We start from the raw sequence: 72,089 nt of genomic DNA on the forward strand, positions 1-72,089 counted from the left end.
AAGAATACTAATTCCAAAGTTTTGTTCGCTGCAAAATTAAACTCTAAGATGTTTTGAATGATGCCATAATAATTAGTTTCTCTGCCGAGTGCATCGAGTGCCCTAGTGAGAACTCCAGTGTTGTGTGTGGCTGCACGAGGACGAGACTTTTCAAATTGGTCTGAACAAAAACGGAAGTCATTCACATCGTATCTACCAAAGGTTCTGCAAGTCACCGTCCCATAAGATAGCTGTCTCAAGTCCTCGTCTATGTTAGGAGTCCTTGTGCACTGCAAATAACATACAGTTAAATTGACTACCTCGCGTAAAAGGCTAAATGACATGAAAGTAAGGAATATAAAGAGTTTACATGCTCGCGAAACCAGTCAACAAAATTAGGTCTTCCTTGCCTCCCATGTTGTCGCATCGTATCTAGTTGTTTGCTTGTAGGCTGATGGGAATAAGTCCAATTTTCATCGTCGAACTTACTGTACGACAAATAAGTAAGTAAATATGGCTCCTTTGGTAAAGAAATTCAAGGGTCAAATAAAGACTTAAATGAAATATGGCTCCATCTCTTCCATATTAGAGTACATGTATAGCAATGCCGACATTCTTTCATCCATGCTAAGGTGGTAGAATGTGCCCTTACTAGTACTTGTGCCTCTCCATTGGAAAATGTTGAGATCACTGACTAGAGGTTCCTCATCGACATTGTACCGCATGGTAGCAGCATAGACATTATGTTCCTCTGCGAAATACACACTCGTGAAGTATGAAACCTCCTTTAGCAAAAAAGCTTCAGCGATGCATCCTTCTACTCTAGCCTTATTTCGAACCATGCCTCGCAGGTTTTTGAGTGCACGTTCAATGTGATACATCCACCTATATTGTACAGGTCCACCAACCTTTGCCTCATATGGAATGTGAATAAGGAGATGCTCCATCGGATTGAAGAATCCAGGTGGGAATAATTTTTCTAGCTTGCACAACAACACTGGTATTTTTTTCTCCAACTTCTCCATCATATTTTTACTTATTTCTTTGGCACAGATCTGCCTGTAGAAATATAACCACGAAACATGACAGGGATAATCTTCTCCATTAATATATGGAAGTCATGGCTCTTTAACCCAGTTAGTTTTCCCGTTTTCAAATTCACAGCTCTTTTCAAGCCCGCATCATATCCATCGGGAAATTTAATTTTTTTCATCCATCTCATTACCTCGATCTTTTCTTTAGATGTAAGACAAAACAAGGCACGTGGCGGCTTACCGTTGGCATTGAGCACTTGGGTTGGTCGGTCACAAAGCATTGCTAGATCTCTTCGAGCTTTCAGATTGTCCTTTGTTTTTTCAAAATGCATGCAGGTGTTTATGAGGGCTTCAACAACATTACTTTCTTGGTGCATGACATCAATGTTGTGCACAAGAATCAATGATGACATATAAGGGAGCCCTAGAGACCACATATATGTGTCCAGTTGTGGTCCACTCCGAATTCTTCGTACTTGTCCCCCTTTTCATTTAAGACAAGGTTGTTCAGCTGAGCATATATTTCTGCTGCGTTAAGACGTTTAGGCGGTCCTTTGGTGACCACAGTGTTCTTTATAAAGTTTTTCTTATCGCTCCTAAAGGGGTGTTTCCTGGGCAACCAGCGTCGATGACAATCGAAGTAAGTGATCTTTCCACCATGAGCAAGACGGAAGCAATCTGTATCTGAACCGCAATATGGACATGTCAATCTACCATGTGTACTCCAACCGGTAAAAATAGCATACGCCATGAAGTCATGCACCGACCACAAATACGCAACTCAAAGTTTGAATATCTGTTTTGTAAAAACATCGTATGCTTCAACACCTTTCCAAAGCTCCTTCAACTCTTCAATCAAGGGTTTTAAGATGACAATGAGGTTCTTTCCAGGATAGTCTGGGCCAGGAATGATTAATCAAAGAAATATAAATTCATATTTCATACAAAGAGAAGGTGGAAGGTTGTATGGAATAACAAAGACGGGCCAACATGAGTATGATGATGCCATTTGACCAAAAGGTGTGAAGCCATCGGTCGCGAGGCCGGTTCGAACATTCCTCGGATCAGCTGCAAAGTTGAGATCAAACGTGTCGAGAGCCTTCCATGCATCCCCATCTGAAGGGTGCACGATTAGGTCATCGTTATCATGGACACCTTCTTTGTGCCATCGCATGTGCATAGCGGTTTTTTTAGATAGAAACATTCGTTTCACTCGAGGAATTAGTGGCAAGTAGCGGAGCTGCTTATGTGCAACATCTGTCATCACCTTCTCACCCTCATCATTAACAACTTCCACAAATCTAGATTGTCTACATTTCAGACATTTTTTCTCTTCCGCATGCTCCTTCATGAAAAGCATACAATTATTTTTGCACACATCAATCTTCTCATAATCCATACCGAGACCTTTGATAATTGTGTTTGATTGGTACATGTCTTTAGGCAACTTATTGGGCTTTGGGAGCACATCTCCTAATAACTTTAAAATCTCATTGTAACAATTGTTCGAGAAAAAGTACTTGGACTTAATGGCCATGAGCCGAGTCACAAAAGCGAGTATACTCACATCTGTGTGTTCATGCAACGGCTCTTCAGAGTCTTTAAGTAGTTTGAAAAATCTGGAAACTTCTGGTGTGGCAGGATCCTCGGAGCTTAGGTTTAATTCTGGACGTAGCGAATCTAGCATCTCATGCATCGCATCATCGCCAGCCCAATCATTGTTCTCCTCCTCTTCTACATTTCGGTTGGGTACTACCTCACCATGATGTTCCCACACCTCATATCCGGGTATAAATCCAAACTGATAAAGATCTAGGCTAACTCTTTCCTTATTAAGAAATATATTGTTTTCGTGCCGCCTACAAGGGCATATGATAGTGCCGGTTAAGGACAAGGAGAATACGTGGTCCACAAAATCTTTGGTCTTGGCTACCCATTCATCAGAATGACGTCCATTTCTACTCCAGCCATTGTACATCCATGCACGATCTTCAGCCATGCCTGAGACTGTTAAACCGAACCATATCGTGAAAACATTATTCAACTACGTTAATGGTTTCAGTCCTATATGTATAGGCAAGAATAGGATCTAAACCCACAGCAAGCTAGCAGGACCAAAAAAATTCGGCAACATAACCTCGCTGCCACTAAACAATATAAGACTGAACCACATATACCACGTACATATGTCTTTCCTAAATGACATAAACCACATATAATACTAATCAACAAACACAAATATAATTAATCAACAAACATATATATATAAACCACTAATACATTAATAAACCACATATTATACAATAAAATATGGCCGAAAATACACAATATAATTTCAAAAATATAATAAACAATAGTATTAATCAAACGCACTAATCAACAAACACAATTACAACAATATACTAATTTCGGCGGCAATTAAATAAAAGGCCGTCGAAAATAGGAAATAAAATAGGCAAAAAATACCTTAATGGAGCCGAGGTCGATCAGAGCGTCGGGGCTTGCGTGCGGCGCGTCGGCGAGGCGCGGGCGGCGTGGCTGTGAGCGGCGCGGGCGGCACGGCTTGGCTGTGGGCGGGCGGGCGGTGCTGCCGTGCGGCCGGACGTCCACACGGCGCGGCGGGGGCGGACGACGGGGGACCACGGCGAGGCGGGGGTGGCCGGCGAGGGCGAACCGCGGGCGGCCGGCGGGGGCGGACGGCGGAGGCGGTCGGCGGGCGTCCACGGCGCGGCGGGGGCGGCGGCCGACGAGGGCGGACCGTGCGCTCGGGCGGCCGACGGGGGCGGTTGGCCAGCTTCCACGGCGCGGCGGGGGCGGCCGGCGAGGGCGACCGTCAGGCGCGCGGCAGGGGCAGGCGGCGACGGCAGCGGACGAACGGCCGGGCACGGGATCGAGCGAGAGAGAGAAAGAGAGAGAATAGAGGAGGAGACGTTTTAAATGCTTAATTTTCGGCGGCCGTGACAGGTAGCCGCCGAAATTAGTGCTATTTTCGGAGGCCGTGTCAGGAGGCCGCCGAAAATAACACTAATTTCGGCGGCTACCTCAGAGACCGCCGAAATTAGTGCTATTTTCGGCGGCCTGCTCGGACCGCCAAAAATAACGTATTATTTTCGGCGGCCAGGGTCCAGCCGCTGAAAATAACCCTGGCCGCCGAAAATGATATACAGTGTTGTTGTGAATGATTAATAGAGAACAATATTAGGTAAAGAGTAATCAAGGGCACAACTTGCCTATGACTTGAGATTCCAGGTACTTCACCAAGTTGGTCTTCAGATTTCTCGTGACCTCGCTGCTACTTGTAATAATACATACAATCAAGCAAATAATGGATATGGTAACATTACACCAAAGCATATGAACAAACTGCGTAAGAATATTCTACGCGCTGCTACGAGATCGTAGGTTCGAGAATGACTAAAATTAGAGTTATGGTTTAAAAGATATAGTTTTTCTAAAGTTTTAGATGATTAAATGGTAATAATATCTTCTATGTTGTAAATCATGTGAGAAACATATTACAAACAAATAACTATTTCAACCTTAATCTAAATCGTAACTTGATTAAATATCATACTTTAGTTAGTTTATAATTATGGATAGATTACCTTTGATTAGAAAGGTTAATTTACTCTGCATAGGTTAAATAAACTTAATTATAAAAGTATGCAATATATTATAAGTAATGTTGCTAGTGCGCAGATAATTTCATTACGAAGCTAACACAATTTGAACGGATCAAATCAGAGTTAAAATGAACAAGTTATGATTCTTCTAAGTTTTCGTTCATTTTTGTATTAGTTTTATGCCTAAAATAAACTCCAAGGGTTCATTTGCAAATACCAGGGACGAGATGGAATCAAAGTCAATTCAAATCTGTTTTGGTTTTAAAACATAAATTTTAAATGCAAAATTCAAAGAAACAGTATGAAATGCAACTCAAAATTTTATGAATTACTTTATTCACCTATTTAGGCTAATATTTCCAATACGCATCACATACATTATTATTTTGGATTTGTGATGAAAGTTAAAAGTCAATCCAAATCATTATTAATTACTAATTATTTTATAAAAAGTAATGTTCAATTTAAAGAATATTATGGATTGTTTATAATCATGTGATTTTTGGATTGAATAATCACTTTAGTAAATATGTTGAAAGTCTTTCTATCTATTTATTTTTAAAAGAAAAATAGTTTCGAGAGAAAGAAAATCCTTATTAAAGGTCGTTTAGTATTACATTTTTTGGAGACGTTGAGGTGTTACAAGAAATTACTAGGCCAAAGCAAGGACCACACCACCACCTTTTTTTAATAACTTGTAATCTTACAAATTGGTACTATTTTGTGAAAAACCTCTTGACGGCTAGGAGCAGCAAAACTTGTTCATGCCAAAGGGGGGGGGGGAATTTATTCAGGGGGAGCATTTAGTTGGCCAAAGGAAAAAGCATTTGAAAAGGGGGAGAATTCTTCAAAACATAGAAATTATTTGACAATATCCATTATTGAAGCTTCGGCCAAAAGCAAAATGGCTTTCAAAAGATTATACCAAAAAATTGCAAAATCAATGCAAGTGGTCCAAATGAGGTCCAAAATTTTAATCATGTAAAAACAACTCATATTCACTTAGAAATGCTTTTACTTGAGTAGCTTATCTGCTTATGAGCACTTGTCCAAAGTTGCAAACAAGTTACATTCTCATACTTCATATTTGCTTTGGTATTTGTTGGCATCAATCAACAAAAAGCAGGAGATCGAAAGGGAAATGACCTAAACCATTTTCTCTAATTGATTTTGGTGCTTGATGACCATCATGACCTTATGGACTAAATAGTTTCCTAGTCTTTGATTCACAGGTCATAAGTTCAACAAATCAATTTCTATGTTAGAATCAGCTCAGAACCAACCAACAAAGGGGTCAAACTTTGTCAAATTATATAACTTGGATAATTTCTAAACACCCCTAGTAACCTATTTGATCTATCTAGAAGGGTTGGAAAACTTAGATTCAACGAAACACACTTTTGGAGCTAGTTTGAGCAAAAATAGGAATATGAGTTGGAGAGAGTAAAAAGTACCAAATCCATGACTTAGACTAGTTGGATTGGCACTACATATGTTTGTCTAAGTCATAGGAACATCCTCAAGGCTAGTCAAAAATGATTTGAAGAAGATTTGGACCAAGAAGAAGGAATTGGCCTGCTGGCTGGCGCACCGGACCGGTCCAGTGGTGCACTGGACTGTCCGTGCAGGGACTCCGAGACTTGGCCTTTCCTCGGCAGACATGACGAGAAGGTCTGGTGAACAAAGACCCAGTCCAATGAGGTGTCGCACCAAAATTCCAAAGAGGTCGTTTCTCCGGGCAGATTGGAGCTAGGGCGTCGGACCTGTCCAGTGGCACACCAGCCCCGTCTGACAATGCCCAACGATTGACTGACATCTTCAACGGCTCCCTGCTCTGGCAGGTTCATGCGGTCCAATGGGACACCAGACCGATAATGTACGAAGTCCAGTGCACTCGTAGAAAGTGCAATTTCATCCCACTTTTTCATCACCCCTCTCCCTTATTCTCTTACTTGTGACTGATCTCATATCAATTTGTGTTGCACCCAAGTAATTCCATGATCATTAGTGCAACTCTTAGGAAGAAGAGCACCTCTCCCGCACTCTGATTGTCTTTATTCTTGTTCTAATGCTAAGTCGGGGTTGAGTTGCGCTTAAACTTGTTAATTTCATGTTTCATCTATTCAGCCTCCTCTAGGAGACTTTTAGTGCCCCGATATGCAAGGGTTCTCGAGGGCTTGTACCTTCAGGTCCCCTAAGGTGTGTGGGGCCCCAAGAATCTAGGAGCCCTAAGGGATTATTATGTTAGGTTCTCTGTGACGTGAGGGCCTAGGGTCTTATCCTATTAGGTGTCCCAAGGCACTAGGGGTCTTATATTTCTATCTAATTAGGTGCCCTGAGGCACGAGGGGGCCTAGGGAATATCATGTAAGTGCTCTAGGGCATGACGGGCCTTGGGGGCTAATTTTGTTAGGTGTCTTATGGTAGGAGGTGCCTTAGGGACTCATCTTGTTAGGTTCCCCAAGGCATGAGGGACCCTTGGGGATTGTTCAATTTGATCCCCAATGACATGTATGTTATTAAGGGCCTTATTTATTGTGCACCTATAGCCATATGAAGTCTCGTGAGCTAGATTGGTAATTTCCCATGTCATGGTGGCATGGGGCTTAACTCCGTATTCTTTGTTATGTGGTTTAGTGAGATATATTAGGCATAGGCTTGTATGCTCTGTGGCTTGAGCCATTGGTGTTGGGGGTATGCTTCGTAGCCGAAGATCCTAAAGAAAGAGAACACCTTCGGCAGACCCTCTCAGGAGCAAGCACCGAAGCTATTATTTAGAGAGCTTCGACACAATGATAGATCTTAAGACGAAGGGTCGAACCGACTTAAAGATGGATTGACTTAAAGACCCATGATGTTTGTGTCATTATTGTAGTCAATTGTAAAGGACTTAAATGTAATTTTACGCAGGTTGCACCCTGTGCCTATAAATAGGTGAACAGTACCCCGGCACTGTTCACGCGATCCTGTAATCACTGACACATTACGCTTGAATTATTGCTTTCCGTCAAGCCGAAGGTATAAATGTGCCCAAATATTATGTTTCAATACTTATATATTCATATAATAAAATATGTGAATATATTTTATACTTTATATTTCATTTCTCATTGTTTGTTGTATTACAAGTATGATCACGAAGGTGAAATCTTCGTGATATTTTACTCATAACCTTCGTCCGAAGCTCATTAAATCCTTGGGGAGATAATGCTTCAGCGGACGAAGGGCATTTATACTTAACATCTTTGTGTTGCCTTGTTCTTAATTCGAAGCATTTGAGAACAAGTCCCCAACATTGGCGCCCACCTCCGGTGAACTCACTTCCACTTTCTGAGCTGATGGCTTCGTTTAAAGCTGGAGTTGCTTCGGCCCCGAAGCTCGTACTCCCGATAACAGGTGGTTCAAGCTCAGAGCCAGCCAACAAGAAGAAGAAGAAGGAGGCACAGAGAAGGGAACAACATGTCGGGGTGCAAGGACCCTTCATCAAGTCAAGATGGTCCCACATCCCGATTACCTTCTCCCAAGAGGATCTTCAGCTCAAGGATTACCCTCACAATGATGCTATGGTTATTTCTTGTGTTATCAAAGGATTTCTGATCCACAATGTTCTGGTTGACACAGGCAGTGCAGCGGGTATTATATTTGCTAAGGCCTTCAGACAGATGCAAGAGCCCGAAGATAAGACCCATGACACCACACATCCTCTTTGTGGCTTTGGAGGAAGGCAGATTGTAGTACTTGGCAAGATCACGATGCCAGTAACCTTCGGATTTATCAACAATACAAGGACTGAACAAGTTGTGTTTGATATTGTTGACATGGAGTACCCTTACAATGCAATCATTGGTCGTGGTACTCTCAATGCTTTTGAAGCAATTCTTCATCCAGCATATCTTTGCATGAAGATACCTTCGGATCAAGGACCTATTGCTATTCATGGAAGTCAGGAAGCTGCCAGAAAGGCCGAAGGAAACTAGACAGATTCAAAAGCAATCCATAACATAGATGGAGCCGAAGCTTGTGAGCAATACAAGTACAGAAGGGAGAAAGCTGCCTCGGCTGATCAGCCGAAGCCCATGCTCTTATGTGACGATATAGCAGAGCAGAAGGTGCTATTGGGATCTCAATTGTTTGAGGAGCAAGAGAAACCCTGATAAGGTTTCTATTTAATAACAAAGATGTCTTTGCATGGTCAGCCAATGATCTCTGTGGTATCAACAGGGATGTTATTGAACACTCGCTCAATGTTGATCCATCCTTCAGACCCAGAAAGCAGAGGCTTCAGAAGATGTCTGATGACAAGGCCGAAGGTGCTCGGAATGAAGTAAAAAGACTCCTCAGCGCTGGAGTCATCAGAGAAGTAAAATACCCAGAATGGCTAGCTAACACTGTTATGGTGAAGAAAGCCAATGGTAAATGGAGAATGTGCATTGATTTTACTGATCTCAACAAGGCTTGTCCGAAGGATGAATTTCCATTACCAAGGATAGATTCTCTGGTAGACGCAGCAGCTTCGTCAGAGCTCATGAGTTTAATAGATTGTTATTCAGGCTACCATCAAATCTGGATGAAGAAAGAAGACAAGCCAAAAACCAGTTTCATCACCCCCAATGGTACATATTGTTACCTTCGAATGCCTGAGGGGCTCAAGAATGCTGGAGGAAGCTTCAGCAGAATGACAGCAAAGGTCCTTCATTCTCAGATAGGCAGAAACGTGCTAACATATGTTGATGATATCATATTAAAAAGCACAAAGCAAGAAAATCATATTGCTGATCTGCAGGAAACATTCGCTAATTTTAGGAAAGCTGGTCTGAAGCTGAATCCGGAAAAATGTGTCTTCGGGGTAAAGAAGGGGAAATTCCTTGGTTGTTTGGTTTCAACAAAAGGGATCGAAGCTAATCCAAATAAAATCGAAGCAATCCTTCGAATGGAGCCGCCAAGCACAAAGAAAGGGGCTCAACGACTGACAGGAAGACTGGCATCTCTGAATCTATTTATATCCAGATCGGCAGAGAGAAATTTACCATTCTTTGAAGTACTGAAGTCAGCCGAAGTTTTTCAATGGGGATCAGCTCAGCAAAAAGCCTTCGAAGAACTGAAACAATATTTGATAGATTTAACAACTCTAACTCCACCAGCGCTAGGGGCTCCCCTGCTGCTGTATGTGGCAGCTTCGCACTCTGCAGTAAGTGCGGCGCTTGTTCAGGAGAAGATGGAAGGGCAATTGAAAAAGCAGGCTCCAGTATACTTTGTTTCTGAAGTTCTCAGTTTATCAAAGAAAAACTATACAGAATTGGAGAAGGTGCTGTATGCTGTTTTAATGGCCTCCAGGAAGCTTCGACATTATTTTCAAGCATACCATATAATTGTTCCTTCATCACAGCCTTTGAAGGATATTATGAGAAACAGAAAAGCTACTGGAAGGATTGGAAAGTGGGCTGCGGAACTCAATGAGTTCTGCATTGATTATATGCATAGATCTTCGATTCAGTCCCAGGCGCTAGCAGATTTCATCGCTGACTGGACGCCAGGGGCTCAGGAGGAAGAAGCAAGTAAAGATGCCGAAGCTTGGACAGTATTCTGCGATGGTTCCTGGGGAACCTTGGGGGCAGGTGCAGCTGCCATTTTAATTGCACCTTCCAAAGTCAGAACATGCTACGCAGTGAAACTTGATTTCAGTTGTACAAATAATATTGCTGAATACGAAGCTTTGCTTTTGGGTCTTCGAAAGTTGAAAGCAATGTGGATAAGAAGGGTGGTTCTCAAAACTGATTCCCAAGTTATTTCTGGCCATGTTGACAAAAGTTGCAAAGCAAGAGATCCAAAGCCTGAGAAATATTTGGATACAATTCGAAGACTTGAAGCTTCCTTCGAAGGGTTTTCTGTCAAGAATTTTCCACGAGGAGAAAATGAACATGCTGATCTATTAGCCAAGTCAGCGGCACATGGGCTACCATTACCTTCGGAAGTATTCTTTGAAACAATAAAAGCACCTTCGGTTGACCTTCTTGAAAGAGCAGTGCTCAATATATCTCCTATTTATAGCGAAGATTGGAGAACTGAGATCATGTCTTTTCTTCAGGGCAATTTCCTTTCAGATGACGAAGCTTATCATAAGAGAATAGCGGCAGGAGCCCGTCCATATGTAATAATAGAAGGGGAGTTATACAAGCATGGAGTCTGTTCTCCATTACTCAAATGTTTATCCAGAGCTGAGGGTATAGAGTTGATGAAAGAAATACATGCAGGCCTGTGTGGATCTCACATCGGATCTAGGCCTTTGTTGGGTAAAGTTTTTCGTCAAGGATTCTATTGGCCGAAGACAGCTTCGGATGCAGCAGAATTAGTCCAAAAATGCGAAGATTGTCAAAAATGTGCAAGAGATCAAAAACAACCTTCGTCTCTAACTCAATTAATACAGCCCACTTGGCCATTGCAAAGATGGGGCCTTGATTTGCTAGGCCCACTTCCACCAGCACAAGGGAATGTTGTAGTGGCAGTGGAATATTTTTCTAAATGGATTGAGGCGAAGCCTTTAGCCACAATAACTTTGGTTACTATTCAAAAGTTTTTTTTGGCAAAATATTGTGTGTCGCTTCGGAGTGCCGAAGGCCATTACCGTAGACAATGGAACGCAGTTTGATGCCGAAGCTTTCAGAGAGTTTTGTGAACAAATTGGCACGAAGATCCATTTTGCATCATTTCGGCACCCGGAGTCAAATGGACTTGTCGAAAGAGGTAATGGCATTATAATGACAGAAATAATGAAGTTAATCTTCAACCAGCCCAGGGGGAAGTGGCCGGACGAATTAATCAATGTGGTGTGGAGCCACAACACAACAATATCAAGGTCAACAGGTTTTACACCATTCAAATTGTTGTTTGGTGACGAAGCAATAACCCCAGAAGAAGCTAAAGCAGGATCAATAAGAACAGTGGCTTCGGTAGAGGACGAAGCTGATTATTCTGTGGAAAAAGATGATATAGAAGGGATCAGGCTTCAGGCTGTGGAGAATATCAATAAATATCAAGCCAAAACAATAAAATGGCGTGACAGAAAGGTTCGGTTAAAAAATATTAAGCCAGGACACTTGGTACTTCGGAGAGTTGCCAACCCAGACACAGTAGGCAAGCTACAGTTGAAGTGGGAAGGGCCTTTCCTGGTAGTATCTTCATCAAGACCCGGTTCCTACAGGTTAAAGGATATGGACGGCAGCGACATTCCTAGATCTTGGAATGCGGATGAGCTTCGGCTATATTATGTGTAACCTGATGTAATCTTTTTTATTCTTTCCTATGGCACCCTTTTCCTTTCCAAAGGGGGAGAAAGGTTTTTAATGGGGCCATAGCATGTAATTTCTCTTTTTCTTATATCAGCTCTACAAGAGCAGTATCCCTCGAAGATGTAAATGTAAAAACTGGGCATGCACCATCGAGTGCAACAAGAAAAAGAAAAAACAGGGAGAAGCTCGAAAGACGTCCCTAAGGGGATGCAGAGCACGACGAAGCTACAAAAAGCCATTCCTAAGGGAGCGCAGCGTAAGTTTTCTGCTCAAAAGTCGTTCCTAAGGGAATGCAGAGCTTACAGCGAAAAGTCAACGCTGATTCCACCGAAATAAAAGGCGAAGAGCGAAAAGTCAACGCGAATACCGCCGAAATAGAAGGAGAAGAAGCTACTAAGGGAGGCTTACAGCGAAAAGTCAGCGCTGATACACCGAAAAATAAGCGGTGAAGCCAAAAAATAAACGGCAAAGATTTGTTATTCCTAAGGGAATAAGAGTTGTGATTGTGGTTTCGTATGTGTCTTTGAACATTCACTTGCACGATACATTACATCATACATTTGCATTCATAAACATTCATTTAGACATACATAGGATCAGCATCATCATAACATACAAACTTGCTTCTGCTTTGAAAGAGAAGGCTTCAGAAAAAAGGGGAAAAAGAGACAATTTTATGCTTCGTTGTGTACGCAAAGAAGGGAAGGTGTTTTTCGCCTTCGGCTCAAAAGTATTAATTTCGTCCACACCAAAGCATTTCATACATTGACAGAAAAGTAAGATTATATTACAAAGTGAAATTTAATTACATCATACTTTATACAAGTTATCACAGGAGTTTTTGAGCTATTTTTACAGACTATTCGAGCTTCGACAGCATCCTTGGAGCTTCATCTTTTTATTCTGCAGCTTCAGCTTCGGCTTGGTCAACCTATATATAAGTATTATAAGCTAAATTCAAAATTCAAAGGAAAAGGTAAGCATAAGGTATGATTTTGTTACCAACTTAAGGTGGCTTCGAGCTTCGTCACCAGCTTTGCTCCGTCCACCCTTTGTCCATACTAATTTTATAAATCTATTCGCAATACTTCGGGCCAGGCTGGGAATGTTATCTAGGTCTGCTGGTGACAGGCTGAAGTTGGGTCTATTAACAATCTTTCCGTGGTCACAACCAGACTTCAAAAAGGCAACAACTGTGCCCCGAGAAGCTGCCAGGGCACAGAAGTCGCCATGCCCAGCTATAACTTCGTCAAGATCATTAATTTCACCTTCAATATGCTCGAAGGCACCAAGCAGGTCTTCAGCCGAAGGAGTGAACTTTTCGCTACTGGCTCCAACAAAATGGAACACCTGTTTCAACTGTTGAATGCATCGATTGCTGAACTCCAGGCACTTATTCTGAAGATTTGTCAAGGATTCTTTCAGCTCTGAACTTTTTTGAACTTCGGCTTCAAGCTTTGCATCAAGTTTCAGCTTTTCTTGTTCGAAATTTTCTGATTGGGAAAGAAGCTTCGAATTTAATTCTGTTATTTTGGCTTCAGCATCCGCTAATAAGCCTTCGGCTGTTTGAAGCTCGAAGTCTTTCTTTTCGATGGCAGCTGATTGCTCTTTTATCTTGTTTTCTAAGTTCTCAATTATAACTTCATGCCTTTTATCCTCTAAGTCCTGCTGCATTTTTAAGGTCTTGCTCAAAAGCATACTCTGTGGACAAATAACCTTCGTTAGAAAATATTTGTGTTGTTACAAATAGTAAGGGTTAGACACAAGATGTTTACCTTAAAATTGGAGTAAAACAAACTGCCGACAATGTGTTGTCGTCGGTAGCGGCTGATATCCGCTTCGAGCTTCGGGAAACCGATACTCTTTGATAGAGTACCGATAACCTTCGCGCCAGTCTGATCTCGTATGCAGCCTAAGCCTTCGTCATCAATGCCACCGAAGAGAAGCGCTCCCGGCCGATACCCGCAGGATATAGCATATTCTTTTAATTCCTCTTTCTCAGCTTTTGTTAGCTCTTGGCCAACTAAGTTTTGAAAGTCAAAAGTTTCATCCTCCGAAGTATCTTCGGTCATCTCTTCTTTATCGGGTTTTGCGGCCGTAGTCTCTTCGGTGGCTGCGGCAGCTTCTTCCACGGCCATGTTTAGCAGCATTTTGTCTATATCAGCAGTTATGCTCTCTAAATTAATATCTTCGGATTTGGCATCTTCGGCTCTGGCCTCTTCTGCGGCGGCCTCCGAAGGTACAGCTTCAGTAACTGTCGTGCTTTCAATAGCCGGCACCTTCGGAGCTGAAACCCTTGGTGGTGTTGCTTCAATAACTTCTGTCACAGTAACAATTCTTTGCCTCTTTGGCCTAGGTGCTTTCGTTTTTATGGGCTCCTTTTCCTTCTGAAAAAGCTTCATTAGATGTAGCCCCAGTGGACTTAGTTTGACAGGCAAAGTTTCAGTCATTACCTTTAGGATTTCCTCTATTTCAGTAGCAGAGGATGTCGCATAAGTCTTTTCTTTTTCATCAATTGATTTTTGCTTTGGAGTCAAGGCCTTTCTTTTCTTCGAAGCAACTGTCTTCGTCTCAGATTCTTGTTTTTTCTTCTTTGATTGATCTTCGTCATCCTTATTCATAGCACTAGCCACTCTTTTTCTTTTTTGTCCTTCGGCACCCTTGTCCAGTCGCTCGTAGTCAGGATATTCAAAGCCTATAACATCCATCACTCGGTTTAGCCTTCGTTTTGGACGGGTGCCGAAGGCCGCTGTCATCAATTGATCCTCTTTCTTAGAATAATTTCCAAGAATTTCGTTGCACATTACTTCGATTGTATCAAGCCATTCTTGGTAGGGTACTTTGAAATGTCCCTTGAATTTGTAGTGGTAGGGCAGCCGGATAAGTTCTCCCTCCTTCTTTTTTCCTTCAAGCTTCGGCATGGCCCACTCTCTCATAGTTGGAAATACTTTGAAAGCCAAAAATTCCTGCACTAAGTCCCTAGTGCCAATGTGCTCTGCGATAATCCTGAATTCAGCCAGTGCAGTTTGGGTTGGACCCTCTGGTGTCATATTGCATTGGGGTCTGGTCTCTCCGAAGATCAGCTCTAGCGGGCTCTGGACCAGCTTCTCCTTATCATCGTCAACTTTGACGTAGAACCATTCCGATTTCCAGCCTGCCGGCCACTTGTTTCGGTAGCTGATCACAGGAAATTTTGTAGTCTTCCGGTAGGCAAAATTGTAGCAGCCGAAGTTTTCATGTAACCCATCTTTTCGGGCCTTGGTTTGGTAATGCAGCTCATGTACTCGGCAGAAACCTTCGGCAAACGGTTCCACCCCTTGGCTTCGGAGAGCCCAAATGTAAACGTTAAGCCTAACAATAGCGTTAGGAGTTAGCTGATGAAAGTGGATCCCAAACTTCTTTAGCACATCAGCAATCATCTTATTCAAAGGGAATCTCAAACCAGCTTTGAAGAAACTCTTAAAAACTACTATTTCATCTTTTCCTGGCTTCGGAGTAGTTTCCTCTCCACCAAAGCGAATTAGCTCCTTCTTTTCTTCATTGAAATAGCCCAATTTCAACATCTTAGGAAGGTCACCTTCGGAGACTGTGGTTTCTCTAGACTTGCCTCTCTGCTTCATCAATATTGTGGATGGCCTCTAACGTTATATAACTTTCTTTATCCCTTCTAGCATCGTCTTGACTGCCATATACTAATATTGGGCCTTGAGCACTTGGCATCTTCATACACAAATATGTTGGGTGTACTATGGCTTCGAAAGCATTTAGGGTTCCTCTGCTGATGATTATATTTTATGGGTACTCAATATCAACGATATCGAACATGATACCTTTATTTTTGCCATTGTGTAAATAGCCAAAGGTTTTTGGCATGGTTATCTTTCTGAGTGCTGAAACTTGTTTTCCTCCGTACCCATAAAGCAAATTTATAGCCTCTTGCAATTTGTCTTTGGACTCTTGCATTTGTCAGAATGCTTTGACGAAAATGATATTTGTTGTGCAACCACTGTTGACCAAGACATTATGGACCATAAAGCCTTTTATTACACAAGATATCACCAAGCATCATTGTGTGTATAATCTTTGAACTAAAGATCATCCTAAGAGAATGTGATCGAGATATGGGACCACTTCAACGAAATGTAAGGCACTTTCACACCCACAGTTGAACCCTTTTTGGGCTTCTTTTTTCTGCCTCTTGTTATTAGGTCCAAAGCTTGACCATCCCATGATTGGGAATATATGTTTTGAGGCAGGCACTACACTATTTATTATCCTAGCTTTGGAGGGCTCTCTTCTTTCTGGTTGATGTAAATCTTGCGTTGGATATTAGGGCTCATCAAAATGTGGTTGCTTGTTTATTGAAGGGCTCGGGAGATAGGATTGATGAAGCCCCCATGGCTAGACTACAGATGAACCGAGGCATCGGATGTCGGTTGGGCCATTGGTCCTTGATATTGAATATGATGTGGGGCATACGGAGGTGGGCAATAGTATGTTGTATGGTACACTTCTTTTTGTTGATTGCTTTGTGTTGTAGCTGCTAACTCCTGCTTCTGAACCATGATTTGACATGATTTTGTAGTGTGGACTTTATTTTCCCCATAAAAGACATAGAAAGTTCTTCGTTGTTACATATTCTGGTTGAATCGTCCTTCAAAGCTATGACATGCCCTTCCTTCTCTCGGTGCCAAGGGATGGAGAAAATTGTCTTGTGAATATTGTGAGTGCCCACTCAAGTACTAGACTAGGTGTTCAGGATGAAAATGTTGTCCTCCATACCAGGATTGCTTCTCTTTGTGTTGGCCTAACTTATGGATGCTTCAAATGTGCCTTGGATGAACCATCCTCCAAAGCTTCTAGACAATGTACCGCTATACTTCCTACAGGCAATGACAAAAAATATTATCTACTCAGATGTATTCATCCAGTAAAAGCTTCTCAAGAGAATGGGGTGGTTTCCTTGCAAATATAATGTGTCAATAGGCTTAAATGAAGTCCCTTAACCATTGGTTCACATAACAATGACATTGGGCATGCTTGGTGCGTGAGCACAAAGGCGAAGGAACCTTAGAACATAAGCCTAGAGATATTCATCTAGATCTTGAACACACTAGAACAAAGCTTGAGCTATCACATGCTTTGTTTGGAAACCTTGAAAACTTGTGAGTAAGAGATCCTTCAGCTCTATCAAGATGAATCGATCATGACCGAAGAGAAGAATATCAATTTTTGGCTACATTCTTGATTGTCATGACAAAGGACATGGACATCACTGCTCGATTCCCTCCATACAAAGATATTGTTGCCTCAGAGCTCATCAAAAACTGCTTCGGATCTGATAGGGCATCATACATTGGGAGCTGAGTTGGCCTGTATGGAGCTGGCCAAGGTGCTGCTTGAAGATCAACTATCAAGGGGGATGTGCTATCAAAGATGAATGTGTCGTGCTTATGACCTTTGGGGAAAATGTCACTTACATCATGGTGATGTTTGTTGTGTGCTTGTTCTTCCTCTTGTCTAGCCATACGCTGCAATTCTTGAGATGCTTGATCAATTTGTTGTTGCATCTAAGCCACTTGAACCATTTTTCCTTTCGAGCTTTGACATTCTTGTGAATGGCTACGAGGTTCTCAACCTCTTGATCAAGATCATCTTGCAGTGATGGGTCGATGGTTATCAACCTTTGAGTTGCCTATGATTCTGTGGAACCATAGTTGGAGGTCGCTTTGGAGGCATAATGAGTGGTTGTGGTTGATCGTGAGTTCACCAGACGTAGGCACCAATATTGGTCACCTATCAAGATTCCTACAAGAAATCAAAACATGGCAACACAACTAAACTTGTTATACCTTCTCCATTCCTTCCAAACATGAAAAGAGGAAGGAAAATAAGGAGAATGTTGTTAGGGGTGTAAATGATATGAAGATACAAGCATATGAAAAGGAAGATCAAGAAGCATGATTGTAAATCTTTGTCATTATCTTTCTTAGTACAATTCATTACAATATTACCTTCGAGACACATGTGATGTGTCTGAAGATAAATGTGCTTGGAAAGCTTCAAAGGCACACGTTCTGAGGCAACGAGAGCACACGAACAATAGAAAAAGCCTCCTCCATTGCATGGGCATTGTACACCTATTTATAGGGACATGGTGATGTACACCTTCATATAAAATTACATCAATAGCCCTAGGTCCTACACACTTTACAGAGACCGCTAAGGGTATTCTCATGTCCCCCCCACAAGTCATGTTGCACAAGTCTCTTTCGTCCTTCTTCACTTTCATGTCACTAGAGGTATTCTTCGGTCACATCGTAGTGCTTCGTTTCAGCCACAACAACAAAGCTATTGCTTCCTCCATCAGCAATGTTGACAAATCAAAGGTGATGAAGCTCAGCCCACCATTTCCGAAACAAGTTTGAAGATAGCTAGAATTTGTCAGTTTGAGGACCTTTGATAGAGGCACGCCCCCAACAGGCATGAAGGCCCTGCTATTGTCCAGGTCCTCTACGCCTTCTGGCCCCAACTGGGGCCAATGGGGCCCCGTGTCATGGGTTGGGATTTCGATTCATCCATGTGACATGCATATACTAGGCGAAGTCCATGTCTTCGAGTCCCGCCTATGGGGTCTTGGGAGACCTGCGTTCACAGACACGATCAGTATGGGGTCACCCATAGCCGAGCTAGAGGGTGTTTGAGGTCTGATTAGGCCTTTGTCCTAACAGAGAGTGTTGACTCTTCGATACCTCGGTAAAACATAATTATTTTTCTTACTCTTTTACATTGAGCATTTGTATTTAAGCAATTCAATTTATCTTTACATTATTAGAATTGATACGCTAGAATAGGATTGGTACCAGAGGTACAAAACTTATAATAGTATCAAAATACTCACAAGAGGTGAAGTCGACAATCCAATAAAATTTAATTATTGCAAATATGTTTAGATTAGTCTGGTTCACCTTTTTGGGCATCTTGATCCAGTTTCACATATGATTGCTCCAGTCTAAATTATAAGATATTTCACTTTTAAGAGAGTGAAAACAACTTAATTTTGACTAAAATTATATAATCAAATAATAATATTTATGATACCAAATCAATATTATTAGATTTTTTATTTTTTATAGATTTCATAATTTTTTATATTTTAGTTACATTTGAGATCGTTTGATTTTTTTTTTAAAAAATATCTTATAATTTAAAACTGTGGTAGTACTTTGAACTGTATGTTATTGCTTCGAACTGTACTCTCGCGTTGAGGGTAAAGATTATTACCCTCCAAGGATGTTCCTAGTATGTAATAAATACCCACAGGGCTGATTTGGTGATCGGGGATCCCCAGGGGAAGAAATCCTCTTCCTATTCAAAATTGAATTGGAAGGGGATTCCTCTCCCATGGATCCCTTGGGGATCCCTAATCACCAAACTAGTCCTGAAACAGTGCATTCAATAACTTATTGATGCCTGCAAAATTGCATATGTTGCCTGAGATGAAACAACACGTCAATTGAAATTTGGTACGGTGAGCAAATATGGTCCTGTACTCCCTGTGAAGCGGCCTCTTTCGAACCCGTGGCATATATATCTCCATCTTGCTCTTTATGCAAGCTGATGTCTGATGCATGCATGCACCAATGCAATTTCCATATTCAACTATAGAACGAAGTATATCGCATTTCTCATCTTCTAAAACAAGTTATTTGTTTCCTGCGGTGGGTTTCCCCTTTTTCTTTTATGTTTATTTCAGTTAAATTTTTGAAATCGTAGTAAATCATAGAAAAACAGAAAATATAAAATCTAATTTTATTGAATTCCATATAAGTAGATCTATACAGTAAACATATATTATATATGCATGCGTGCGTGCTTGCTTTTTCCCTGTAATTAATCCATAGCTACAACTTCAATAGTCTAATTATGGTAAAATTTTATGCTAGGCTTATCATTGATCATTGTGTACTTGAGTTATAATAAAAAATATTAATATTAAATTATGCATGGCTAAGTTATAGATTTATCTAGAAAATGTAGCTATGAATCACTAGTACAGAGAAGCTCTATAATGACGGTCGTAAACCTATTTTTAGTGGCGTTTTTCGTAACCGCCAGTGCTAGGGACCAGTAAAAATCATCATTTTTACAGGTGGGTAACTGAAGACCGCCAGTGCAAGTCGCAAGTCGCGGCATTTTTTGCGCAAAATTCGCGCGCTACGTGGTTGTTAGTAATCGAACAGTCGACCTCACCCTCGCACGTACCCTCCACTACCACTCCGTTTATGACATGATTTGTGTCTAGTTTGTAGTTGTTTTGTCCACATATTACAACCATTTGAGTGTAAATTGCTTATTTGGGACCTAAACGAATTCAAATAAAAAAGTTGTCAACTACAAAGTTAAATAACTTTTGAAGTTCTACAACTTTTATTTTGACACTTTTTCATCCGAGGTAGTTTGCAAATTTGAATTTTAAATTTGACATACTTAAATTCAATTTTTGAGAACCGAAATGAGTTCAAATAAAAAAGTTGTCAACTACAAAGTTTCATAACTTTTAGAGATCTACAACTTTTATTTTGGTGGTTTTGTCATACGAGGTCGTTTGAAAAACTCAAAAAATTAAAGATAAAAATGATTTCTACAGGCGGATCCTTAAGAAACCCGTCACTAAAAATAATGGATTTTTACAGGCGGTTTTCTTAAGGAACCGCCTGTAAAAATACGATTGTTAGTGATGGTTTTCTTAAGAAACCGCCACTAAAAATAGCACAGTCGGTAGATAACCGAATCCGTCTGTAAAAATATATCGTCCCGCAGGCGTTGAGCCTTTTTCTACTAGTGAATTTCACCATAATGTAGTTATGGATTAGTCATAGAAAAGTATAGATAAATATTTAACTCATTCATATGTGAATCCATGAGCATAAAATCAGTACAACTTAAGCATACAATGATTAGTCCACCATAAAAATTTCATCATATTGGGGGACACCATATAAACTATACATATAAAATAATTACAGAAAAATATATATCTATAATATACTATACCATTCGTTTACTATGTAGATCTACTTTTGTGAATTCTAATAAAACTGAATTTTCTATTCTAAAAGGAAAACAGCCGGTGAGTTCATTTGTCTAGTTTTTGTAAGATATATGGAAGAAGTTATTTGTAGTTTGTAGCTAAGCGAGGAAATTTAACTTTTGTGATACTTGAGAGATCTAAAATGATTTGTTTTCCCAAAATCGAAACCACTTTTTCCTATCGATCGATCTGGCGCCATGTCCGTATATAATTGGTTTCATCATTCATGTTATATATGCTTCCTTCCATCAGTTGTTTCCTTTAGTTAACGTGTCCTTCACCTTTCTAGTGGCTTTGAAAACATTTATCCATTTGTAGCTTGACTTTATTCGGCAGCATCTTTACCGCACGTGTGTGCTGATTGTGCCTCGCATTCAGCTTGCATGCGCGCGTGCTTCTCCTACCAGCAGCCGCCCGGATAGGGATTTGGGAACAATCGCCATTTCAGAAGTCGGTAGACGCGGTTAAGCCAAAACCACATTCCCCGTTCGTCAGGCTTTTATCAGTTACCCCATTTGTCAGGTAGGTGTGGCAGCGTGGGCATCGTACGTAGTTCATAACTACATTCCTATTCATTTGACATTATGTACCAATTCCGTCCTTTGGATATACACCCACTCAGGGGGTGTTTAATTGCTCCTGCTAAAGTTTAGTCCAGATCACATCAAGCGTTTGACTTTTAAATAGGAGTATGAAATATAGACCCAACCAACTGGACTAGATGTTAGGATTTATGGGCTTGGCCCAATTAAGAATTTCTAATAATTCCAGGAAAATCTCAAAAGCCCATATAAGTGGATGACAAAGGGATAGGTGGAACCAATAGCACCATATTGCTAGCTCTTGTGGAGTAGAGCTAGCTTAAATATGGAAGCCACACTCACTCACCAAGTCATGGATGAGAGGAGAGAGTGTGGAGAGCCACACGCGCGCGCGCTCGCTCGCCTCGCCTGGCCTGGCCGGGGCGGGGCGAAGGGCGCACGAAATGCGCGTGAATGGTCCGCCGAAATCCGGCCCCTCGCCTTGCGGGGGCGCGGCTACCTTTTGCCGTTTGATTTTTTGGTTTCTTGGCTGTTACGCTTATCCTAACCGATCCCTATAAAATCTCAACTGATTGCGAGATTTTCGTGGGCGGATAAGCACGGGGGTCGCGGACTCGGCCCTATAAAAGGAGCCCGGCAGCCAGCCTCCAAATCATCCCCAGATCCCAGTTCGCTTTCGCCTCTCTTCATAGCTGAGCCGCCTTTTAGTTCCCTTCGTCCCGACCGCAGAGGTGCATCTGCGATCAGGAGAGCAGGTCTCCGGAACCCTTTGTCTTCTAGATCCTGCACCGGGAGAGGGCGAATAAGGTTTTTGGGAAGCGTCTTCACGCGACTGCTCGTGATCTGCTGACCTCGTCGACCCTGCTGATTTCGCTACTTCGACATCGTCGACCCTGCTGATTCCGGCGCGTGCCATCGATCAGTAAGTCTAATCAGTACGCATCATCTGATTTGGCTTGTTATTTCAGTTCTTCTGATTTGGTCATGATTTATATTCGGAATTTAGATTGGAATTTGTCTAATTAATCAACACTAGATTCGTCTCGTCTTTTAATCTTTGGCTGACAAATTAGTTTTATAATCCGACTACATTTAATACCCGGAACGGAGGTTCAAACATTCGATGAGACATGGGCTAAATTTTAGCGGGGTGTAACCAAACACCCCCTCAGTTCCAAAGAACACTTCAAAAGTTTCCTGGATCTTTTTTCCTCGCCCTGAATTTTTCCTGTGAAATTTCTGTGCAAATCCAAACATGCCCTCCTATGGATTAAACATTGGCCCAGTTTGTCAAGAAATTTGCAATATATATATATATATATATATATATATATATATATATATATATATATATATATATATATATATATATATATATATATATATATATATATATATATATATATATATATATATATATATATATATATATATATATATATATATATATATATATATATATATATATATATATAGATTCACACGCCTCGCAGTGTCTCGTCACATATCCAAAGCAGTTTCCGTTGCACATGTATATATGTTTAGAATCTTCGACTCTTGTCAAGAGGAAGCATAGCAATCAGACAATACGAAGCAGGAGATTAATTGCAATTAGCTAAAACTTTCATCGGTAGTCGAACCTCTGAATAAGCAAATGACGGTTCCAGACGAATCTTTGAACACCAACAGCTATGAGACCTCTGATTTCTTCTTAGTAATCAACAAAAATTCAGACATTAGTACCAACGACTCAAGACATGTACATATTCTCAACTAAATTGTAAGCTTTTCTCTCTTTTTTTTTCTTTTACCACGGTGGAAGAAATGAAGGATATATCCGGTGAAATTATCAACTCCGTCAGAACAGACACAAACAAAATAGTATCCGCGTGATTGGTTCCTGCGCCACGATCACCGGGCTCGCGCCAGCCTGGACCATCATGGAAGTCCCCTCCTGCGTCTCCATGCGTGCATGCGGGAGCGAAAAAATTACTGCCTTATCCTATGCAAGGAACCAATTACGTGCACGACAACGATCAATGCACGCGCTAAATCTGCACACGGCTTGTCATGCTACCGATCACGCGATATGTGAATCATCTTTCCAATTCAAGTTGGGATTCGGGAGAAGCCAAGGCACAGATGAACTAGCTTACATGCGTTTAGGGCATCAAGTTGACGCTGGAGCTCCTCGAGATCATCATCAATAGCACTGGAAATCACTGGTGCAGCTGGTTCTGCATTTGAATCAGCATCTGGAAGCTCACGGGCAAGACCTTCTGTGTAGAATTTCAGTGTAAAACGGTGTCTGGCTGATAAGAGGAAATATACTTTGTTGTGAACTAAAAATGTCATTTCATATACATGTAGGAATGAAAGCGGTCAGGAACGGTCTGGGAAACACCTCTGCCATTTTCATTTTCATATTTATTTTGTGGGACGAAAACAAAAACGGGATATATCGAAAACGGTAACGAACGGGATGAATACAATAATCGAAAGAAAAACGATACAATGTAGTCGGGTAAATGTCGAAATCGGACGGGAACCGGTATTTCAAATCGGTAAAATCACACCATAAAACCATATGTTCACAACTTTGACGACAAATAAAAATGACAAACATAAGTCTTAGCTTAACATAGATAAAAGCCATAACACACATAGTCTACTGTAGCACATAAGTCTTGCCTAACATAACAAGCTACATAAGTCTATCGGCACATGTAATATAAATTTTAGAACACATTCATAGTCACTTGTTCACATATTATTACAACCCAAGCTCATCCGCTCACATCTCTCAAAAGACATAAGACATATTGTTCATGGAGTCATGGAGAGGGGTGGTCACTTGCTACATCTTCATTGTCCTTAGAAAATTCTAGTGCGTCTTCATCATGTTAATACACAAAAAAACAGCTTTAGATAATTAGCTATATATACAACATGAATCAGTATGCAAGCAACAAGCAGTATCAATTTGATGCTTTCGAATAGTAAACAAGATTAGCAAGCATTAGTAAGCTGCTCATATTAGTAAACAAGTTGCTTATTAATGCAAACAGATTGTGCAAAGACCAAGCTGCTCACATTAGTACACAAGCATTAGTAAACAAGCTGATTATTCATGCAAACAAATTGTGCAGCTAATATTCATGCAAAGATAAAACTGCTTATTCGTCTTCAAATACCTCATCCATCCCATTCTCATGCTTCATTGCAGCACCAATAATAGAGTATAGCACCTCGAGATCACCAATCATTGTTGGGAAATTTTTAGCACCTTGAAGAGAGGCAAATATGCATCAATATAAGTAAAATAATTACTGCATAACTATAAATCTGAACTTTAGTATAACTTTATAACAGTATATGCACTCACCATTCCTAAATGCTGCTACCCAATCTTTTGTGCACATTAAAGCTTCAACTATCTCCAGACCAAGACGATTGCGGTAAGGATCAATGACACGACCACCAGCACTAAACGCAGACTCAGAAGCAACAATAGACACTTGTATTGCTAGCACTTCCCTAGCAATTTTGGTGAGAATAGGATATTCTGCTACCCTGCCCCTCCACCATGATAAAATATCAAACTAACCACTATGCTTCAAAAGGGGTTCTGACATGTATTTATCCAATTCATTTTACTCTACTTGATCATAATCCTTCATCTCGCAGAAATAGTTTTGAAAATCATCATCTTCATTTTCCATCAAGGTATCATCTGTACTATCATTACTATTTGTCTTTGTCTTTGGAGGTGAAGGTGTACAACTAGAATAGAATTGATACAGTTTCCTAATGACCCTAACAAAGTCATCTACATGAACTTTGTATGAGTCACCATGGAATTTTTTCATATAGAACTCAATCAATATTTTCTTGTACCTAGGGTCAAGGAAGCATGCTACAGCTAGTGCAACATTAGACATTTTCCAATATTTCTCAAACATTTCACTCATTGCAACAACCATTCTCCTAATGATATATTTTTCACGAACACACCATTGGTCAATAAAATCTTTTATCTCACAGAAACCTTTGTAAAATAAATTTGCAGTGGCATATTGAGTACTGAATAGGAGTTCAGTGAGATAAAAAAACTTCTTCAAACACTTAAAAAGAGTTAATGCCATCTTCCACTCCTCGGCTTTAGGACAAATTGAAGCATACCTACAAGAATTGATATTTGAGACACATAAGAATGTATAATGAATTTATAATGAAGACATGTACAAGAATAAAGACATGTTTAATCAATTTATACCTGTGTGGATCACTTGTTTTAAGCCTTATTAGAGCAGGCTTATAATACAAGGCATCCCTCAACATCAAATAGGTAGAATTCCATCTAGTTGAGACATCATATGAGATCCCTTTAGATTTATCCAATTCACATTCACTAGCACACTTCATTAGTTCTTCCCACTGCAAAGGAGAAGATTTTACAGCAACTACAGTCGCTTTGATTTTCTCAATTGTTCCTACAATTACAGCCAAGCCATCCTTTGCAACAAAGTTCAGTATGTGACAAGCACACATCACATGAAAGAAAGCACCATCACAAACTAGATTTGAATCAGTCTCTTGCAAATCCTCAATTATATCATGCACAACTACTTCATTTGCACTGCATTATCCAAAGACAAGGCAAATATTTTTTTCTCAATGTTCCACTTAACCATGACTGCAGTCAAGGTTTGTGATAACTTTTGACCAGTGTGGCGCCCTTCAACATGAAAAAAGCCAACAATTCTTTTTTGGAGACACCAATCATCATCAATCTAATGGATGGTGACGCACATGTATGACTTATTTTGACAAGATGTCCATATATCCATAGTTGCACTGAAGCAACAATAAACATCTTTTAGTTTTCCATACAACCTTTCTTTTTATTCCAAATAAAATCCATGATATATTTTCTAGCAACGACACAAGACTTTATTGGAAAGTGAGGGCGCAGAGACTTAACAAACTCAACAAAGTACTCATGTCTACTATATTGAAAGGATTTTCATGCATGATTATTACCAAATGAAGCTTCTTTAGGCTAACCTCTTCATCGTACATATAAGGCTCAATGAGATTTATGTCTTTGCCATGATCCTTTTCACTTTTTAGACACAACTGACCTTTAACTAAACTATGTGATGTTCTCAAGTGATTTCAAAATCTGCTTGTTCCATGATGACCCTCAGCCCTATACTTAGCCTTGCAGTTAGCGAAGTTGCAATGTCCCCATACCTGAACATATTTCTTTCCATCGACCTCCACTTTGATATCCTTCTTGGTGAAGTGCTGCCACACGTCAGATGTGCATTTCTTTACCCTCTCCTGTGGTGCTTCTTCTTCATGTTAGGTTGTGGTTGTGGTTCATCAACAATAGCCACATCATCTTCGCTCGGATCTGTAGTTGTACCATTTGCATTGCTACTTCTTACACTCTGAATAAAATGCCTCTCGGCCTCAGCTGTTGAGGATGATGGTGATTTGCGACCGATGATGAGGACATCCCTCCCAACGATACACCCATACCTAATACACAGCAAGGACCAATGACAAGAGCTCGTGCACGAGAGCTAAATTATCAGGTAAACTTGTTCCTCGCTGTCCATAAACCATCATCCATGAATGGGGTACTACTAAATTCTTGTGATGCTTTTCTTATTCATAGAAACTTGGGACACGAACCAGATTGGAGGGAGAGCAATCATGACAAGAAAGCAAGTGTGGATGATCTGATCGGACCATACCAGTTTGGACCTAAAGGAGGGAGCAACATCGGAAGGCCATAACTCTTAGCTCCAAATATTGTTTGAAGCCCATGAGTACTTGTTGGAAAGCTCCTGAACTCTACTTTCAGATGGATTCAACCTCAAGACGAAATTCCAAAGGAGTTAAGCAGAATTGCCAAAATGACATTCAGTCTTCTAGTCTTGGGCTTAGACCCAATCTTGGGCTGAGGCCCTTGTATCTTGTTTAGACCACTAGGGGCCCATTCTAAGTTAGGGTTTAAACCCCTCCACGCCTCTTGGTTGCTCCCCCACCTATATAAACCACCAGCAGCCACCATTTGAGACTTGGGTTTTGTTTGGTTGTAAGTTTAGTTGCTGCTACTTGCAGGCAAACGCGTGTGTCGATTAGACCACCCGATTTTCTCGGATTCAGAACCCCAACTTCGTGTGTATCAGATTTCTCCTTTGGGCAAGGTCTGTGTGGTTGTTTGCTTGTCCACTTGTTCTTGCTTGTTCTTTGATTTGCTTGTAGGTTCAAGGTTGTTCTTGGCACAGCAAGAACAACGCAAATTGGAGGCAGTGTAACTATCGCTAAGGCGCAGCGCAGCCCTTGGTGTTGTAGTCGGGCAGCACAACGTCGATACTCCTCAAATTGCGTTATCCCCCACTCTCATTGAAAGGTCGGGAGCAAACCCCAGCGGGTTCCATAATGTGGTAATCAGAGCAAGGTTTTTTCGGTGAGAGATTCTACCCATCCCCTTACCTACAGTCCAGAAAACTACAAAAAAAACAGGCTAGATCTGAAAATCCGAACAAGTTTGAGCTTTGGCTGTTTTGCTTAGTTCTTTGCTTGTTGAGTTTTCAATTGCATTGTTTGGGCTAGTTGCTGGTTCTTAGTGGTTCATTCTTTAGAGTTTTGAGTTCTGGTCACGTTTTAGTCACCACAAAATCCACCAAATCTTTTCATATTTCCGCAGTCATTTCTGCCTCCATGAATCCATCTTCCTAGATCTGAGCACTGGAAGAAAACAGTCCTATATGTTGTGTTACATGTACGATTCAAATGTTTAAATACAATCTGGAAAGCTTATCTTTAGTTCTTTCCAACGGATCTAAATTTACACTCTAACTCCTTCTGAGTGTGTCGTAATAGCACTTGAGATTCGCGACCTTCTGTCTGGAAGTTGAGACGTTGGAACTGTTTTGAAGGAGTTGTATGCAGCAATCCCTTTGTTTGGGTTGTTGGGTTTTTCAAAAGAGTTTTTAGCCCCTGAAAAAGAAAGAGTAAAAAAAGAAAAAGAGAAAAAAAGAGAAGAAAAAAAGTGAAGGGAATAGAGCTGTTGTTTTCTTGCATTCCTTGTTGTCTTGGTGTGTGACAACATTTGTGTTCAGGCTCACGTCTCTAGCTTGATTTGGCACTAGGACCAGCATAGGACCATCAATGAATGTCTATTCAACTTGCTTTGACTAATGTGATTCTAGTTGTACCTTGATTTGTTTTGTTTTTTACAGCCACCTATAGCTCTACAAATTATCTACTACATCACGGAGTTGTGCTTGTGTAACCATTTGTGTTGTTCTTGATGGCTACTGACACTGTGATGGAACCTCCCAAGGTATTAGGCCCACCTACAGTTGTCCTTGTCCTACGGACCTTGGACAACCCTGTAGATGCACTTAATCACTCGACATGTTCGGTAACTGTATCATCATCAATTCGCCCAAGAGAGCTTCACCCGTCACGCAGATATTACATCACATCGGATGAAAGAATAAGCGGAAGCAAATTATAATAACTTAATTTACATTCATCCAATATATAGAGAGAGTATTATTATTATTATTACAATACCAGGTTACTCAAGAGTGCATAAAGTATTATTATTACAGACCCGAGAGGCAAAACACCCTCCCGCACAAAAGTATATTGTTTTTAAAGTGGGAGGCCAACATCCTCCCGCGACAGACTTCACTGCTGGGGCTCTTCTTTAGGTACCACCTTTGAACAAAAACAGCAAAAGTCTGTTGTTTCCTCACCTACAACAACATGGGTTCAAAAACCCCGAGTACAGAGTGTACTTTCGCAAGTCTTACCCGACAAAAGAAAAGACTCTCAAGGATATGCTGGCTTGAGGGAGTCAAGGTAGGGCTACTCGAGATTCAAAGACTCTGTTTGCAGAAATGCTTACTAACAGTGGATCCTTAAAAATTCAATTTTACTATCAAGCTGAGTCATTACCTGCAACTAGATTTCTTTCTACCCTAGTTCAAGCACTTGACCTTCACTAGCCGTCTTTTATCAACCCTTAAGTTTACTGGGATGCTACGTGTAAGTCAGTGACCAAGTCTTCATGTCTGAGAAGTAACGGCGATCTGAATCGATTAATACCCAACTGGGGATCTCCAATCACACGACACATGTAGCACTTAACCCTTGCATATGTCAACTCGCCACCGGGTTTCTTAAGACCAGACCGGGTTCACGCTAACCGAGAGCATAGATACAAAATCGTCCAGCCCCTTGCCACGGAGGGTACACGCTACTCTCGCCATCTCTCCACTCCCATTGCGTGTTGGCCTTTCTTGTATTAGTCTGCCCGAGGCAAAGCTTACCCATGATGAGGCATGTGATCAGTTAAAAGGTTCTCGATCATCAAGCCTACATCGACACGGTCCTTAATCGACTCAGACGGAGACACTACACTGAGACTCTCTTCTCGTGCAAGTCACCCGCCCGGTCTCAGCTTTATCATTTAAAATCCCAAAGTTTGGTACCTGGCAGAGGTACATCTTGTCCAATGTTGAACCCATCACGACCATGATGGATCCACCATCAAGTTTTATTTTTGAAAACATCCCATTCCATCTGAAGCATCATCTTTTGTTAAAACAAAACATTTTTTGTTTTCTAAAGCAAGACTAAGCATTGGAAACCTTTTAATAAAACAGGTAATCAAGGAATGGTAAACAGTTCCAAGAAAGGAAATGCAGCAATTAGTTTAGCACCCAACTCCTATCACCTAATGCATCATTCAAGTGATAAATAGTTTAAAACCACAAGGAAAGGATAAATGTACCGGGGCTTGCCTTGTGTTGTAGGGGATTCGGGCTCTGTTCCACAGATATCGAAATAAAAATAGTTCCCGGTAGGTGGAGTTTCAGTTGGTGGTGCAGTCTCTTCTTCTTCAACACTTACTTCTTCTTCGTTTTGTATACATAACCATATCTATAAATGAATGCTCATGTCATGCTATGAATATGCAATTATAATAGAGACACATCAAGTTGTATCTTGAATATAAGTTTCCTTTACGGTATATTTAAGTTTCTAGAGTCTTCCGGGTCAACACCCTCGTAAGGTTAGGCAGTTTTATTCTAAGAAACTAGGTTTTCAAGGTTTTGGGATCAAACAATGTCCAAAACATGTCATACCTCACCCAAGGACTCTAATCATCAGATTAAGCTTACCCAAAAAGTTTTACGATTTTTGGAGCTATTTAGTAATTTCTACAATTCCAAAAGTCTAGGTTTAGGCCTTTTTTAAATACTAAATAATTTAAGGTTGGGGCAAAAAATCTTGGAACTATATTTATTAAATACTATAGGAATTTAGGGGTTTAGTAAAATTGGTCTCATATTTTTATCATTTTCCTATAATTTCCTATAAATTTCCTAAGTCTGGTAGAAAAAGGAAAGGAAAAAGAATGAATAGTAACGGGCCCTATCTAGCTCGATTCGGCCCACGTCCAGGTGAAAGCGCGCCCGCGATGTCAGTTTTGCATAGAGGACCCTGGCGGTTTGAATAACTAATTAAGAATCCTGTGCACTATTCACATGGGTCTCTGACATTCGCACCAAGACCCCTCCCCTTTAGTTTCATCGCAAGGTCAGATCCCCGACCACGGACGGCGGAGCAGTGGCTCCAGCGAGCTTGTACCGGCCACAATACCCAATATTCGTGCTCGACTTTGGCTTGCGCCTAATTCTACCCTTAGCGCTCCATTGGGAATCACTAATTTGATCAGAACGCCATCCTAGGGCTCGGTTCACGCACACCGCGGAACAAGAGTCTTTCCCGTCGTGTTCCCAATGACATAGAACGAGAACATAAAAATTGGGGGCGCGATAAGCTTTAGCAACATACCAGGGCTCAAGAACGGCAATTAGGTAGGCGGGTGGAGGGGCAGGATGGAGGGTCGACGGAGGGGTGCTCACAGCGGGGCGAGAAACAGATTTGGGGGAAAACTCTAATTAAGGCGCTATGGTGGACGATCAGGCGCGAGAGCGGGTGCTCTGGGTTCGTGATGAGAAGACGAAGCAAGGGAGGTGCTCAATTTATAGAGGTCAGCCACATGATTCTTCGATTTTTGTGTGATAACATGGTCATCTGTCTGTAGAGAATTTATTGTCCTACAATCCATCTTTGATTTTGTTATAGCATCTGTTGGGGGCCTGCTTCATCGCCGAAGGTCCTCTAAGCACAAACACTTTCGGAAGATCAGCACATAACCAAACCCAGCGCGGACGTACACGCCAAAGCTATGATCCAGAGAGCTTCGGCATAGCGACATGCCTTGAAACGAAGGGCTGCACTGACTTAAAGAGGAAAAGACCAATCAGTCCCCGATAATTTGTGTCATGATTGTAACTAGTCATCGAGGACATAAATGTAATTTTGACCGGGCTGCGTCCTGTGCCTATAAATAGGTGAACAATATCCCTGTACTGTTCACGGTGATTCATATTCGCTCATGCATCACACTTGGACTTTTGCCTTCTGTCAAGCCGAAGGTATAAATGTAATTTAATATTGTTCTTATTCATCCATGATGATATAAAAAAGATATATTGATGATGTCATATGATTATTCATGTTATTTCTCATGTTTCATATGCTTCTTCTTTCATTAACATATACTATGACGATGAAGGTACGTCCTTCATGACCTTCGTCCGAAGATCGTTATATCCTAAGGGAAATAATGTTCCGAAGGACGAAGGGCATTAACCATTAACCTCTTTTTATGTTGCCTTGTTCTTAACTCATAGCATTTGAGAACAAGTCCCCAACATTGGCACCCACCTCCGGTGAACTCACTTCCACTTTTGAGCTGATGGCTTCGTTCAACAACCAAGTCATAGCACCTTCGGCTACGAAGCTGGTGCTCCCGATAATAAGCGGTTCAAGTTCAGAGCCGGCTAACAAGAAGCAGAAGAAGGAAGCACAGAGAAGGTTGCAGCATGTTGGGGTGCAGGGACCCTTCATCAAGTCCAAATGGTCCCACATCCTAGTCACCTTCTCCCAGGAGGACCTTCAACTCAAAGATTAGCATCACAATGATGCTAGGGTCATATCTTGTGTCATCAAGGGATTTTTGGTCCATAATGTTCTGGTTGACACAGGCAGTGTAGCGGATATCATATTTGCTAAGGCCTTCAGACAAATGCAAGAGCCAGAAGACAAGATTCATGATGCTACACACCCTCTTTGTGGCTTTGGAGAAAGGCAGATCGTCGCACTTGGTAAAATCACAATGTCAGTTACCTTCGGCTATGTCCATAACACAAGGACTGAGCAGGTTATCTTTGACATTGTTGACATGGAGTACCCCTACAATGCAATCATTGGTCGAGGGACACTCAATGCCTTCGAAGCAATACTTCATCCAGCATACTTATGCATGAAGATACCTTCGGAACAAGGGCCCATTGCTGTCCATGGGATTCAAGAAGCTGCCAGAAGGGCTGAAGGGAATTGGACAGATTCAAAGGCAATCCATAACATAGATGGAGCTAAAGCCTGTCAGCAGTACAAATACAAAAGAGAGAAGGTTGCTTCAGCAGATCAGCCGAAGCCTATGCTTCTATGTCAAGATATAGCAGAACAAATGGTACTACTGGGGTCTCATCTATTTGATGAGAAAGAGAAGACTTTGCTAAGATTTTTATTCAACAACAAAGATGTCTTTGCTTGGTCAGCCAATGATCTATGTGGCATCAACAGAGATGTTATTGAACATTCACTCAATGTGGATCCATCCTTCAGGCCAAGAAAACAAAAGCTTCGGAAGATGTCTGAAGACAAAGCTGAAGGTGCCCAAAACGAAGTAAAGAGACTTCTTAGTGCTGGTGTCATTAGAGAGGTGAAATACCCAGAATGGCTAGCCAACACTATTGTGGTGAAGAAGGCCAATGGTAAATGGAGAATGTGTATAGATTTCACAGATCTCAACAAGACATGCCCAAAGGATGAGTTTCCATTGCCAAGAATAGACTCTCTAGTAGATGCAACAGCTTCTTCAGAGCTCATGAGTCTACTGGATTGTTACTCAGGCTATCATCAAATTTGGATGAAAAAGGAAGACGAGCCGAAGACTAGCTTCATAACACCCAGTGGCACCTATTGCTACCTTTGGATGTCTGAGGGGCTCAATAATGCTTCAGGAAGCTTCAACAGAATGACACCCAAGGTCCTTCATTCTCAAATATGCAGGAATGTACTGACCTATGTTGATGATATCATAGTGAAAAGCACGAAGCAAGAAAATCACATTGCTGATTTGCAAGAGACATTTGCCAATTTTAGGCAAGCTGGCCTGAAGTTAAATCCAGAAAAGTGTGTTTTTGGGGTGAAGAAGGGAAAATTCCTTGGATGTTTGGTGTCAACGAAGGGAATTGAAGCCAACCCGAGCAAGATTGAAGCTATCCTTCGAATGGAGCCGCCAAGCACAAAGAAGGGGGCCCAACGGCTGGCAGGAAGACTAGCATCATTGAATAGGTTCATATACAGATCAGCAGAAAGAAATATGCCATTCTTTGAAATACTAAAGTGAGACGAAGTTTTTCAATGGGGTCCGGCTCAGCAAAAAGCTTTCGAAGAGTTGAAGCAATACTTGATCGATCTAACGACACTAATTCCACCTTTGCCAGGGGCTCCATTACTCTTATATGTGGCAGCTTCGCACTCTGCAGTTAGTGCGGCTCTTGTACAGGAGAAGCTAGATGGCCAAATCAAAAAGCAGGCTCCAGTGTACTTCATCTCCGAAGTTTTAAGCTTATCAAAGAAAAATTATACAGAATTGGAGAAAGTGTTGTATGCTGTGCTAATGGCCTACAGGAAGCTTCGGCATTATTTTCAAGCATATCACATAATTGTTCCTTCGTCACAGCCTCTGAAGGACATAATGAGGAACAGAGAAGCTACTGGAAGGATTGGAAAATGGGCTGCAGAGCTTAACGAATTCAGCATTGACTATGTGCATAGATCCTCAATTCAATTCCAGGCGTTAGCAGACTTCATCACTGATTGGACGCTAGGGGCTCAGGAAGAAGAAACAAATAAAGACGCTGAAGCTTGGACAATGTTTTGTGATGGTTCCTACGAAACCTTCGTTGCAGCAGCGACTGCTGTCCTAGTTGCCCCATCTAAAGTCAGAACATGTTGTGCAACAAAGCTTGACTTCAATTGTACAAATAATATTGCTGAATAAGAAGCACTTCTGTTGGGGCTTCGGAAGTTAAAGGCAATGGGAATAAGAAAGGGCCATTCTTAAAACTGACTCTCAAGTCATTTCTGGTCACATTGACAAAAGTAGCAAGGCCAGAGACCCGAAGCTTGAAAAATATTTGGACACAGTTCGAAGGCTCGAAGCTTCTTTCGAAGGATTTTCTATCAAAAATATTCCAAGAGGGGAAAATGAGCATGCTGATTTGTTAGCCAAGTCAGCGGCACAGGGGCTCCCACTACCTTCTGAAGTATTTTTTGAGACAATAAAAGCTCCTTCGGTTGAACTTATGGAGAGAGCAGTGCTTGCAATTTCCCCAGTACATAGTGAAGATTGAAGGACTGAAATTATATCTTTCCTCCAAGGTAATTGTCTTTCAGATGACGAAGCTTATAATAAGAGAATGGAAGCAAGGACAAGATCGTATGTGATAATAGAAGGGGAATTATATAAACATGGAGTCTTGTGATACCCAATTTTCTGAAAAGAAGTTAAATTTTTTCACCTTTTCTTTCGTGATCTGTGTAGCTGGGGTTTTGGATTTCTTTGTTTTAGGAAGCATTCACCAGTAAAACAGTAGAATTCTTGTGAGACATGCGCTGGGGTTGGGAGCAGACGTGAGAGCAAGTTGGGTCGTGGATCTCGATCCGTCCCACTTGTCCCTTCCCTTAACCCTAGCCGCCCTCCCCCCTAATCCCCTTTTTGGTTGCAGCCCCCTTCCCTCTTCCTTGCTTGGCCACCCCCTCTCTCCCTCTCCTCCCAAGTGTTTGCAGCCACACCACCTAACCCTAGCCCCCCCATCTCCTCCTCTCCAAGGTGCCATTCCTTGCCGCTTGGATCTACGTCGCGTGGTGCAAGTCCCCAATTGGTTTTGGTGGAGGGAAGAAGGGAGGAAGGAAAGGGGGAGAATTCAAGGTTATTTTTGTTATTATCTCTTGTTTATTTGTGCTGCAATTCCATTGAATAGATGTTACGTATGCGAATTGGTAGAGGTGCTGTCCAGAAATTTAGTGGGTGGGCGAACAGCAGTAGTTCTAGTGATTTATGGAATTTTTTCATGGGTAATTAGTGGGGATCAGTGGGAGAACCATGTAGAGCTTTTTCATACCTTTCCAATGAGTACTTATGCACTCGATTCGGAGTTATATTTTAGTAGATATCGCTGTTTGAATCCGGGTATGTTGCTGTCCAAAAAAACAGATTTGCAGGTGGGCGAACAACAGTAATATTGACAGTTTCTGGGGATTTCTCGTGGGTAATTGGTGATAATCAGTATGATAATCATGTAGAGCTTTTTCATACCTTTCCAACGAGTACTTATGTGCTCGATTCGGAGTTATATTTTGGTAGATATCGCTGTTTGAATCCGGGTAGGTTGCGGTCCAAAAACAGATTGCAGGGTTTATCTTGTGGACTATGTTGGGCTAATTAGATGTTGGAATTTAATTGTAAATTGTATACAAAACTGGTGGGGAATTTTATGTAGATGCTTCCGGAGTTTTTGATTGATATCACTGCTGTTATAATTTTAAAGTTATTAAATTATCAAGCATCGCCGCAGTAATTTGGTGGTGATGGGGAGAGTTGTCGCTCGCGACGGGTTGGAATTGCGCGTAGGTGCGGCGTTGTTTATTAGCATTTGTTATGTGAATTTGTACACTTAGGTGTGTGTCAAAAACAGGTGGTGGACTTCTAGATCGTACTTAGTACCATTCCAAATTCCCGGTGAAGGCAAGGAAATACAGTGGTGGTTGCTACCGTTTGGTTTGCATCCTATTCCCTGTCATTGAGTATGCATAAGTTTTAAATATGTTAATCATTGAATTCTATGATGAAGTTTATTTGTTCCAAAATATTAATTCTCAATTGTCTAATATTGTGGATGATCATGATTTGGTAATGATATATGTGGTTGATTCCCATCTTGGATGAAGTTGAAGTATCTTTTTGAATCACGTTATATGAAGTGTTGTAGGCATGTCATGCACATCGCATCATCCATCTTGCATTCTGAATTTATGCCGTGATCTTATGGTCTGACCGTACCAGTACATTTTTAGCATCGTACGTTGCCCGGGGAGGGGTACGATGCGGCTTCATATCCTTAGAGGTATGCAGGCAGAAGTCATCCTTGCATTTGCAGACATTTGTACTCATGAGGTATATATGAAGTGTGACATTACTATGTTACTATTGTGGTTTCTACCTGCGAGGTATGGTAACTAGGAGTGTTGTACGTTGTATACGTGTTGCACCTTCATAATAAGAAGGTTGTAAAACCAAGTGGTGGTAAAACAATGTTCTTATGTGGTTAAACATTTTGATATTATTTTACTTGCTGAGATGTGTCATCTCACTCTTGCATTACTCAGTGCAGGTACTTGATACATGTTGGGAATGAGGGGAGTAGCAGCACGTCCACTTTAACTCTCATAATAACGCTGCCCAGGCGCAGCCATGATTTAATTAGAAACTTGTTGTCAAAGGAAGTTTGTTTTTTAGCTAGTCGTGTGCACTGGTTAATTCAGTTCATGTCGTATGTTTAACTTCCCTTTGCTAGCCAATTAATAATACTTAGTACGTTTTTGTCATGATATATGTTTATACACTATTGCCCTCCCATTTATGCAATTTTGCAAAGGAGATGCTGCCGAAATTTTATATAGATGTCAGAAGTGTAGTTCAGTAGCATTCCGGGTTGTTTGTGGAACCCGGCGTGTTACAAGTCTGTTCTACACTCCTCAAGTGTTTATCCAGAGCTGAAGGTATTGAATTAATGAAGGAGATACATGCAGGTCTGTATGGATCTCATATTGGGTCTAGGCCCTTGCTGGGAAAAGTGTTTAGACAAGGATTTTACTGGCCGAAGGTAGCTTCGGATGCAGCAGAGCTAGTTCAAAAATGTGAAAATTGTCAAAAATGTGCAAGAGACCAGAAGCAACCTTCATCTCTTACCCAGCTAATACAACCTACTTGGCCGTTGCAAAGATGAGGCCTGGATTTGTTAGGCCCACTTCCACCAGTGCAAGGTAATTTGAAAAAAGTTGTGGTGGCTGTAGAATATTTTTCTAAGTGGATTGAAGCAAAGCCTTTGGCTCAATAACTTTGGTCACAGTCCAGAAATTCTTCTGACAAAATATTGTTTGTCGCTTCAGCGTGCCGAAGGCTATAACTGTGGACAATGGAACATAGTTTGATGCTGAAACGTTCAAGGATTTCTGTGACCAAATTGACACGAAGATTCATTTTGCATCAGTTAGGCATCCGGAGTCAAACGGGCTGGTAGAAAGAGCAAACGACATTATAATGATGGGAATAATGAAGCTAATCTTCAATCAGCCCAGAGGAAAGTGGCTAGATGAGTTGATTAAAGTAGTGTGGAGCCACAATACAACCACATCAAGATCAACATGTTTTACACCTTTCAAACTATTATTTGGTGACAAAGCTATAACTCCAGAAAAAGCTAAAGCGGGGTCAATAAAAACAGCAGCTTCGGCAGAAGACGAAGCTTATTATCACGTAGCAAAAGATACTATAGAAGGGACTAGACTTCAGTCTGTGGAGAACATCAATAAATATCAAGCAGAAACAATAAAGTGGCATGACACAAAAGTTCGGTTGAAAAATATTAAGCTATGGCATTTGGTGCTTCGGAGAGTGGCCAATCCGAACACAGTAGGCAAATTGCAGCTGAAGTGGGAAGGACCTTTTCTGGTGGTATCTTCGTCGAGGCCCAGTTCTTATAGATTGAAGGATATGGACGGCAATGACATACCCAGATCTTGGAATGCGGATGAGCTTCAACGATATTATGTGTAATTTGATGTAATCTTTTTTCATTTTTTCTATGACACCCTTTTCCTTTCCAAAGGGGAGAAAGGTTTTTAATGGGGCCATAGCTTGTAATTTTTCCTTTCTTATTTAGCTCCACAAGAGCCAAATTCCCCAAAAAGGATGTAAAATGTAAAATCTAGGCATGCACCATCGAGTGCAAAGAAAAAAGGGGAAAACAGAGAGAAGCTCGAAAGTCGTCCCCAAGGGGATGCAGAGCATTAATAAGCTACAAAAAGTCGTTCCTAAGGGAGCGCAGCGTAAGTTTTCTACTCAAAAGTCGTTCCAAAGAGAATGCAGAGCCAAATACCGCCGAAATAGAAGGCGAAGAAGTTCAAAAGTCGTTCCTAAGGGGATGCAGAACTTATACCGCCGAAATAGAAGGCGAAGAAGTTCAAAAGTCGTTCCTAAGGGGATGCAGAACTTATACCACCAAAATAGAAGGTGAAGAAGCTCAAAAGATGTTCCTAAGGGGATGTAGAGCTTAAGACTCAAAAGTTGTTCCTAAGGGGATGCAGAGTCTGGGTGCGGCTTCGGGTGTGTTTGGACATTCATTTGCACGTTACATTACATCATTCATTGCATTCATAAACATTCATGTAGACATTCATAGGTTCATCATCATCATCATAACATAAAACACAGACAACTACTTCAGCTTGGATGACAATGCTTCGATAAGCATAAAGAAGCGAAGATACGCTTCGTTGTGTACGAAAAGAAGGGAAGGTGTTTTTCGCCTTCGGCTCAAAAGATGCAAGTTTCGTCCACATCAAAGCAATTCAAACACGGATGGAAAGGTAAAAATATATTACAAGGTATGGACAAATTTACAGAGTAATGTTTGATTCCTAAATTACAATATCTTTTTCAAAGATAATTCAAATATCTCTAAAGCTTTCTACAGCAGCTTCGTCAATATCCGTCAAGCTTCGGATCATTGACCTTCGGCATCGTCATCCTGTACATAACAAAGCAGTATAAGGTAAAAAAATAATCTCAGGAGAAGGTAAGCAACAGGTACAAGTTTAATACCGGCTTAAGATGACTTCGAGCTTCGTCACCAGCCAAGTCTCGCCCACCCTTCATCCAAATTTGAGTTATGAATCTATTCCCAATACTTCGGGCTAGGCTAGGGATATCAGCTAGGTCCGCTGGTGATAAACTGAAGTTTGGCCTGTTTACAATCTTTCCGTCCATGCAACCAGCCTTCATAAAAGCTACAGCTGTGCCGTGAGAAGCCAGCAGGGCACAGAAGACACCATGCCCAGCTATAACTTCGTCAAGCGCCTCAACTTCGCTCTCAATATGTTTGAAGGTGCTTGGCAGGTCTTCAACCGAAGGTTCAAATTTGTCAGAGCTAGCTCCCACTGAGTTGAAGACCTGTCTCAGCCGTTGCACGCACCGGTTGCCAAAGTTCAAGCATTTGTTTTGAAGCTCTTTTAATGATTTTTGCAGATTCGAACTTTTCTCGACTTCGACTTCAAGCTTTGCATCAAAATTCTTATTTTTTTGCTCGAAGCTTTCTGATTTTCGAAGGAGTTCATCGTTTAATCTGGCAACTTCGGCTTGAGCTTCTGCCAATGAACCCTCCATTGTTTGAAGAAGGAAATCTTTCTTCTCTAGAGAAGCTTCATGGTCTTTGATTTTCTTCTCCAAGCCCTCGATTATAATTTCATTCTTTTTATCTTCAAGGTCCTATTGCATTCTCAAAGCTTTGCTTAGCATCATACTCTGTGCAAAAATAACCTTCATCAGAAATCTTTGCTCCATCACAAAATAATAAAAAGACGAGGGAAAAACTTTACCTTAAAATTGGAATAGAATAAGCTGCTGATGATATGCTGTTGTCGGTAGCTGCTGATGTCAGCTTCAAGCTTCGGAAAACCAACAAACTTCGCTAGAGTGCTGATAATCTTCGCCCCAGTACGGTCTCGAATACATCCTAAGGCTTCTTCGTTAATTTCGCCAAAGAGCATGGCTCCTGGCTAGTAGCCACATGATGTAGCATACTCCTGCAGCTCCTCCTTCTTAGCCTTGGATAATTCTTGACCAATTAGATTTTGAAAGTTGAAGCCTTTTTCTTCTGAAGTATCTTCGGCAATTTCTTTCCTTTTCTCAGGCACTGCGGCTAGGAATTCTTCTGTAGCCACAGCAGTCTCCTCCACAGCCAAATCCAAGAGCACTTTATTAATAGCAGATAATGTACTCTCCAGATTAGTAGCTTCGGCAGAAGTAGTGACTTCGGCAGCTGGTGTCATTTTTTATGCTGAGGCCGGCGGTGGCGTTTCCTCAATGGCTTGCATAACAGTAACAATTCTTTGCTTTTTTGGCCCAACCACCTTTTTCCTTGCCGAAGGATCGTCCTTCTTCTGTAAAAGATTCGTCAGTTGCGGCCCTAGAGGACTTATCAGCTTGATAGGTAAGGATTCAGTCATTACCTTTAAAATTTCTTCTACTTCGGTAGCAGAAGGCATCGAGGGAGCTTCCTCTTCTATCTTAGTCGTTTTTGGCTCTAGAGTTACAGTTTTTCTCTTCTTCGAAGTCGCCACCTTTGGCTCAGGATTGGATTTTCTCTTTTGCAGAGCTTTTTCGTCCTCTTTCACCATCCTAGCAGTCTGTCTGCTCATAACACTGACAACCTTTTTTCTCTTTGGCCCTTCAGCATCCTTGCTTAGTCGTTCATAGTCAGGGTATTCAAAGTTTAAAGCGTCCATTACCCGATTCAACCTTCATTTTGGTCGAGTGCCGAAGGCTGCAGTCATCAGTTGATCCTCTTTTTTGGTATAATTGCTCAAAATTTCGTTGCACATAGTCTTAATCACTCTAGTCACTCTTGGCAAGGCTCTTTGAATTGTTTCTCAAACTTGAACCGATAGGGCAATTGGACAAGTTTATTTTTCTTCTTTGTTACTTTCAGCTTCGGCATACTCCATTCACTCAACATTGGAGATACCCTGTAGGCCAAGTATTCTTGCACTAGATCCCTGGTGCTGATATGTTCAGCCACCACTCTGAATTCTACTACGGCCAGCTGGCATGGTGACCCTGGCTTCATGTTGCATAAGGGTCTGGTCATCCCGAAGCTTAAACTCAATGGGCTCATGACCATCGTCTTCAACTTCTCCCTCTTCTTCTCATCGGCCTTGATATAAAACCACTCACTCTTCCAGCCAGTTGGCCACTTGGTGCGATAGCTGAGGACCAGAGCCTTTGTATCCTTGCGATACGCGAAGTTATAACAGCCAAAATTTTCATGTAGCCCATCTTCTCTGGCCTTCGTTTGGTAATGCAGCTCATGCACTCGGCAAAAAGCTTCAACATTTGGGTTCATCCCTTGGCTTCGAAGGGGCCAAATGAAAATGTTGAGCCTAACGATGGCGTTAGGGGTCAGGAAGAAAAATCTCAAAATTATCCAAAATTTCTCCAATCATCTCGTTCAAAGGAAACCTTAATCCTGCCCTGAAAAAGCTTTTGAAAACCACTACTTCGTCGTCCTTCAGCTCTGGAGTGGTTTCTTCTGCAGCAAAACGAATAAGCTTCTTTTCGGCTTCTCCAAAGTAACCCAGCTTCATCATCATAAGCATGTCGGCTTCAGACACAGTAGATTTTCAAAATCCAAGTGGCTGGGTTTTGACGGGATCAAAATGCTATAATCCTCTTCTTCTTCATCGGCGTTTTCTTCCTCAACATCAACTTGTTCAGCTTCGGCAGCAGGTGCACCTTCTTCAATGGCTCCCTCCGTCACAATTAGGCCCGATTGTCTCATGAGTTCGGAGATCGGAGCTGTCTCGATGGCTTCAGTCTCCTCTCCTTCACGGGTCACCCTCGCAATCGAGCGTACTCTAGCCATCTAATGATGAATCCTTTGCAGTTTTTATGAAGCTGATGTTTTTTACAGTTTTGACGAAGCTCCCTCTTTTGACGAAGCTAATTCAAAGTGACGGTTCACTCGAGAATGAAGTGAAAAAGCTTCGGCTATGGTTAAATTTTTCAACAGCACAACAGTGCAATGGTAATGAATGTTGTGGTAACTTCACACCTACCTATCTGTTTATATAGTGCTGCAGGTGGGAAGGTGAGTCGCCAAGTCGCCCGCACCCGCTGAACGGTGGACCACTACCCGCTTCGTGGTGGACCACCTCGCGCCCAGAATACTTTAATCGTTTCTCGGTAACGAGCTCAGGGAAGGTGTTTTTCGGACCTTCGGCATTCCGAAGCCTTGAAGATTTTTTCACGGATCAAGTTCGTTACGAAAAACGATCTAGCACCGTGAAGGGGCCACTGTTGGGGCCTGCTTCGTCGCCGAAGGTCCTCTAAGCACAAACACCTTCGGAAGATCAGCACATAACCAAACCCAGCGCGGACGTACACGCCAAAGCTACGATCTAGGGAGCTTCAGCATAGCGACATGCCTTGAAACGAAGGGCTGCACCGACTTAAAGAGGAAAAGACCAATCAGTCCACGATAATTTGTGTCATGATTGTAACTAGTCATTGAGGACATAAATGTAATTTTGACCGGGCTGCGTCCCGTGCCTATAAATAGGTGAACAGTATCCCTGTACTGTTCACGCTAATTCGTATTCGCTCGTGCATCACACTTGGAATTTTGCCTTCTGTCAAGCCGAAGGTATAAATGTAATTTAATATTGTTCTTATTCATCCATGATGATATAAAAAAGATATATTAATGATGTCATATGATTATTCATGTTATTTTTCATGTTTCATATGCTTCTTCTTTCATTAACATATATTATGACGATGAAGGTACCTCCTTCATGACCTTCATCCGAAGATCGTTATATCCTATGGGAAATAATGTTCTGAAGGACGAAGGGCATTAACCATTAACCTGTTTTTGTGTTGCCTTGTTCTTAACTCATAGCATTTGAGAACAAGTCCCCAACAACATCCACAATCAAATAATTACTGGATCGTATTCAAATCTGATCCCAAAGTTTATCTGACTTCACTGTCAGTCAGAATTCAGTCTCTGGATTGTCTGACAGCCAAACTTCTGGTCCATTTCTCTCCGAATTTTGTATGACACCAAGGCTTAATCACTTAAGCAAAGTTATACTCCTATCATAGCTCTACAAATTTGATGTGTTGACCTAGGGCAAAACCTTTAAGAATTTAGAGATATAGAGCTCCAAAGTTGACCCCATTGCATTGAAATTCAGACTTAACCTTATAAAGTTCACGGGGTACTTTTGCAAAGGTGTCCAAATTCCTCCACATTACTTGAAAATTCTCCAATGTGAAAGTTATTTGGTTTGTGATGTTTTATCACTTTGATATTTGCACTTTAGTCCAAAAGTGCCTAGAATTTACATTTAACCCCCTAGGGTTCTAGTTATGGTTTTCTAGGGTTTCTTTTTGAGTTTTGGGGACTTTAGGGTTTTTGTGCCACTAAAGTCTATCTACTTTGATATCTTGGGAACATTCCTAATGACTTTTGAGATTTTAACTTATTTGGGCTCTACTCACATCCATAAGCCCCATGTTGGGGACTTGTTCTCAAATGCTAAGAGTTAAGAACAAGGCAACATAAAAAGTGTTAAATGTTTAAGTCCTTCGTCCTTCGAGACATTATTTCCCTTCGGATATAATGAATTCCGGACGAAGGTTCTGAAGAAAAAACCTTCGTAAGCAAAATAAATGATGAGGAAGAATTCATATGCAAGATACGAAAAATAACATAAATAGTTAAACATTATTATCAATTTATTTTTATTTGCATTACCATATTAACAATAACAAATTATAAATGTACCTTCGGTGTGAAGGAAAGCAAAGGTACAAGCTTGATGCAAAAAGTGAATGCCCAGTCAGCGTGAACAGTACGGGGATATTGTTCACCTATTTATAGGCACGAGACGCAACCCATGTAAAATTACACCCATGCCCTTTACATTTGCTAATAACTCTATCGTAATTCTTCAAGGTCTAATTTGCCTTTTCATCTTTAAGTCGGTTACCCTTTTCTGCTGCCATGCCGAAGCTTTCCTGCGCACAGCTTCGTGATTTCCTTGTCCTTCGTCATAATCGCCTTTTGTCTCGCTCAGGCTTCGTCCTGACCATGCTCTGTATGCTTATGATCCGGATCCGAAGATACCTGTTCACATATTTCACTTGGAAAACATTGTCAAATTATGTTTTTGAGGACCTTCGGAAGCCGAAGGCCCCCAACAGTAGCCCCTCGCAATATTAATTTGTTAGAGTGATAAATTCAGATTGCGACATGGACGAAGGCCTTAAGCCGAAGGTCAGAAAAAACACCTTCCCTTTGCTAGAATAGCAACAGTCTTTGACAAGCGGGACCCTCCAGTTTTCAACGCACTAGGCGTATAAATAAGAGCTCACCATGGGTTCATTTGGCACGCTTTCTTGCCATCTGTTCTTACTCACCCGACTTTTAGCTCTTGCGCACCAACATTTGCTTGGCTTTTTTAAATTTTTTAAGCTTCGGTTTCCAGAGCACTTTCTCAGCATTTTCGAAGATGTCTGAAGATAAGAAAGCTGTCGCTGAAACGAAGCTGAGCCTTTCTGAGGAAATGAATCTCGGCTTCCTTGAATTAATGGCAAAGACAAATACAGAGAAGATTACCAGTGAGATTTTGGAAGGCTTGTCTGAAGATACTGATGATAGCAACAGTTGTGATGTGGAAAGTGGTGGAGAAGACTCTGAAGATCGACCCTGGCAACCAAACCATACAGTTTTCGGAAAATCAACTATTAAACAGGTCATCTTGATAATATGAGGGGAAGATATTTTCGGGACAAGTCTATTGTAAGGGCTGATGGCGGAGAGAGGACCGTGCCTACTTCCGAAGAGAATGAAGTTGTGATGTTCTGAAGCTTTTTTAAGGCTGGGCTTCGGTTTCCGTTAAGCAAATTTGTGGTTGAGGTTTTGAAGATTTATCAAGTCTACCTGCATCAAATTACGCCCGAAGCAATCATAAGAATGGGAATCTTTGTCTGGGCCGTGAGAAGCCAGGGCTTGGAACCAAATGCAAAAAGCTTTTGTAATTTACATGAGCTAGTATATGAAACGAAGCCCTGGGGAAAAGAGCAATATCACAACAATTTTGGCTGTTATAGCTGTCGGTGTTTTGGGTCCGACCGCACACCCGGGGTTGCCCCTCAAGGTGTTTTTAGGAGTAGGACGGTGTCGACGACTGTAGCAAAATGGTTCGTGCCGATCGCACGAGGGACAATGGACAAGATTTACAGGTTCGGGCCGCTTAGAAGTGCGTAACACCCTACGTCCTGGTGAGTTTATGAGCGCAGGTACAAGAGAATTCTCTGGATAGAGGGCGCGGAGAGTTTTTTGTGGGTGGCTAAGTAGAACAGGGCCGATCGATCTGAAGGGGTGCCCCCTAGGCCTTATATACTCGGCCGTGGAGCAGTACATGTGATACGATAACAACAAGTAGCTAATAGATAGTGAACCTCTTGAGTTTATCCCTACGTAATCTTCGCCGACTTATCCTCGCATGGCTCTGTTGCATGAGGGCTTCAGCGCGGGAAAGTCGGGTCTCCGTTGTGATCCATTCGTTCGACGTTGTGGGCCGACTGTGTTTGCACTAACCAGTCTCACGTCTCCTTTGTTGGTTGTCTTTCCCTAGGCCCACGAAAGAATGACCTTACGAATTATTGGGCCCTTGGGCCGTTCGTGAGGCCTTTTACTTCTTTAGTGGACCCAGGGGATATCTATCCCCCACAAGCCCCCGATCTTTGGGTTGATTTAGAGGTAATCAACTCAAAGATCCAAGGTCCAAAAAATGATTCCCTGCTGTCTTCTCTGGTTTTGATCACTCGTCCGACCAAAGTTTGGTTTTATGCTTGTGCCTTGGAGGTCGGCATTTTGGATTGTAAGACTCCGGAATTCATTGGGTGCACCGGAGGTGCACCCAATGGGTGTAGCCCCCGACCTTTGAGTAGATTTTAGAAGATAATTTACTCGAAGGTCTTCTTCCAAAGGTTATCTCCATTCGCGCTCCTGCATCTCGGTTGAGAATTAGTCTTTTCGATCTTGCTCTACGCCTTAGAAGTCGGCGCTATACCGGTTTAGAATAATATTCCATGGGGTGCACCGGAGGTGCACCCAATGGGTGTAGCCCCCGACCTTCAAATGGATTTTTTAAGGATAATCCATTCGAAGGTCTTCCTTTCACTTGTGGAAATTGGCATGAGGCTATTTTGCATTATGCTTTGGAGGTCAGCATTATGTCATCAATATTTTGCTGCCCAGGTCAGCGTATATTTTGTCTTTAGCAGCCGAGTTTGCAATCCATCCATATCTTGCTAGGTAGTGCAATTTATTTGCTTCTGCGATTGATTGGACGTTTGACGGACGTTCTCTGTCTAGTCTTCACGTCGCTTCTGTCGGCCATATCTTGTACTTTGCTGGTTATATTTGGCTTTCCTCTGATCCTTACTGATATCTCATTTTTGTCTTGAGGTATTCACTGCATGCCCTGCATGGATGTGACCGTTTTGAAAAATATACTGATAATTCCTGGGCGTCCCCCCCCCCAATGGGTGTGGGCAAGGGACGGCTTGGTACGCTGAGTATTTTAGCCGGTTGCCTCTGAGTAGTAATGCGACGGGACGGCTAGTGTAATCATATCCTTTGCGCTGTTGACTGGAGTCCCAATGGGTGTAGTGTTGCATGAAATGGCGTCCGCCGTCTGACGTGTCTTCGGGTGGGTGGAAGTGCTTATTGAATGCCTTGCGACTGTTCAGTGACCGCGGTTAGAAGTGAGCGGTTGCCTTTCCCTTCTATAAATAACCCCTTTGCTTCTCTGGTTTCTTCACATCTCTTCGCTGCTCCTTACTGCCTCTTCCCTTTCTTCTCTCCCAAAGCTTTAACCATGGGCAAGAACAACAAGCGCAAGCGTGAGCCGACTCCTCCATCGGAGGAGTTTGGTGACTCAGAATACTCGGAGGAGGAGTTCTCCTCCGAGCCCGAGGGGTCTCCGGCTCCCGTCTCTCCCCCGGCGTCGTCCGATGACTCGGACGACTCCCAGGGGATAGCCGCGGAGGTCTGGACATATATCCGGGCCGTCGAGCGCGCCGGGCTCGAAGGCTCGGATGAGTCGGAGTACTCCTCAGATGAGGAGGACTCGGACGGCGGCGACGAGGGTGAAGACGACGACGACGATGACGACGACGACGACGACGACGGCGACGGCAGTGGCAGAGGCGGCGGCGACGGCAGCAGGGACAGCACCAAGGGCGGCAGCAGCAGGGACAGCACCAAGGGCAGCAGCAGGGGCAGCACCAAGGGCGGCGGCGGCGGCAGGGGCAGGGCCAGTGGCTAGACGCCACTGGTCTTCTTAGATATTAGTATAGTTTAGTATAGCTAGAATAATGTAGTAGTAATTAGTGTAGTTTAGTAGTAGTAGTAATGTAGAGTAGTATAGTATAGTTTAGTAGTAGTAGTAATGTAGAGTAGAAGTAGGGAAGTACCAACTCGTAAAGAATTGGTTTGCAAACTCGTTAACTTCCCTTTAATGAAGTCTGTCGTTTATCCCCTCTTTTTGATGACTTGCCATTGCTTTTGCTGAATGTTGAACTGATTCTTTTGATTTAGTAGAAACAACGCCGAGCGATGTGAAGATTGACATCAGCGTTTTAGAGGTAACCCTGAGCAATCGAACACAAGACCAGCGTTTTAGGGGCGATGCCGAATGATAGAAGGTCGGCATCGGCATTTTAGAAGTAGTGCCAAGCGACAAAATACGGGGCTGGCATTTTAGAAACAACGCCGAGTGATTAAATGTCGGCATCAGCATTTTAGAAGTAATGCTGAGCGTTTGAACACGTGGTCGGCGTTTTAGAGGCAGCGCCGAGTGATTGAAGGTCGGCGTCGGCATTTTTAGAAGTAATGCCGAGCGATTGAGCACGTGGTCGGCGTTTTGGAGGCAACGCCGAGTGATTGAAGGTCGGCGTCGGCATTTTAGAAGTAATGCCGAGCGATTGAACACGTGGTCGGCGTTTTAGAGGTAACACCGAGTGATTGAAGGTCGGCGTCGGCATTTTAGAAGTAATGCCGAGCGATTGAGCTCGTGGTCGGTGTTTTAGAGGCAACGCCGAGTGATTGAAGGTCGGCGTCGGCATTTTAGAAGTAATGCCGAGCGATTGAACACGTGGTCGGCGTTTTAGAGGCAACACCGAGTGATTGAAGGTCAGCGTCGGCATTTTAGAAGTAATGCCGAGCGATTGAGCTCGTGGTCGGCGTTTTAGAGGCAGCGCCGAGTGATAGCCAGCTTCTCAAGTTACTTTGAGGAAAATGACCGAGTGATGAGGTGGCACATTGGCTTTCTTGGAAATAACTGTTGGATGTCCACGTGGCATGCTGGGATTTCGGAGATGACCGCCGGGTGATGACTGGGCACTTTTGAAAAGGTGTCTGACTCAAGAATATCCCTTAAGAGTCGCGCTTTTAGCCGCCTTTGCTTTCCGTGCCCTAGTTCTTGCATTTCCGCATCTGAGTCTTCTCTGCCGCTCGCCTCCTGCTCTGTTTCGCCAGCGAGAAGCAAGATGGCGCCCAAGAGGAAGACCGCGAACTCGTCTGCCGCAGTAATCCCCGCCATCGACCCCAACAGTCAGTTACCCTTCGCAGGTAACCATATGTCTGTGATTTCTGAAGTTGAGCTTCTCCGCCTTGTTTCCATCGGGGTTCTCCCTCCACGGGAACTCTGTTCTTGGCGTTCTTGCCACGGGACTACTGTCCCAACCGAAGATACCCACGAGTCAGTGGTTTACACTCCTTTCCTTCTTCGCGGTCTCGGCCTTCCCATATCTCCTTTTTTCCGTGGTATCCTTGATTTTTATCACATCAACCTGACTCACTTGAACCCTAACTCCATTCTCCAAATCTCTATTTTCGTTCACCTTTGCGAAGCTTATCTTGGCGTGCTGCCGCATTTTGGCTTGTGGAAGTATCTGTATCACTGCCGTCCTGGGATGGCCGGGGGGCAACATCAATTGGTCGGGGGTGCCAGTTTAGAGATGCGCCGGGGGCGGAAGACCGAGTATCTCGAGATACCCCTCAAAGACAGCATTAAAGGTTGGCGTCTGGAGTGGTTTATAATGGATAATTATGGAAATTCTCTACCTTCCCGCTCAGGGAGACAGGCAGACGTTCGTACTCCGAGTTGGACTGAATCTCCCACGGACCAAGAAGTAGCCGAGGCGGGCGTGTTGCTTACTGAAGTTGGATTACTGAAAGAGAGAGGTCTGACTGCCGAAGCCGTGGTCACAGATTTTGTTTTCAAAAACATTCAGCCGCTGAAGGACAGGGCCTATCCGGCATATCTTTACCGAGGGCTGGCCGACTCAACCCGAGTTACTAATAGGAGAATTCCTTCTGTTGATTTGGTGAGCCGACTCGAGATGATCCTCAGGGGTAAAGTTTCAAACGTTGGAGCTGCAGTGGCATACTCGGTTTGGAACCTGCCTTCTCCCAAAGATTTCACTCTTTTTGTGTCCAATCCGCCCGTGACAGATAGCAATTTGGGTCTTAGAGTGCGACCTTCTGCTGAAGAGGTCCGTTCCTTAGTTGCTTCGCTCGGGGAGATACCTGATGATGAACGGCAGATTTATTTTGAAGTGCCCCTGAACCCTAGTGACGCAGACATAAATGACATGCTCGATCTGCTAGCTGAGGATTCATCTGATACTGCTCCTGATGGTACATTGGCAGTGGTGCCGCTTCCAGAGGTTGATGCGACCTTGGATGTCTCGAAACCTGTCAATACTCGCCCGAGGCGTCCCAGCCGAACCAGTCAGCCCGAGCCTTCTGCTGATGAGCAGAAGAAGAAAAGGAGACGCCTCCGGCGAGTGTCTAGCTTTGATGAGGATGCCAGCACCTTAGCTCCTGCTGCCGAAGAAATGACTGCAACTGGCCTTGCTGACATTGATCCCAATGGTTGTGCTCCGCCTGCTGCTGACCCCAATGAGGATGCTGTTTGTGCTGTTGCTGTGGAAGATGAGGAGGAAGAGAATGAAACTCCATTAACTCGGAAAAACAGTCGGCAGTTCGTCGCTAGCGGTGGTAGTAGTGGGGTTCCTTCTCCTGCCTTGTCTGCTCTTATTGGTCTGCAAGAACTGTCCATGGCCAATTTTGATCAAGCTCTAGAGGATATGGTCCCTGAGAACCTGTTGTTGGAAACTGCAGACGCTGATGCAACAGAAACTTGTGCAGCCGTGCCAGATGCTGGGTTGAGGTCGTCCCGTGCCTCGTCGACCTTAGAGCACGATCTCGAGGGTCGGGATGATGACTTGGATCGCCCTAATCCTATGGAAGTAGCTGAAGGCCCGTCGACCTTAGAGGTGGTCACGGCAGAGAGCTTGGATCCCTTGAATAGCGCTGACATGTGCCCAGCCCCCGAGGGTGTCGCTGGGGAGGACTCAGCTCAGGTGAGGAGTGTAGGCCACTACCCAGCCCCCGAGGGTGCTGCCGGGGGTGACCCGGCTCAGGTGGGCAGTGCCAACCCTGACCCAGCCCCCGAGGGTGTCCGAGCGGGGTCTCCCTCCTGCACTTCTATGGACGTTCACGTGAGTTCACCTCCACACTCTGGCGGTGTGGTGGTGGCTCAAACTCCAGATCAGGGGATCGCTTTAGAGGGCAGCATCCCCACTAGTCCGGCGTTAGGCTCCGCTAAATGTACTGAGCTCGTTCCTGCTGGTCTACTGCAAACTGCTTCGGGTGGTGGTCTGATACCTGACTATCAGCTGATTTCTCCTGACTTGGGGATCCCTTCGTTCTTTTCCAACCTCCAGGTGCTGTGCTGTGCTCTAGTTTGATCTTTATGTTGCATGAATTGCTGTCATTATGCTCACCTGTTCTTCTCGTCAGGCTTTGGTGAATGGATTGGCCAGTCAACTGAAAACACAGGGCGCTTCCACCCCAGAAGTGGCTTCATCTCTCGGGCGTTGGAATCCGGTGTTGCTTCGGGGTCGTGTATCTGAGTTGGAGGCCACCAATGCTGGTTAGAGTCCTTTCTTCTTCTTCTTTGTTCTTGACCGTGGGTTGTTTAACCTTCTGACCTCATTTTGTTTGAATACCTCCTGATAGGGCTGACTCGGCAGATCACAGTTCTTGAAGAAAGACATTCCCATGATCAAGCTGAAATGGCCCGACGATGCGCTGACTTCGAGGAGAAGTATTCTCAAAGTCAGATCGAGTTGAGTCAGGTTTCTGCGGCTTTGGATGATGCCAACGTTCTGAGTTCTTCTCTTCATGCTCAGCTTGACTCTGAGAAGGTAGCTTACGAACCTGTGCTTCGCCTTATCATGCTCTTGAATTCCGAATGAGTTGATTTTTGCTTGTAGGAAGAAAAACGCATCCTTGCTGCTTCTCGCGACAACTTGGACAGATTGTACCGAGATTCCAGCAACTCGCTGACCATCTTGGAGAGGAGCCACCGTTTTACGATGGAGGAGCTTGACAATCAGCGCCGTCAGCTGCAAGAATCCTCGGATGAAGTGGCCCGCCTTACACAGTTGCTATCGGCAAAGGACGCCACCATCAAGGGACTCCGAGCTTCTAAGAAATCCATTGCTCAGGAGTTAGAAACTGCTCAGCAGGCTGTTAAAGTTGCTGAAGAAACTGCTGTCACTTTCAAAGCTCAGCGCGATAAGGCCTTGGACAAGGCCATTCGGGCGGGACGGATCTTGATGAGAAGACCCGGCGTGGTTGTCCCTGAAGATATAAGAGCCGACGTGAATGCTGCCCCTGATTCCTCGAATCGCCCTTCTTCGTCAGTCGTTCCTGAGAAAGACATTGAAAAATAAAGAAACAGTTTGCGTGCTCTGGGCGCGCAGTTAGCATGATCAAGTACTCGCTAGAGGTTATCGGCTTGTCATTCGAATGACGCGATTACTCCCTTATTGTATCAGAATTTATTAGTTCGCAAGTTTGTGGTTACGCTGCACGATGATTTATGAAGTTTGTTTGTGGGATATGGAGGTCATCCCTTGAACTGCATAAGCGCGAGTATGCTATACCGGTTTAAGCCGTCAGTGACTTTTAGCCGGTAACTTCCATTAGTCGGGTATAGTGGTCACCCCCGATAGAGTAAGCGTGAGCATGTTGCGCCGCCTTAAGTCGTTGCCGACTTAAGTCGATTGCTCTGTTTGTAGGGCATAGTGGTCAACCCGAGTTAAGTAAGCGTGAGCATGTTGCACCGTCTTAAGTCGTTGCCGACTTAAGTCGATTGCTCCGTTCGTAGGGCATAGTGGTCACCCCGAGTTAAGTAAGCGTGAGCATGTTGCACCGCCTTAAGTCGTAGCCGACTTAAGCCGATTGCTCCGTTTGTAGGGCATAGTGGTCACCCCAAGTTAAGTAAGCGTGAGCATGTTGCACCGCCTTAAGTCGTTGCCGACTTAAGCCGATTGCTCCGTTTGTAGGGCATAGTGGTCACCCCGAGTTAAGTAAGCGTGAGCATGTTGCACCGCCTTAAGTCGTAACTGACTTAAGCCGATTGCTCCGTTCGTAGGGCATAGTGGTCACCCCGAGTTAAGTAAGCGTGAGCATGTTGCACCGCCTTAAGTCGTAGCCGACTTAAGCCGATTGCTCCGCTTGTAGGGCATAGTGGTCACCCCAAGTTAAGTAAGCGTGAGCATGTTGCACCGCCTTAAGTCGTTGCCGACTTAAGCCGATTGCTCCGTTTGTAGGGCATAGTGGTCACCCCGAGTTAAGTAAGCGTGAGCATGTTGCACCGCCTTAAGTCGTAACCGACTTAAGCCGATTGCTCCGTTTGTAGGGCATAGTGGTCACCCCAAGTTAAGTAAGCGTGAGCATGTTGCACCGCCTTAAGTCGTTGCCGACTTAAGTCAATTGCTCCGTTCGTAGGGCATAGTGGTCACCCCAAGTTAAGTAAGCGTGAGCATGTTGCACCGCCTTAAGTCGTTGCCGACTTAAGCCGATTGCTCCGTTTGTAGGGCATAGTGGTCACCCCGAGTTAGGTAAGAATGCAAGTCAATCATAAATGAGCCAAGTATCTTTGAAATCTCTCTTTATTGATGACGTATTTCCATTATACGGAATACATGGTCGCTTTGGCTGTTTTGAAATACAGCTAGGGGTAGAACTTTCGGAGGTGCTCTATGTTCCAGGAGTTCCCAACTTCCGTGCCATCCATTTGGGTGAGGCGATATGATCCGGGACGAGTGACTTCTGCTACTATGAAAGGTCCTTCCCATAAGGGTGATAACTTGTGCCGTCCCTCCCCCGTTAGAATTCGGCGGAGGACGAGGTCTCCCATTGAAAAGAAACGTTGCCGCACAGCTTTGTCGTGGTAGCGCCTTAGAGTCTGCTGGTATCGTGCTGATTGAATCACTGCGTTTAGTCGTTCTTCCTCAAGTACGTCAATATCCTCCAGCCTAGTGGTTTCGGCTTCTGCTATGCTTTCGAAGATCAATCTTGGCGCCCCAAACTTGAGATCAGCAGGTAGCACTGCTTCCGACCCATAGACCATGAAGAAAGGAGTGTTTCCATGCAGGGCCCGGCTAGGTTGGGTTCTCAAGCTCCAAACAACATAAGGCAATTCTTTTATCCATTTTCCTGCGAATTTTTCATTTTTATCAAAGACCCTTTTTCTAAGTGCCTCCAATATCATTCCGTTGGCTCGCTCAACCTGCCCGTTGGCTCTTGGATGGGCTACAGATGCATACTTGATCTGAATGCTTTTTTGCTCGCAGAAGTCAAAGAATTCTGAACTGGTGAAGTTGGATCCCAAGTCAGTGATGATACTGTTTGGTATCCCAAATCTGAATATTATGCTTTGTATGAATTCCACGGCTTTAGCAGAGGTTAAAGAGGCAATGGGCTGGAACTCTATCCATTTAGTGAATTTGTCAATTGCCACTAATACATGGGTGTATCCTCCTTGAGCTTTCTTGAAAGGTCCAATCATATCCAATCCCCAGCATGCGAAAGGCCAAGTTACTGGTATGGTTTGTAGCTGCTGTGCTGGCATGTGCTGTTGCTTTGACAGGTATTGGCAAGCTTCGCATCTCTGAACTAACTCGGCTGCATCATTCTTCGCCGTCGGCCAATAGAATCCTGACCTGAAAACCTTCCCGACTAATGTTCTGGATGCTGCGTGTACTCCACACTACCCTGCATGGACTTCCTCCAGAAGTTGCTTCCCGGTGGACGGGAGAACGCACTTCATGAGGACGCCTGACGCGCCCCTCCTGTATAATACCTCCCCAATGAGTGTGTAGTGAGCTGATTGTCTGGCTATGCGCTCTGCCCAGTTCTTGTCATCTGGCTCTTCTTCATTCTTTATATATTTAATAATCGGTTGCCTCCAGTCATCAGAGTCTGACTCGGGTTGATCTATGATAATGCATTCTTCTATTTGATCCGTCGAGATGCTTGGCTGGAGAATTTCTTGCACGAAGACCCCGGGCGGGACTTGAGTCCGACCGGATCCAAGCTTGGACAGTACATCAGCCGCCGTGTTCCGATCTCTTTCTATATGATGAAACTCCAGACCTTCGAACTTATCTTCTAGCTTTCGGACGGCGGCGTAGTATCTTCCCATTGAATCACTTGAACAATCCCATTCCTTGTTTATTTGACTGATGACTACCAGAGAATCTCCGTACACCATCAGTCTCTTGACACCCAGTGATATGGCGATGTTTAATCCGTGTATCAAAGCTTCATACTCGGCAGCATTGTTAGAGGCCGGGAATAGCAACTGGAGAGCATACTTGAGGTGCTCGCCTCCAGGTGTAGTGAAAAGAATTCCTGCTCCTGCTCCCTGCAGCTTTATCGAGCCATCAAAATACATTCGCCATACTTCTGCGGTTTCTGGATTATCCGGCACTTGCTGTTCTGTCCACTCTGATACGAAATCGACCAGTGCTTGAGTTTTGATGGCAGTGCGAGGTCGGAACTCGATATCATGAGACCCCAACTCGCAAGCCCACTTGGCTATTCGGCCAATGGCTTCCTTGTTGTGAAGAATGTCCCCTATTGGAAAACCAGTAACTACTATGACTTTGTGGTCGTCAAAGTAGTGGTGCAGCTTGCGGGCAGTTAGAAGTACTGCATATAATAGCTTCTGAACTTGAGGATACTTTTTCTTCGATGGGCCTAGAACTTCACTGATGAAGTAGACAGGATGTTGTACCGGGTAGACATGCCCTTCTTCCGCTCGCTCGACTACCAACGCAGTGCTCACCACGTGAGTCGTGCAAGAGATATACAACAGCAGATCTTCAGCCGGCTGAGTCGGCGTGGCTCGCCGGGGCGGTTTCAATACTGGCGGTGTTGTCAGGAATTTCTTCAGTGCGTCTAGAGCTTCTTGTGCCTCTGAAGTCCATTGAAACTTATCCACCTTCTTCAGCAGTCTGTAAAATGGCAGACCTTTTTCTCCCAGCCTGGATATGAATCTGCTCAGGGCTGCCATACATCCAGTGAGTCGCTGAACCTTCTTTTGCGATCGAGGAGCTTCCATCTTCGTGATAGCTTCAATCTTATCTGGATTAGCTTCAATTCCCCGGTGGCTGACAATAAATCCGAGTAACTTTTCTGCTGGTACCCCGAAGACGCATTTCTCAGGATTGAGCTTCCATCTATATCTTCTCAGGCTATTGAAAACCAGCTGTAAATCTTCAATGAAGTTTTCTGGATTCTCCGTTTTAATCACCACGTCGTCTACGTAAGCCTCCACACGCTTGCCCCAGTGATCGGCTAAGCATGTTTGAATAGCTCTCTGATAAGTCGCTCCAGCGTTTTTGAGGCCGAACGGCATGGAGGTATAACAGAAAGCACCAAACGGGGTGATGAACGCCGTTTTTTCCTCGTCTTCTTTTGCCAAACTAATCTGATGATACCCGGAATAGCAATCTAAGAAAGACAGCATCGAACATCCAGCGGTGGAATCCACCACCTGATCTATCCTCGGGAGCCCGAAGGGATCCTTCGGACAGTGTTTGTTGAGATCAGTATAGTCGACGCACATGCGCCAATCCACTTTATTCTTTTTGAGTACAAGAACAGGGTTGGCTAACCACTCGGGGTGTAATACTTCTCTAATAAATCCGGCCGCGACCAAGCGGGCTAACTCGGCACGAATGGCTTCTCTCTTGTCGGGCGTGAAACGACGCAGCTTTTGCCGGATCGGCCTCGCCTGGGGATAGACCTTCAATTTGTGCTCGGCCAGTTCTCTTGGGACTCCCGGCATATCCGCAGGTTGCCATGCGAATATGTCTCGGTTATCTTGCAGGAACTGGACGAGCGCGCTTTCCTATTTGTCACTTAAACTGGAGCTGATGATGGCCGTCTTGCGCTCATCAGCGAACCCCAGGTTGATCCGCTTGGTGTCCTCAGTCGGCCGCATAGAGGTCGCGGCCTGAGCTTCGTTTGCCGGCACGGCGAGGTCTTCTTCAGGCTTAGAGTTCGCCGGTGTAGAAGGAACCGCTGATGGCTTGGTGGTGAGGGCTGCTTGGATGGCCACTCGGAAGCATTCTGCGGCGCCTTGGAAGTCGGCGCGTACAGTTAGGATTCCTTGCGGCCCTGGCATCTTCAGTATCATATACGTATAGTGTGGGATGGCCATGAATTTGGCCAGCCCCGGCCTCCCGATGATGGCGTTGTACCCGCAGTCGAAGTTCGCCACCTCGAACCTCAGGAACTCGGTTCTGTAGTTATCCGGAGTCCCAAAGGTGACCGGCATGTAGATGTGGCCCAGCGGGTATTCCCCTTCCGTCGGCACGATGCCGAAGAAAGGAGTGTCCGACTCGTGGAGCTCTTTGAGGTGAACTCCCAAGCCTTGGAGCGTACGGGGGAAGGTGACGTTGATGCTGCTCCCCCCGTCCACTAGCACCTTCTTCACCCGGCTCTCTCGGATCACCGGATCGACGAGGAGCGGGTATTTGCCTGGGTGGTCGAAGTTGAGCCATTGATCCTCCCGAGTGAACGTGATTGGGTGCTCTGACCACCGGTACGGGGCGGGAGGGCCGGTGGTCGCCACCAGTATCTGGCGGTCGTTGAGCTTTTGTTGTCTCTTGTTCTCCTGCGACCCATGTCCGCCGAAGATGACGTTGACCTCCCTGTCAACGCGCGGGAAAGCTCCTCCTCCCCCCTCCTCCGGTTGATGAGGCTGTCGTGGTTCATCTGGTCCTCCCCTCGGCGGAGGAGGTGGTAGAGGTTGAAAGGGTCGGCCATGCCCGACGGAGTGCTTGAAATCCCGGCAGTTGCGGAGAGTGTGTCGCATGTCCTTGTGGTATGGGCACTGGGCGTCGAGGATGTCGTCCAGCGTGCGTTCGCCTCCACGAGGTCCTCCTCGGGCACGAGAGGTGGGTGGTCCGGCGGCGTGTACCTCTTCGCGAGGCCTCTTCTCCCAGCGCTTGTCGGGCGGCTGGTTCGCGTCGCGTCGTGGTGCTGTCGGTGTGGGCTTTGCTCCTCCGATGAGGTCCTGGGCCCGCTCGTCAGCGGTGATGTAGAGGTCGGCTTCCCGGAACAGCTCCTCGGAGGTAGTCGGCGCCTTTTGCAGTATGGCTCGGACGAAAGCCGAGTCGTTAGATCCTCTGTAGAAGTCCTCGATCACGGCCGCCTCCGTGACCTCGGGGATGCGGTTTCTCATGGTCTGGAACCTTTTAAGGTATGACCGGAGAGTCTCATCCCCCCGGCGCTTGATGGATTTGAGGTCCCATGGTTGCGCTGGCTTGTCGGAGAGAGACTGGAAGTTGGCGGTGAAACGTCGACTGAAGTCTCCCCAGTCGTCGATGCAGTGTCGGGGTAGATGTCGTAGCCACTGCAGCGCGTCTTGCCCGAGGACGATGGGCAGATACGCAGTCATGACGTCCTCGGATGCCCCGGCAGCCCGAGCAGCGGTGGTGTAGACGGCCAACCAGCCCCCTGGATCCTGCTTAGGTTCATATTTGTCGACATTGGATACCTTGAAGTTGGGAGGCCATTGGATGGCCCTAAGGCGCGGAGTAAGGGCAGATACTCCGCACGTGTCCTCCTGTCGTCGAGGATGTCGTCTGTCCCGGGGAGGGGAGTGGCGGTGGTGGTTCCTCGACCGTCCCCGGGTGGTTCCACCAGTTGAAGCTGTTGCCGACTCAGTTTGGGTGGCTTGGCTTTGAGTCGGGAAGCCATGATCTCGATCATACTCCTCCCGACGGCGAATTTCGTTCTCGTGCCGCCGTTCGCGCGAAGCATTGATAGAGCTTCGCGCGTCTCGGCGACTGTTGATGGCGTGTCGCAGATCGTTCGGCGGGTGAGCGAGCGGTAGAAGATGGTTGGCTGCCTGAGTGAACAGGCGCCGGTATCCCTCGGCGTCGGGGGTCCGAGGAAGTCCGTCAGCTATCCGGGCTAGAACGCCTCCGACCTCGCTCGGTGTGTTCATAGCTCGGGCGAAGTCAGGGTTCAAGTTGCGCCCGAAGAGCGGATTCTCGCGTCGTTGCCTTGCGTCTTGCTCGGCTTGCTCCTGACGGCGATCACGTCGTCGGGAGTTCCTTCGTTCCCTGAAGACGCGTTCTTCCGGAGTTTCTCCTATCTCTGAGACCTCGTCTCGCGAGACAGGCTGCTCCGGATCCCGTTCTCCAGCTGCGTGATGTCGTCGAACGTTTCTGCGTCGGTTCCTTCTTCGGCGGGATTCTCGCTGAGGCGGTTCTTCTCCAGGCGCGGTCGGTTCATCGTCGGAGACGGCGGGCGACTCTGCTCTCCCGATGAAGAGGACGTCGGGGTAGAACGGTATTGCTGCCGCGGCGACTTTCTTTCCGTTCTCCTTTGAGGTCGGAGGAACGGGAAGAACGACTGGCCTCCCCCTGGTCTCCTTCTTTCTCACGACCCGTGTCCATTCTTTCGTCGGGGAAGTAGACAGCGGAGTCTTCCGGGTCAGCGAGCTTCTCGCTCCAGCCTCCCCGGAGGTATCGTCTTTCCAGCATTTTCGGTGTTTGTTGGAGGAGACTTCTGTTCCGGCAGATCCGCGAGGCGGTGTAGGATTCCTTCTTCGTCCGCCACGGATGAGATTGTCCCGAAGCAGAATACGGATCCGGGACGCATGGTGATTTTGTTGTGGAAGGTGACGGCCATTGAGCTAGCTTGGATCGTCGACACACCCCCTACCTGGCGCGCCAGCTGTCGGTGTTTTGGGTCCGACCGCACACCCGGGGTTGCCCCTCAAGGTGTTTTTAGGAGTAGGACGGTGTCGACGACTGTAGCAAAATGGTTCGTGCCGATCGCACGAGGGACAATGGACAAGATTTACAGGTTCGGGCCGCTTAGAAGTGCGTAACACCCTACGTCCTGGTGAGTTTATGAGCGCGGGTACAAGAGAATTCTCTGGATAGAGGGCGCGGAGAGTTTTTTGTGGGTGGCTAAGTAGAACAGGGTCGATCGATCTGAAGGGGTGCCCCCTAGGCCTTATATACTCGGCCGTGGAGCAGTACATGTGATACGATAACAACAAGTAGCTAATAGATAGTGAACCTCTTGAGTTTATCCCTACGTAATCTTCGCCGACTTATCCTCGCATGGCTCTGTTGCATGAGGGCTTCAGCGCGGGAAAGTCGGGTCTCCGTTGTGATCCATTCGTTCGACGTTGTGGGCCGACTGTGTTTGCACTAACCAGTCTCACGTCTCCTTTGTTGGTTGTCTTTCCCTAGGCCCACGAAAGAATGACCTTACGAATTATTGGGCCCTTGGGCCGTTCGTGAGGCCTTTTACTTCTTTAGTGGACCCAGGGGATATCTATCCCCCACAATAGCTTCGGCGCCCTCTCTGGGTCAAGCTGCCCCGTGCCGACCTTTCGGAAGAGATGGCCCGGGGACTGGATGAAGGAATGGTTCTATGTAAAAATGATTTGAAGGTACGAGAAGATATTAAAGATATCATCATGCGTCCTATTTGGCAACGCTTCAGCCTCCGGAAGCCGAAGGTGGAAATGGATGAAGCAGCCGAAGAATGCCAGAGGGCCTTCGGCGTGATTTGCTTGTTCATCGGGACTAGGGACTTAGTTCAAGAGCACGTGGCCTACAGGGTATGGCCACTTGTAGAAAAGTGGGAAATACCAAAGGAAACCATTAGCAAACCTGACGAAGGTGGACTGGTTAGGTTAAAATACACCTTCAAATATGGAGATAAGTTTGTCGAGCCAGATGATGACTGGCTGAAAAGTATTGAGGCCGTAAGCGATGAACTACTTGGATCATACACGAAGGCAGAAGATATTGCACTATCTGCGGCCTTCGGAGGCCGGAAGATGAAAAGACTCAACCGAGTATTTGATGCCATTGGGTTCGTCTACCCTGACTACCGTTATCCAATACGGGGTCAAAAAAGAAAAGATACAACTTCTGTGAAGGAAATTGCTTCAGCCGCTCCTAGTGTGCTGGCGCCGAAGAGGAAGAAGATGAAGGTTCTTATACACCGGCCACGCTATATTGAACCGACCATAGTGCCCGAGTTTGTCGGTGAAACCTCTTCGGCCACCGAAGCCAAGGAGCCGACTCCCCTACCGAATGTTGAAGAGCCGGTCATAATGCCGGAGATGGAGAGAATAGAAGAACCGAAGGCTAAAGAAACAAGGACATCTGAAATTTTAAGTCCTTCAGCAAAAGTTGAAGTACCAAAAAGCCAAAAGGGTCCAGCAATGACCCCCAAAAGAAAAAGGATGGTTAATGTACTGGATGTTTTGGAGACAATAAAGTCTTCAAGCACTACTCCGAAGAAAATTGCCGAAACTCCCGAAGTGCAAATTGAAGCCTTTGGTGCCGAAGCATCAAAGCACCAAGCTGAGACTGAAGCTGGGCCTTCAGAGCCTGCCAAGGTGAAATCCTTGGAAACCAAAGAAACAGAAGCAACAGAACAAATTTTAGCTGAAGAAACTGGCACTGCCGCCCCAAAGCATTTTCCGAAGCTTTCAATTATATTTTACGACATGCTTCGGGGAAAGAGGTGACTGAAAAAGAAAAGCAAGAGGCTCAGTTATATGCCCAAAAACTGAAATATCCAAAGGGGCATTGATATTCAACGGCAACGGAGAAGAAGACTTCTTGTATTGTCTCCCTGACAGCAAGGAGATTTCTGTCTGTCGGGAGATGAGCAAGAGCTTCGGATTCCCAACATTAGAAGACGGGCTCTCGGTGTTGACAAAAAACGAGCTGGCCGACAGCTTGGCGTACAATAGCTTAAAGGTGAAAAAATGAGATCTTTGTATTATTTCTTGAAACCAAAATTTTTCGTTTGCCTGAACTTATTAACGCATTTTTACAGGACCTTATACTTAGCAATGCCCTCAGGGCACAAAAAGATGCCGAAGACGAAGGATGTACCATAGCCTTGAGCAACCTTCGTTCCGAACTAATTGAACTAAGGAACGAAAGTCTCGAAAAAGATAAAATATTACACTCATTAGTGAATAAAATAAAAGAAGACGAAGCTGCTTTCAAAGCTCAATCTGAGGCTCAGAAGCGCGAAATTGAAGATCTTCGGAAACAGCTAGTCAGAGCTAAAGAAGAGTGCACACTTGAAGAAACAAAACGAGAAATTAGTGAACAATGGGCCAATCATTTAGAAAAAAAACGTTGAAGAGCTTCGTGCAACCAAGAAAAGGTGTTATGAAAAATCTATAGAATGTGTTAAGAAAATAAAAACCAGCTTCGCGAGCGTTGGCGCATTCTCAAGTGAGGAAAACTTCATAAGGGGTGACCCCGAAGGCCCAATTGGATGGATCAGCCACGAAGCTGAAGCTTTTGAAGAAGTTTTGAATAGCCGCGGAGACATATGTGCCTTTTCGGGTGCCAGGGGGATTACCACTATTTTGGAGAGGAAAGGCTATGACCATGTGAAATCCTTGGCACAATCCGAAGCCGCCTTATCTTCTGAAGATATAAAAGACCCCTCGGCCGAAGCGAGCCTGGTCGGTGGAAAATTTTTCACCGACATCTGGGACAATGGTGGCCGAGAGATGGCCCAAGAAATTATACGAAAAAGCGAGAAAGGTATTCATGACGCTAGAAAAGTAGCAGAGGCCTCTGAGAAAAGTGCGGATCTCGAAGGGCAAATAGGTATTGACTAGTAGTTTTTGGCTCTTTGTTGTATTTTTTTGTTTTCGAACTTGTTTACACTTTGTAACACAGCCGCACTTTCTCCTCCCTCAGAGCCTGCCGAGCCATCGGCGGTCCCCCACGCGAAGGGGGGCGACGAAATTAGAAAAATGGCCGAAGCAATCATGGATAAAGTTGTTGATCAACTACTAAACGAAGCTGCAGAAGTAGTTCTAAGGGAAGATTAGATGCTATTGTAAAAATATTTGGAATGTAGTATTTGTTGAACAACATGTGTAATATTTTGTAACTTTGAATGTAATATATAAGCTATTTATGGTTCACTCCTTTATGATGCATGAAACTTTACATACATACCGTTTTTTGAGCATTCGGCGAAAAAACACCTTCCCTTCTTTTCATGCTTCGTAAATAATATCCGTATTTTCATAAAAACATCCAATCGTCGTAAAATCAGTAACCAATAGATCTTTTCATTTTGGAATTTGACGAAGGTATGCTTCTTCGATAATTATTCTTGTGCCTTGGCACCGTTTCTTCGAAACAATCTTTGAATATTAACATTGAACCCCCTTCTTGCATCATTGATGCAATATGATGTATGATGTTATGCTTATGCAAATGATGTGATGATGTGATGTTATGCAAAATGATATTTGCCGAAGATCGACGTTTATTTTTCACTGTAAGCCTCCCTTAGGAGCTTCTTCGCCTTTTACTTCAGCGGAATCAGCGTTTATTTTTCGCTGTAAGCCTCCCTTAGGAGCTTCTTCGCCTTTTACTTTCAGCGGAATCAACGTTTATTTTTTGTTGTAAGCCTCCCTTAGGAGCTTCTTCGCCTTTTACTTTCAGCAGAATCAGCGTTTATTTTTCGCTGTAAGCTCTGCATTCCCTTCGGAACGACTTTTGAGCAGAAAACTTACGCTGCGCTCCCTTAGGAACGACTTTTTGTTATTTCGAAGATTCACCCCGTAACCATAAGTTCTTATACTTCGGCAACTTTTGGACTCCGTTATTCTGTGGAAATGGTATACTTGTACTATAGCAAAGGCGAAACTATTACAAGAAATTGAAAACGACAAAAAACACTTAGACTTTCAATAATTGTTCCTTATTTAAAAAGAAAATGATACTGAATGCAAAAACTGCTGCCAAGGTAGGATATTTGTTAATAAATGTGCTTCGATTCTGGCACAGTACTATTGACTGTGCGAGCTTCGGACTCTTCTCTGAAGTCTCGTTGGTGTTGAGTATGCTGACTCCCTTCTGGCTGCTGGCCTCGTTGCATTGGTGGTGGAGGTGGAAGCTGTTGCCAAGATGCCTGAGATTGACTTGCCGAAGCAACAGAAGCTGCAGGGTGGTTACCCACATATTCTGGGATATAAGGTGAGTGGTACGAAGCAGTATGCATGACTTGCTTCGGCTGGGTCTGTTGGGCTGCAGCTTCTGCTATTTCCTTTTGTTTCTGGATGGTGACATGGCACATCCTGGTGGTGTGGCCCTTGTCCTCACCACAGAATAGGCAATAAATTTTCCTTGGCTGATCCCCAAATCTTCCTCCGAAGCCCCTGGCACCTCTGCCCCTTGGAGCTGGAGGACGAGGATAACTCTGCTGCTTCCTCGAAGCCTGGGAAGCCTGGGAGGAATATTGCGGCCTCTGCTGCTGACTTCCCCTGTCATCAGTCTGAGTGGAATGAATCGATCTGACATGTCTAGGATGAAACCTCCCTCCGAAGCCCCTGGCTATTTCGGAGAATCTGTAAGCTTCCTCCCTTCTCTGTCGAAAGTCATTGTCAGCGCGGATGTATTCATCCATCTTCTGAAGCAATTTCTCCAGACTCTGAGGAGGTTTCCTGGCAAAGTATTGGGCTGAAGGTCCCAGCCAAAGCCCCTTAATCATGGCCTCAATGACAATTTCATTGGGCACTGTTGGCGCTTGTGCCCTCAGGCGTAAGAACCTTCGGACATACGCCTGAAGTTATTCCTCGTGATCTTGGGTGCACTGGAATAAAGCTTGAGCGGTGACCGGCTTCGTTTGAAACCCTTGGAAACTGGTGATCAGCATATCCTTCAACTTCTGCCATGATGTGATTGTTCATGGCCGAAGAGAAGAGTACCAGGTTTGTGCAACATTCTTGACAGCCATAACGAAAGACTTCGCCATGACTGCAGTATTGCCACCATAGGAAGATATTGTTGCTTCGTAACTCATCAAAAACTGTTTCGGATCTGAATGTTCATCGTACATGGGGAGTTGAGGTGGCTTGTAAGACGGAGGCCAAGGTGTAGCCTGCAGTTCTGCTGACAGAGGAGAAGCATCATCAAAAAAAAATTCCATGATGGAAATTCTCATACCAGTCATCCTCGCTGAAGAAGCCCTCCTGATGAAGCTCTCTGTGCTGAGGCCTTCAATTCTGCTCATCTTGAGTAAGATGGCGAACTTCTTCAGAGGCTTCGTCTATCTGCCTCTGTAAGTCAGCTAGCCTGGCCATTTTTCCTTCTTCCTTTGGACCTGCTGGTGGAGCATCTCCATATTTCTGATCTCTTGATCCAAGTCGTCCTCCTGAGGCGTTGAACTGGTGGCCTTCCTCTTCTGGCTTCGGGCTTCCCGAAGAGAGAGGGTCTCCTGGTTGGGGTCCAGCGGCTGCAGCGCGGCAGCCCCTATTGCTGAAGCTTTCTTTGGCGGCATGACGAAGGTCTATGCTTGCCGAAGGTGTTCGAAACTCAAAAAGTGGAAGTGAGTTCACCGGAGGTGGGCGCCAATGTTGGGGACTTGTTCTCAAATGCTAAGAGTTAAGAACAAGGCAACATAAAAAGTGTTAAATGTTAAAGTCCTTCGTCCTTCGAGACATTATTTCCCTTTCGGATATAATGAATTCCGGATGAAGGTTGTGAAGGAAAAACCTTCGTAAGCAAAATAAATGATGAGGAAGAATTCATATGCAAGATACGAAAAATAACATAAATACTTAAACATTATTATCAATTTATTTTTATTTGCATTACCATATTAACAATAACAAATTATAAATGTACCTTTGGTTTGAAGGAAAGCAAGGGTACAAGCTTGATGCAAAAAGTGAATGCCCAGTCAGCGTGAACAGTACGGGGATACTATTCACCTATTTATAGGCACGGGACGAGCCCATGTAAAATTACACTCATGCCCTTTACATTTGCTAATAACTCTATAGTAATTCTTCGAGGTCTAATTTGCCTTTTCATCTTTAAGTCGGTTCCCCTTTTCTGCTGCCATGCTGAAGCTTTCCTGCGCACAGCTTCGTGATTTCCTTGTCCTTCGTCATAATCGCCTTTTGTCTCGCTCAGGCTTCGTCCTGACCATGCTATGTATGCTCATGATCCGAATCCGAAGATACTTGTTCACATATTTCACTTGGAAAACATTGTCAAATTATGTTTTTGAGGACCTTCGGAAGCCGAAGGCCCCCAACACCCCAATTTAGGGTTAAGTACCCTACCCTAGGGTTTATTACACACCAAGTCCTATCATCACAACTTGTTTGAAAATTTTACCTAGTGAATGCACTCTATGTCTAACAAGCAACATGAAATGTCAATGCACATGATGTCATGCTCAAGTTTTAGTGCCAGTAACACCAGGGGTGTTACAGACACCTCCTACCTTGCTTGGTAAGAACATGTAAGAACTTGAATGGACAAGTGTGAGTGAACATATAGTGTGCCACCACCTATTTCCTTTAGTTGATAGGCAACTTCTTGTGACTGTGTTTGCTGCAAGCTAACCATGGCAGGTACAGGGAGTGAGGATGAGGATGGTGGAGGTCTACTTACACCTCGCACCAAAGGCATCGTACAACATTTTCAAAGGCAAGTGAGGGAGTACACCTTTGGAATTGATAATGATTTGCAGGTCATAAATGAGAAGATTGGGCAAATGGAGGCAGCACAGATTTCCAAAAACACCAAGCTTGCAGGTTTGGAGCGACGATTGCTCGCGTGGACAAGAGTCTCACTGCTCTTCTAAGGCGCTTTGATGAGCTCCACGCGAAGACAAATGATCAACATAGAGGACGTGGCGAAGGCGATGAGGACGACGTAGAAAATTCAGGTGCTAATTATGCTGCTGACACCGAAGTTGAGGATCGAGGCCAACGATGTCTACGTCGTAACCGTCAAGGTATGGGTGGACAGCGTCCACATGAGGTACATAACAATGACATTGCTTTCAGTAAGATAAAATTTAAGATACCCTCTTTTGATGGTAAGTATGATCCAGATGCTTATCTTACTTGGGAGATGGCTGTTGAACAAAAGTTTACTTGTCATGATTTTCCAAAAAATGCATGTGTTAGGGCTGCAACTAGTGAATTCACTGATTTTGCTTCTGTTTGGTGGATAGAACATGGCAAGAAAAATCCTCATAACATGCCACAAACTTGGGATGCTTTGAAACGGATCATGAGGGCTAGATTTGTTCCATCTTACTATGCACGTGATCTTTTAAACCAACTGCAACAGTTAAAACAAGGTACTAAAAGTGTAGAAGAATACTATCAAGAGCTGCAAATGGGCATGCTACATTGCAATTTAGAGGAGGATATGGAACCTGCTATGGCTAGATTTTTGGGTGGGTTAAATCGGGAAATTCAGGACATCCTTGCTTATAAAGAGTACACTAACATAACCCATTTGTTCCATCTTGCTTGCAAAGCTGAAAGGGAAGTGCAGGGACGACATGCAAGTACCAGGACTAACATTTCTGCAAGGAGGAATTTTTCCATGTAGCCCCGCTCAAATATTCCATCAACTGGACGTGCTGCTACACCTTATTCATCGTCAGCTCGAACAGCAGCCCCACCTTCTAGCGACAAGCCTCGTGACAACGCTGCAAATTTAGCAACAAAGACAACGCAAAAACCTGCTAGAACCCCTTCATCTGTGGCATCCACAGGTAGGACAAGAGATGTTCAGTGCCACCGCTGCAAGGGATTTGGACATGTCATGCGTGACTGCCCAAGCAAGCGTGTTTTGGTGGTCAAAGTTGATGGTGAGTACTCATCTTCTAGTGAACTAGATGAAGATATACTTGCATTGCTTGCGGCTGACCATGCAGGCAGTGAGGGCTGCTCGAAAGAACATATTAATGCAGTTGAAGCTGACTGCTATGAGAGCCTAATTGTGCAGCGTGTGTTGAGCGCACAAATGGAGAAAGCGGAGCAAAATCAGTGGCACACATTGTTCCAAACAAAGTGTGTCATCAAAGAGCGTTCATGTCGAGTGATCATCGATGGAGGTAGCTGCAACAACTTGGCCAGCAGCGACATGGTGGAGAAGCTTGCACTTACCATCCAGCCACACCTGCATCCATATTGCATTCAATGGTTGAATAACACTGGTAAGGCAAAGGTAACAAAACTTGTGCGAATTAATCTTACCATCGGATCCTATAAAGATGTTGTTGAATGTGATGTTGTGCCAATGCAAGCATGTAGTATTCTACTAGGAAGGCCATGGCAATTTGATAAAGATTCTATGCATCATGGTAGACCAAATCAGTATTCCTTCCAATACTATGATAAAAGGATTGTGTTGCATCCAATGTCTCCTGAAGCAATTTTAAAAGGATACCATGATAAAAGGATTGTGTTGCGCGGCTATCTCTAGTTGCGTGGTAAGCAGCACCCGACCCCACCACGTGGATGGCTCCAGGGCCGCCACGTGGTCAGAGAAGGCAATATCCTCCAAGGTATCAATAGTAGGTCCTGACCCCCATGGGAAAGTACCGGACCCCTGCATATGCGGACCGGACCTCCGGGCAAGGTCCAGGATCTCCACGGGTACTAACCGGACCCCTGGGACGGGTCTCGGACCCCTCTGTGTGGGGTCTGGGCCACTCACAGCAGGGTCCCGGGATTCCGAGACAAAGAATACCTAGACCTTAATCAAGGCCAGGTGGGGGTCTGGAGCTGACACGTGTCTGGACCATAGCACGTACGCCTCTGCTCCTCGCTCAGGCAGAGCCCCGATGCTGCCACGTGGCCTACTGCCCGTGATGCAAGCCAGCGGGCAGAGCCTAACGTAAGGTCTCTGGGCCGGGCGGTCTCTACATTTATTGCGGATAAGGCGCACCGCCTGTCCATTCCACTGGCAGGTGATGTGCTGCCATGGCATTTAATGAGCCCTGTCCATTCCGCTGACGGGCGATGTGCCGCCTCAGCATTTAATGTGCCTCGTCCACGCCACTGGCAGACGGCGACCAGACCATCTTGCAGGCGGCGTGCCTGTCCATTCCTTTGGCAGACAGTACGCCCGTGCTGCGGCATACACTATGCTCATCATGACTCGTGCGTTACCGAGGAAGAAGCGCGGGATATCAATACTATATGCACTACGGACATTATGGCGCTCGGAGATCACCCTGCGTTACAGGCAGTAGTTACTTCCTTCCATTTTGCCCCTAGGCCCACATGTCGGGGTTCAGTATCCTTGTACATGCCCCCCTTGAGCTATAAAAGATAGGGCACATGACGTTACAAAGCAGATCCAACTTAGGCTCTCACACTCACTCAATCTCACAAGTTCATACAAGCTCTCAAGCTCAATACAGCACATGGTGGAGTAGGGTATTACGCTTCGGCGGCCTGAACCACTCTAAACCTTTGTGTGTTTTTGTGTTCATTGTCCATCTAGCTAGCAGGCAAAACGCTTAGGCCCCTCCTCATCTTAGGATTTAGGGCGGATGCGTTCCGCCACCCGGCCGGAGAATTCCCTCTCCGACAGCTACTAAATATGATTTGGATGAGATTGATGCTACCACTGTTGTTTGCTATGCCTTGATTTGCAAACAAACCTTGTTTTCACTTTAGGACATACCTCTTTCCTTGTCCCTGTTGTCACTAACCTTTTGCAGGAGTATTCGGATGTTTTTCCAAACGAGGTGCCACCGAGGCTACCACCAATTCATGGGATTGAGCACCAGATTGACCTTATTCCCGGGGCCTCCTTGCCCAATCATACAACATACCGGACCAACCCTGAGGAAACTAAAGAAATTCAGCGCCAAGTGCAAGAATTGCTCGACAAAGGTTACGTGCGTAAGTCTCTGAGCCCCTGCGCTGTTCCTGTCCTTTTGGTTCCTAAGAAAGATGGATCTTGGCGCATGTGTGTAGATTGCCGAGCGATTAATAACATAACAATCAGATATCTTCATCCCATCCCTAGGCTAGATGATATGCTTGATGAATTGAGTGGCTCAATTGTGTTCTCAAAAATTAATTTGCGTAGAGGTTACGACCAGATTCGCATGAAGTTAGGAGATGAATGGAAAACAGTGTTTAAAACTAAATTCGGTCTATATGAGTGGTTAGTCGTGCCTTTTGGTCTCACTAATGCACCGAGCACTTTCATGAGATTAATGAATGAAGTTTTACGCGCTTTCATTGGCTGATTTGTTGTGGTATATTTTGATGACATTCTGATCTATAGCAAATCACTAGATGACCATCTTGATCATTTGCGTGCTGTTTTGGAAGCTCTCTGTGATGCATGTTATTTGGTAACCTTGAGAAGTGCACATTTTGCACAGATCAAGTCTCTTTTATTGGCTATGTTGTGACACCGCAGGGAATTCAAGTCGATCAAGCCAAGATTGAAGCCATTCACAGCTGGCCGGTTCCCACAACGGTCACCCAAGTGCGAAGCTTTCTAGGACTTGCTGGATTTTATCGTTGGTTTGTGAAGGACTTTAGCACCATTGCAGCCCCATTGCATGAACTCACTAAGAAGAGTACAACCTTCACTTGGGCTGCTACTCAACAGGACGCTTTCAGTGTGCTCAAAGATAAGTTAACTCATGCACCCTTGCTCCAACTTCCTGATTTCAATAAAACATTTGAACTTGAATGTGATGCTAGTGGAATTGGGTTGGGTGGTGTGCTGCTGCAAGATGGTAAGCCTGTAGCATATTTCAGTGAGAAATTGAGTGAACCTAGCTTGAACTATTCTACTTACGATAAGGAATTACTTGCTTTAGTTCGAACTTTGGAAACTTGGCAGCACTATTTGTGACCCAAAGAGTTTGTTATACATTTTGATCATGAGTCCTTAAAACACATTCGAAGTCAAGCAAAACTGAATCGTAGGCATGCTAAATGGGTTGAATTCATTGAATCTTTCCCTTATGTCATCAAACACAAGAAAGGGAAGGAGAATGTCATTGCTGATGCTTTGTCTAGGCGTTACACTATGCTGTCCCAACTTGATTGCAAAATTTTCGGCTTGGAAAGGATTAAAGCACAATATGTTCATTATGATGATTTTAAGGATGTGTTGCTGAACTGTAAGTGATGTGCACCCGTTGGGTGAATGCCCGATCTTTTGATGAGAGGGTGTGGAATAACTCGATTGATGGAGGAGACGACGTTCACAGCCCGACTACAGCCTTCCAAAGAAGCTGCGCCTTAGCAACCAATACACCACCTCCTATGGTTGTCACGATCTTGTGTAGCGTAACACCCTGGCCACTAGGGCACTCGTCCTACAAGCAATCAAAGAAATAGCAAGAACAAGTAGAACAAGTACTGAATTACCAGATGTAAATGTAGGTTTCAAAATCAAACTCCAATATGGTGGGGTTCCGAAGACAAGAAGACGGGCGGCTGAACCAGCACGCGCGCTTACAAGCAAGTAGCGAGAGCTAAACTTGATCTAAACAAAACCCGTTGTTCTTGGTGGCGGCTAGGGGGTTTATAAACATGGGAGGACGACCACAAGGGTATTGGGGTCGTGCTGCAACCCTAGGATGCGTCCCTAATGGACCCAACTTGATACACGACCCATTGGGCCAAAATAGGGTGATGCAACACCATGGGCAGAAAAGGCAGGAAATGTCTCGGTAAGGAAACAATGATTACGGCAGCCTCAGAACATATATGACTATAATTCCAGATCCATTTGAAAGTATACTTGATAAGCTTTCCATGTTGTGCTTGAACATTCCAATCCGAGCCCGCATGTGACCGTCACAAGTTGGTGTTCTTCTGCAGTCCGAATCCAGCATGTTCAAATCCTTTTCCCTTTTGGTCTTCTCCCTGATTCCTAAGAACAACAAGAGTGCACGGGTCTCCATGGTCTAAATATGATGGACATGAACTCAAGAGTGTAATCACCTGATGGTTGAGTTGACGAGCACGAGCGCGAGTAATGGGACCAGAAATTAGTACTTGTATTGGCATAGATGTATCAGTAGTGTGGATGTCTTCATCATTCCACCTTCTTGCATTTGAGTCGTCCTCGACTCAAGCTCAACTTCCTCTCACAAGTAGGGCTTTAAATGTGCAATGTTAAATGTGGGCTAACCCCAAAGTCTGTAGGCAGATCTAGCCTATATGCATTGTCATTAATTTTCT

This window comes from Zea mays, chromosome 4 (genome assembly GCF_902167145.1).
Source record: "Zea mays cultivar B73 chromosome 4, Zm-B73-REFERENCE-NAM-5.0, whole genome shotgun sequence".
In the NCBI taxonomy this organism is placed as follows: Eukaryota; Viridiplantae; Streptophyta; class Magnoliopsida; order Poales; family Poaceae; genus Zea; species Zea mays.